This window comes from the organism of the source record quoted next, unplaced genomic scaffold, assembly GCF_019419815.1.
Source record: "Pyrus x bretschneideri cultivar Hongxiangsu unplaced genomic scaffold, Pyrus_bretschneideri_v1 Contig12, whole genome shotgun sequence".
Lineage (NCBI taxonomy): Eukaryota > Viridiplantae > Streptophyta > Magnoliopsida > Rosales > Rosaceae > Pyrus > Pyrus x bretschneideri.
In genome coordinates, this window is record NW_025999413.1 from 8,773,817 (window position 1) to 8,841,210 (window position 67,394).

At 36.9% G+C, this 67,394-nt stretch overlaps 5 protein-coding genes, 2 long non-coding RNA genes and 1 pseudogene across 7 annotated transcripts; 6 read left to right on the forward strand and 2 right to left on the reverse strand.

Annotated features, from left to right (window-relative positions):
* The first annotated feature begins 13,612 nt into the window (after positions 1-13,612).
* LOC103947446 (mitogen-activated protein kinase 20) lies at positions 13,613-19,572 on the forward strand. The gene is made up of 10 exons (XM_048578414.1): positions 13,613-14,207; positions 15,291-15,699; positions 15,965-16,092; positions 16,217-16,276; positions 16,598-16,747; positions 17,457-17,612; positions 17,732-17,943; positions 18,046-18,147; positions 18,524-18,690; positions 18,782-19,572. Exons 1-10 carry the CDS (start codon positions 14,184-14,186, stop codon positions 19,228-19,230), a joined length of 1,857 nt encoding a protein of 618 aa, XP_048434371.1. The 5' UTR covers positions 13,613-14,183; the 3' UTR covers positions 19,231-19,572.
* A 7,920-nt stretch (positions 19,573-27,492) lies between these two features.
* Positions 27,493-28,579, forward strand: LOC103947450 (transcription factor PAR1). Its single transcript, XM_009358357.3, has one exon. The coding sequence runs from the start codon at positions 27,851-27,853 to the stop codon at positions 28,283-28,285; it is 435 nt and encodes a 144-aa protein (XP_009356632.2). The 5' UTR covers positions 27,493-27,850; the 3' UTR covers positions 28,286-28,579.
* Positions 28,580-33,695: 5,116 nt separating this feature from the next.
* Positions 33,696-35,362, forward strand: LOC103947449 (peroxisomal and mitochondrial division factor 2). The gene is made up of 2 exons (XM_009358356.3): positions 33,696-33,856; positions 34,054-35,362. Exon 2 carries the CDS (start codon positions 34,062-34,064, stop codon positions 35,013-35,015), a length of 954 nt encoding a protein of 317 aa, XP_009356631.2. The 5' UTR covers positions 33,696-33,856; positions 34,054-34,061; the 3' UTR covers positions 35,016-35,362.
* A 2,264-nt stretch (positions 35,363-37,626) lies between these two features.
* LOC103947448 lies at positions 37,627-39,133 on the reverse strand. The gene is made up of 3 exons (XR_007256026.1): positions 38,977-39,133; positions 38,784-38,888; positions 37,627-37,968 (listed from the first exon to the last, which is right to left on the reverse strand). It is a non-coding gene; the product is annotated as an uncharacterized LOC103947448 (long non-coding RNA).
* Positions 39,134-45,023: 5,890 nt separating this feature from the next.
* On the forward strand, positions 45,024-46,654 carry LOC103947447 (ribosomal L1 domain-containing protein 1-like). Its single transcript, XM_009358352.3, has one exon. It carries the CDS (start codon positions 45,082-45,084, stop codon positions 46,471-46,473), a length of 1,392 nt encoding a protein of 463 aa, XP_009356627.2. The 5' UTR covers positions 45,024-45,081; the 3' UTR covers positions 46,474-46,654.
* A 1,302-nt stretch (positions 46,655-47,956) lies between these two features.
* LOC103947451 lies at positions 47,957-50,594 on the forward strand. Its single transcript, XR_667272.3, has 2 exons — positions 47,957-48,307; positions 50,273-50,594. It is a non-coding gene; the product is annotated as an uncharacterized LOC103947451 (long non-coding RNA).
* Positions 50,595-54,268: 3,674 nt separating this feature from the next.
* Positions 54,269-55,807, reverse strand: LOC103947519 (annotated as a pseudogene).
* A 7,087-nt stretch (positions 55,808-62,894) lies between these two features.
* Positions 62,895-64,406, forward strand: LOC103947453 (xyloglucan endotransglucosylase protein 7-like). The gene is made up of 3 exons (XM_009358358.2): positions 62,895-63,256; positions 63,446-63,639; positions 63,765-64,406. The coding sequence occupies exons 1-3, from the start codon at positions 62,975-62,977 to the stop codon at positions 64,171-64,173; spliced, it is 885 nt and encodes a 294-aa protein (XP_009356633.2). The 5' UTR covers positions 62,895-62,974; the 3' UTR covers positions 64,174-64,406.
* The last annotated feature ends 2,988 nt before the right edge of the window (positions 64,407-67,394 follow it).

Here is a 67,394-nt window from a genome sequence, read left to right on the forward strand (position 1 = left end):
TAAACTCATGTGTCAGCATGTGTTAATAAGCACTCGATATGAGATGTTTGATTGTGCGAGATTATGTTGATTACGGAAGTCATGTGTTTATTTACGAAATATTATGACGTATTGAATCTTCAAGATATTGCAAGCTACAATAAGTATTTTCTTACTATATGTAGTATATATATTTTGGAAACTATACTTGTTTTACGGCGAGGGGTTATTATGTTTTCAAAAAGGTTTTACAAAGCTTTATTTTTAGGCACACTCACCCTTGTTTTTGCACCTCTTTAGGTTTAGTAGTTGAGCTTTCATATCGATGAGGATTCTTGGCAAATCTGGTATTGGAGACTACCTCCGATGGTATAATTCTCAATCCACTATACTGTACTTTACTTATGCTTTGACATCACGAGTGATTTGGGTTCATTTCTGCTCACCAGCACAATCTTATACAATGGCACTTTTAGGTTTAAATTTATTCACATATTCCACTACACAACACTTTATGACTTCGTCATCTTCCAGGTATCGGCCAGCATATCTCAATTCGGAGTCCTAATGGACATTCCTAGTCGGGGTGTGCCAAATATACTCATGGCGTACAATAATAATAAATATAATATCTTCTCCAAATATACTCATGGTTGCAGTAGTAATAAATAAAATATCTTTGGGTAAAGTACAAAAAACTACCTCAACTATTAGTGTCACGACACTTTCATACCTCATTTTTAAAAATTGACAATGTCATACCTCATTTTACGAATTTGTGACAATGTTAGACCTCTGTCAGTTTTTCTGTTAAATGCTGACGTGGCCAGAAACGGGACCCATTTTTATTAAAATAATAATTAAATATTAAAAAATTAAAAAAAAAACAATAAACAATAAACCAAAAAAAAAACCCATCAACCGGTGTCCCCCTTCCCCAAAAACCCAAATCCCCTTCCCTGAGTTCTCCCTCACTCAACCCTCTCTCTCCTTTCTCTCTCTCGCTTCTTTCTCTTCTCTCTCCCTATAACCTGCATCCCTAAAATCCCAAAACCCAAAAACCATTCCCACCCGAGTCATCATTGCCGGTGAGCTCTCAATCATTTGAGCCGACGATCGCCGATTAACCTCAAACCCTTCCTCGCCACTCTCGCTAGCGTCAGAGCTCTCCTTCTAGCACCACAGGTGCTTCTAGTTCCCCTACTTCAAATACCACGACAAGTTGAAATTATGCAGAGGCTTCGCCCTCTCAGAACCCATCGGCATGGACTTCACCTCCACTCTCTCCTCCTCATCCAACCCACCTATATACACCATTTATCAAAAACTCAGACCAAAGAGAGCCACTCTCATATCACAACTCTCTCTCTCTCTGTTTCTCACGCCTCCTCTGATTTTCTAGGAAAATCTCGGAATTTTCTGCAAAAAACGGAGAGTTTTTCTATTGGGATTGTTGTTGTTGTTGTTGTTATTGTTTTTTTTTTCTCTCGCAAATTGCCGGAGGGGCAGACTCCGAGGGCAAGGAGGAGAAGAGAATGTTGTGGTGAAGGTTGTGGCTAGAGTTAAGGTTTGGGGGCGATTAGGGGTCGTGGTTGTCATCACTGGAGTCAACGACAGAGGTAGGGTTGTCGTCAGTGGGATCGGAAAGGAAGGTTGGGGAGGACGGGTGGGAAGGATTTCTGGGTTTTGGGATTTTAGGGATGCAGGTTGCAGGGAGAGATAAGAGAGAGAGGCAAGAGAGAGAGGGTTGGGTGGGAGACAACTCAGATAAGGGGATCTGGGTTTTTTGGGGAGGGGGACAAGTGGTTGATGGGTTTTTTTTTGGTTTTTTGTTTTTTTGTTTTTTTTTAATTTTTAATATTTAATTAATTTTTTAATAAAAAATAGGTCTTGTCTCTGGCCACGTCAGCATTTAACAGAAAAACTGACGAATGTCTAACATTGGCACAAATTCGTAAGATGAGGTATGACATTGTCAATTTTAAAAGATGAGGTATGAAAGTGTCGTGACACCAATAGTTGAGGTAGTTTTTTGTACTTTACCCAATATGTTTCCTAGATATAACTCAATGATAACAACAATAAATATAGAAAATTGGCCCAGAGACATAACTTAATGGCAACAATAATAATTATAGATTATTTGTCCCATATATGCTCAATAGTGACAATAATAATTATAGAATATCTGTCACAAACAAAATTCACTAGCAATCGTAATAATTATACAACGTTAATGGCCCTCTATTAGCCCTCTCAGTTTGCAATCATTTCAAACATATATATATGTACATTTCACAAAGTAGGTCAATGATTAGGAAATAACCCATTTATAAATCCAAGTTATACACACACACAAGGTATATAACAAGGGAGTATTTCATATGCAAAATAGTTGTCATATGATATGAAAGTCAACTCACTTGAAATACAAGCTATTAACCACTAGCACGAAAATGAAGCACTCAGACACGATCAACATTTAAGGAAACACACAATTCTCAACTCAAAATCCTATTTCAATTCCACAACGATCCAACGGTGGAATCATCATCATTCACAAAAGTCAAACGGCGATCACGTTCTACGATCAAATGATCAAATCTCGACAAATGGATCATGGATAAGGACACAGAACATGTGACCACCCGTCTCAAAATTTACGGAATGGAAGTGCAATTTTGTAATTTCACTATGGTTGGGTTAGATATTTTGAAATGTTTTGGTTTTTGGGTGTGCCATCATTATTATACCTCATTGTGAAACACATTTCAATTCTAAGTCTTGTGAAGTTTTCTTGAAGGCCTTGAGTACTAAGTTGTTTGTCCAGTATCGCATTTTTTTATTCACTGACTGTTGGACAGTCTGAACGAATTATCTAGACCTTGGAAGACGTGTTATGTTCTTTTGATTTGTGGTTTCTGAATGATTAAAATTTACACTTATCTCTTTTGGAGTAGTTACGATGATAGTTTTTATTTTCAGTTTAGGTATGCATTTTTTGAGACATGGCATGAAGGTTTCTACAGGCAGCACTAATGAGACTGTAGAGTTTTGCAAATTGGTTTTCGGATGTTTGAATTTTCGTTATGGGAAACTGTGTGCTTCTGATGTTGTCGACTTGGAGTTGGACAAATGGTAATTTTACAGCTTTGAGAATTGCTACTTGTTTAGCAAGACAACAATGTGTTGTCGATTTTACGGGTTGCAAACTGTAATATCGATAGCTTATTTGTTAGGTTCATTAAGCAAGTGGGCAGGTAGACCTGTCTACGATAGATGTTACTATTTAATTATTGTTGAGGCTCGACCCAATGACACACACCTGTTCTTGGAGTACGTGACGTTACGAATGCTTGGGCGAGACCCACTTTCATTTTTGTTTTTAATTCTCAGTGCAAGTATTTTAATGTACTTTATTATAGTTATATTTGTATTTTTGACATTACAAACGTTTGGTTGAGTCTTTTCCACTTTCAATGTTCAGTTCAATACGAGTTTTCGATCTCTATGTTAGTACATATCTATTTTAACATTATCATACTATTCGTACATATTATTGACCTTACGTCATTATGTATTTTTGGCTTTACATCCTTATAGTATGTTACTACTTTTATACTGATGGGGGAAAAAGGTATGAGCCTGAAGGCATGAAAGAGGAATCATTGCAACCCAATCACGACGTTGTGGCATATTCTCTTTTATGCAACCACTCTGACTTGATTTATTCTTTATATATATATATATGTATATATTCTTCTTCCTATCTTCAAGTATTTTTGTATAGTAAGTTATTTCAAATTTTGGGAACAAAATTTTCTTAACAAGGGTAAATTGTGATGACCCGTCTCGGAATTTTCGAAATGGAATGGTAATTTTGTAATTTCACTATGGTTGGGTTAGATATTTTGAAACGTTTGCTTTTTGGGTCTTAATTTGTGTGCCTTATGGTGCCCACTCCTTTTGGTTTGTTCCCTGGCCTAATCTCTATTCTCTTCTCCTTATGTTTCACTCTGGAAAACTTCACAGCTCTCTCTCTTATTTTCTCTCTCTATTACCGGTGTTCTCTCTCTCTCCGAGCTCGACATATAAGAACAACAATGACACCACAAACCACTATAACCCTAGGACTCTCCCAGGTAAGATCTCGAACCTAGGCCTGGTCCGTAGTACTCTACAGTGACAGAAACTGCTGTTATTTCCCTCCCTCGATGAACTCCAGAGTGTTTCCATCACCTTCGACGTGGGTGAGCTTCGAAAACACTCTAAACATTCCCCTTTTTTCCTCATAATTTGTTTCTGATCGTATTTATGTATTGTGGACGTTGAGACATTGCAAAAACACCTCGGGAAGGTTTTCCCAGATTATGGCGAGAACAGTCGCCTTCCAGGCCGTTTTCCGGCCAACTCCGGCCACCACACTACTTCAAATTGGTACGAATCTCTTCTTCTCATTCTAAGCTTCATTTTGGCTTTTGAATCATTGCAAATGGTGTAGAAATGAGCTCGAAATGAGCTCGGGAAACTTTGCCCAGATTCCTGCCAAACCCAAGGCTTGAAATCGGGTCGACCCGACCTGAACCCCAAAATCGGATCTAAAGACCCAACCACCCAGGCCTAAATCCAGCATCCGGTCCAGACCCATATATGTAACCCAGCCTAAAACCTTCGGGCCATGCGACTAAGCCCAAATCCAAAACCTTGACCCACTAAACACAACCCAGAAACCGACCCAGACCCAAAACTTAGATTTGATTCGATCTAATTAGATTCCAGTTTCCAACCAGCACGTGGCCACCTATCTTAGCCGGCGCGTGGAGCACATGCGCCTCCACCGGAGGTATTGCGACTTTTCTGGCTAACTTTTCGGCGACCCAACTCGGCGCGTGCTATGACAGGTGCATGGGGGTACCCGAGGTCCCCCCTAGGTTTTTCAACGTCCTGAATCCGTTTCTGATGTCCATTTTCTAAAATTCAACCGTTTCAATAGAATTTTATTAATTGGTCCTTTTATGTGCTTAGGTGTGTTTGTTAATGGCGTTTCCATTCTCTCTAGTTTGCACGACTCTTCGACGACGGAGTAAGGTGAGTAGACGCCTTCTAAAATTTATGATTTTACTATTAGAGATGCATACATGAAAAGCATGATTTTATGACTACGTTTTATGAAATGTTTATGAAGTAATTGGATTTATGCTTTATGAAATATCATGCTTTATCGAATAATTATTACTGAGATTTATGATATGATATTTGATCTATTGAGCTCCGATTGAGATATATTTTGGAAATATTATGTTCATGATTTTCTATACTTATATGCCTACGGGTGGAAGATATATATATATATATATATATATATATATATGGCTTCGACCGGGCGTTTGTAGGTGGCTTCGACCGGAAAATATTTATATATGGCTTCTGTTGGGTGATGTAGGGCCTTCGGGCAATTCTGATATCACTACTAAGCACACTATATATGATATATGTTTTATGAAGTTTTATAGCATGCTAGGGTTTTCTGAAAACTTATTACATATTATACTATTAAGTTTTCATAAACTTTGGGGGTTAGTACGTTGATGAATAACTGTTTTAGTATTACTGATATATATATAAACTTAGTCCACTCATGTTTAGTTGGACCTTAGGATTTAGACTTGAGGCGTACAATCCTGGTGTCAAAGCACTCCCGCATCAGTATCTTCGACTCCGCTCGGTGTAGGACCCTTTCCTTTATTCGTACATTTGTGTAATACTCCTTCTTAAATGTTCTGGATTAGTTGTATGCTTTGAACACGTTCCACAATTGCATATTCATTATAGTTGAAGTTTTATTTATGTTCATTCATTCTTCATAGTTCTTATGCATGTTAGTATGGCTTCATCACCTTCGGGTGTTAGCCAGCACGTGCTTACCCTAGTGTTCATAGGATATCAGGGTCGGGCATGTGAGAACATTGGGAACTTCTCTTTGTTCAAAATCCATATCATTTGAAGTTTTCCACATGCCGCCACGTATGAGGTTTTCAAGTGAACAAAATCTGAAATTTTTTAACAACTCCAAATCCTACCAAATTTCACATGTACGATGTGGGATGTTACAATCCACCCCCCTCAGGGGCCCGACGTCTTCGTCGGCACACTTCCGGCCAAGGATTGGCTCTGATATCAAATTGTCACATCCTGGCCCGGGCGGGACCACTTCTCGGGCCCGCTTCACCACCGTGACACGATATTGTCCGCTTTAGGCCCCGACCACGCCCTCACGGTTTTGTTTCTGCGAACTCACACGAGAACTTCCGGATGGGTCACCCATCTTGGGAGTGCTCTCGCGCGCTACTTGCTTAACTTCGGAGTTCCCATGGAACCCGAAGCCAGTGAGCTCCCAAAAGGCCTCATGTTAGGTAGGGATGGGAATATACATTTAAGGATCACTCCCCTGGACAATGTGGGATGTTACATAAACCACGTCCAACCTACTAAAGTAAAATTTAAAATGACCAAAATTCCCTTCAAACTCTTTTCTCAAAAATGTAAAATAATTAAATAATAAATTTTGAGATAGAATATCACATTTTTTTTCATTTTTACTGATTATATATTAACAATTGACAACCGTTCACAAGTTTCACAATTCGACAACACACCTCAAGATTTAACTCACCCCTATTTTGCTGTTCTAATTATACTAATAGTGAAAAAGTTAATATTACTTTTACAATAAATAATAGGAATTGTTATTGACACTCCAAAAATCTCAATTGACACTCCAAATTTTCCATAATTTAAAAAAAAAAAATTACACTTGTAAGGAGTATATAATAAAATTTTTAGAGTACTAATAACAATTTCATAAACAAAATAGTTTCGATTATTCACCGTGTTTTTACTAATTCAACATTTTCTCTTCTGACTAACACTAGTCATCCCTGAAATCCATAGATGAGCATTATTTGATGGCTATTGCTTTTTCTTCTACTATTTAGTGTACACATACAAAAATCTAATTGAGAGATCATATTTTTCAAGTTGTGAGACTCATAAATTATCAACCACAAGATAAATTCATGCACGCCTGCAAGAAGAGACGATCACTCACATAAATCTCACAATTGTATCAAAAGCCCTTTATAATCGGACACCTAAACCCCAACTCCCCCAACAAAGGAGATTAAATCTTCTGCACTGATTTTTTGTGTAGTTTCTGTGTAATATCTATCATTGGTTGACACATATTAATAAATTCAACTCTCCTTAACTTTATTGTCATAATCTTAACACAGATTATTTAACGATAAAGACCACAAAAGGACTACATACAAAATAAATGCAGAAAATTTGATCTTTCAGCAAAATAATTAGAAAGAGTAATGCATATTGCATGCTGAGCTCTCTTTTTCTCAAAAGACAGACAAAACTTAGAAGTGAAAACGGAAGTGGAAGGGTCACAAGTGTGGAACTCCAAGCACCCACATTTAAGTGCTTTTGGCTTTTCGTGTGCTTGAGTTGGAAGCACTTTGACATCAAGCATTTGTCCTTGAGTGTTGATCAACAGTAGTTGAACTTGAGGCCCTCATCAACTGTCGTTGCCTGGCGTGATGAACATGTCAATCATGCGCAATGCAATTTGAGGACCGACAATTGTGGGATCCACTCATCACAATACATGGAGAAGGTTGCGGGGTCCACCTACTTTCTCCCCGACGGTCACAGCTTGCTCAGGGAAAGTTCACGTGGCCAAGTGGGGCACTTGCAGGACAACGACACGACAGGATATACTTGCGATGGGGGTTATGCATATCCTTTTCATTTTTCTTTCCCTTCTTCCCCAAATACGTATACAAACAATAAAAATGATACAAATACGTATGTACAGTGATGTATTCTGTACATATCTTTATGAGTTTTTGATGGGTACGTATTTAGTGCACGTCCGTTTTGACTTTGTTTGGGACTTCGGATCCGTGGAAAACATGATTGCTCGGATTACTCAGATTAGGGCTTGGTTTGCTGAGTGTGGGTTGACGTGTTGAATTCTTATTGTTGGGCATTTGCTTTGATATTTGACTTGGTTTGCTGGAAAGGGAACGTAATCTTTCTTATCAAACAATTCGGACCTTTAAAATTTGATTCAACGGCTAAAAACATAAACCCAATTTAAAAGTTATAATAACTTTAGCCGTTGGATCAATTTTCAAAAGCTTGGATTATTTGATGCAGAAGATTAGGTGGAAGGGATCCAGAGAGGATCCCTTTCTTGGTTTGATTTGCCTGCATTGTATGATTAGTGCTACACATACCACATATTTGTATCATTTCTTTAATAAAGGTAGATTCCGTAAACACTTGTGGGTCTCATCTCTATTAAAGAGATAGTCTAAATAATGATACAAAATGATACAAATAGGTGATAAAAATAGTATTCTTAATATTGCATTGCATATGGGTTGGCTGCCAAGTCCACTTCGTCCATCAAATGTGGCTCACAATTTAAAATTTAGCTAAAAACACTTACATATATTTAATATAATTTTCATATTATATGATAGCCAAATTGGTGTGATACAAATTAGAAACGCATGCTATATTCAATGGTAAAAGTAACATCTTATGAAGATACTATCAACATTATTAATACAAATATTGGCATTATCAATACATAAACCTATTGAGTTAGTAAGTAGTTAAGTTGATGATTAACGTTTTGTGCCTACCTTGTCCTAATCTAAGATCAATAATCTCTTCTATACCTTTGATTTTGGTATGATTGAAGACAAACTATTGTCTATATATTGGATAGTTTTTTTATTTTATGTTTTCATTGAACAAGTTTAAAATATGTAAATATATGAGTTAGAATTTAGGAACACGTTTTCACACACAATTTAACATATGTTTTTGTGGGGCTCATTATGTAATATATTTCAACGATTCAACTATTTATATTTTATGTCTTACCTCAAAGATTATGTTTACTAAAAATCACCCAAATTCGAAACCATATGAATATCTTAATGTGTAGGGATTTGTCTAACTTTTTGCAATGATGATCTATTAATGATGTAGAAAAATACAGATGATTCAGATCATTTAACTATATTACAAAGTAAACCTTCCAAAATACGTCTCAAAATATGTATGAAAAACGTGTATCTCTGAGTTCTAACCCTACATATATATAGCTGGGAATGCATCCCACGATGCGTCTCCACTAGATACAAATACATATAAGATTGTAAGAGGGAACTTATCGGCAAATATTGTAATCAACAACCAATTACTAGCTAGCTTTTGTAGGCTTGGACTGCAAACAAAATGATTGAATGAAATGAACACTTTTTTGGTGAGCAAGATTCGGCCCTCCATCGGCTTCCTCTTTTTCATGCGTGATTGTGAAAGCAAGGCAATTAGTAAATCTAATTATTAATTAATCCTTAATTTAACATTCATGGCAAATCATCTTCATTCTAATCTGTATCCCCTGGAGTTTCACGGCAAGATATTGGAGAAAGTGACATCTTCTACATATATAATTTTTAGCACATATATCATAATATATGTTTGTCTTTTGCTATAAAGCGCAGGGTAATATAGAATTGAATGTTGACAGGTACGACCAAACACTCGTGAGAAGAAAGGAAAAAAAAATTAGAAAGTGTCGTGTTTATTTTTGTTACGCGATTGTGTAATAAAAAAATGCGTTCAATTGCCTTATTTGTATTTATAAATAAAAAAATCTCATAAGTAATGTTCTTTTATATCATATTGATTATTTAAAATTTTTACGGAAGATATAATATTTTATATTCGTTCATCATAAAAAATTTATTTTCTTTAAAGTGGTTAATATTTTTTTCAAAGAATGATTAGACAAACAACTTTTCTTTTTCTTTTACAAAGATAAAAAAAAGTTTAAATTGGATAATTAATATGATTAGTGGATGCTTACATGTCCCACATCCACACGTTAATAAAAAAAAAGGTATGCAGCTATTGTGCCCCCCAACTTTTGTGGTCGGCCTCCACTTCTCCAAACTTCAAACTTCAAATTTCAAACTGATTTGAAGTGATCGAGATCGTTTTGGATCGCGCAGTGGTGTCCATATATTTTTTTGTGTAAGCTTTTTCTTTGAAAATTTGAGTTTGAGATCTCATTTTTGTCCTCTTTTTCTACAATTTTAATCTCTTCTTCTGTGCCTTTTTTTGTACACATATGGATGATATAACTCTCTCCTCAATTTTAATGCATTTTTATAGAACCGTCATGCAATGTAATGTTATTTTTCCTAACAAACTAAATAAAATACTTATATATGCTATTTTTTATAATATCTTAAAAGTGTGACAAATTATGTCACTTACTTATATTATAACATGTAAAATGCATGATACACTAGGTATTAATGTTTTGTGTACATAAAAATTTTCGTTGACTGATTGAATTCTACATAGTCATGTAACAAGCATGTGCACTTAAAATCTAGCCAATATGTATGTAACTTGAAATAATGCAATATCTATACTTAAAACCTAGTGTATATGTACATAGATATGCCCGTAAAATTTCTTATCAATCGACAAGAGATATATGATCAAATTTGATAATTTGAGAGTTAATTTCTTCCTTGAGATACAAGATTAAGTCAAAAGTTTAAAGAGATATCTATAGTTAGGAAATCTTAAGTTCAGTTTTGATAAATGGATTATGTTGTTTAGTTTTTTGGCTTTTTAGTCGAAACAATTTTTGAGATTGACATAACTCTTTAATTTGCTCCATGACAATGAAAATTCATTGAACTGATCATGAGTTTGTGCACCTGACAAATCTTATCTCATTAACCATTTTGGCTAAAAAGCTTCTTTTTTCTTTTCTTTTTTTTTTTTTTTTTCTTCTTCTTCTTCTAATGCTTTCATAAGTGAAAAACAAATGTGGCTCACCAATAAGAAGAAAAACTCAGGATTCAGCTTTTAGTCAGTTCCAAAATCGTTGTCTCTGGTCTGTAGCTGCAAACACAATATTTTATAACAAGTCAATATACCGATTTTTATATTCATACATGTAATTGTTTATTTATATAAATAAAAATAAAAAATATCAACCCAACAAATAAAAAACAATATACTTGAGATTTGGCACTTTTTCTTCCGAAGTCTATTGAGGTTGGATAAAACGTCCATGTTGGAAGGTGTGGTGCATCCTTTCAAGTTTCCAAGTTACCCAGAAAACAAAAACAATTCAGTACCAAACGGATAAAATAATATCTCAAGTTCGTGTCTTCTATACGTGTATAATACAATGATGTATTGGATTGTAAATCAAATTACTTGTCCTTCAATAAATTTCAACCAAATACTTGTATATACATTGTTTCCAGAGGTTGATGTACATTGGGACCTGGATGGTCTTAGGATCACCCAGAGTTTAAAAAATATAAGAATGAAGATCTTCCAAGGACCATCCAATTGTTTTGTACAGGTTCCTTTGTACCTCCTAAGTGTTTGATGTGATTTCTGCTTGGTGTATCTCGACAAGTTGTGAGACAATGCTCGATACTCTCGATATCATTCATCAAGTGTTCGACAAAATGTCTCAGTGAACCATGAAATTTTAACAATGAGACCACCCAAAATTCGAATCTGGATCCACCAATGATTGTATCCAAAGAAAAACAAATATACTTACTAAAAAAGGTATATATTATATATTATCACATTCACATGCATATTCTTAAAAATGGTTACATGCATATATATGTGTGTGTATATAAAATGAAGGTAACAAATACATGTATGTAAATCTGTTGTTGGAATTGAAACTAGTAAACATGATAAATACCACAAGAGCAGTACGAATACCTTATATTTGGTTGCTTATATATACAAATATATATATATATATATATGCGCTACGTACGTACGTATGAGCATGACCAACTCTTTTGTTTTTTAAGACTTAAAAAAGTCATTAATCATTTAAGATGAAGAAAATCATAGATAAAGAATACAAATCAACGATCACAAACGTAATTGAAAGACAAAATAAATTTCAGCCACATAATCAAAACCGAGAAGATAACGCTCAACTATTTTTTTGTGGGTGCTTCTATTAAAATACGTGAAATTTACCGGTTTTAGCATATTTCTCTTTATTTGTAAGTGAAAAGTTTTAAATTCAATTATCGTTAAAAGTGAATTCGAACCAAATTTACTGTCTAACTTATTATGAGGTTTAACTCATTCTCTCACTCCTTAATGTATTTAAAATCATGTGTATTAAAAAATAAATTATATAAAACCTTCGACCATTCATGTATTGTCACGTGAAACTATATTTAATGTTAATTCACTGATTGATACAGACTAATTCATCAATAAGGTAGACACCTAAGTAAAGGTTGAAAACAACCCATCTTTAAAGCATTGCTTCTTGATTAACACGTGTGATGCATGATTAAATTTGTCACGAGGTATCATTATTTGATTACTAAACTACATATTATGACATGTTCTGATTTGTTTTGAGGTATGTTTAATTTTCATTTTCCAATTAGCGATCATAGGTTAGCTTTCACTCAGCCGATGTAACAACAATTTATGTGACTTGTAGATTAGCTAATTTTGTTGATGAGAAGCAAATTAGCTAAATGTTTTATATCAAATATTTATTAATTATATTTAGTGGTTTCACGTCTATCTAATTTAACTTAGGCAATTTTAATTCATTATAGTCACGTTTTACTTATTATAACAATCACATTTAAGTTTTGTACTTTGTTTTATTTTATAAAAAATTTGATATTATTTCTAATATTTGTTTGGGAAGGCTAATTTAGTAGCAGACGTTATCGTTAATTGAAGACAAAATATACAAAATTTCTGTATTTGGTTTTCCAAACTTCCTTATGTGGTGACTTGAAAATTTTGTTTGACTGTAATGTTGTAGGAAATCCTAAGGAGATTCAAGTTGTACTTTATTTTGTTTCATAAAAATAATATTTGTCAGATTTTTATTCATAAAAAAAAATCAAATATTTATCAAATCATGATTAGTGTCGTCATCATGATAATTATCATAAACCAAACCACTTCCTAATGTGGCACCTTTTTTGACCTCCCACCTATTCCCACCAACCTCCCTTTAACCCAATTAAAATTCGCCACGTGTCCAGCACCCCCCGCCAACTAACTCTGTGATTCGTGAATCAGCAAGAAAAGCAAGTGCAAATTGGGTAATTAGAATATTAACAGTTTGAAACCATACAGAATCTGTTGATAAAGCAAGTGCAAAATGGGTAATTGGAATATTTACAGTTTGAAACCATACAGAATCGGTTGATCTGTCACCTCACTCACAAGAGATTTTGTAAGTATCGTCTGTTTAAACGGTGCTCTACATGTTATATACAAGTGAAAAAAACGATATATTTTTCGTGTCTTTTTTACTTATTTTATGCAGTTGTTGAGTACACGCTTGAATACCGATAATTTGAAAATTTTCTTATCGCTCACCCTCAAAACCACATTGCCGAAACAACCTGTACATTTCCTCGCTGTTGCATCTCCACCGCCTCCCTGTACATCTCCATCATTATTTATATATCTTTTATTTCCGTATCCATACGTTCTGCATACGATCCCACCCACCCCCCCCCCTAGATTTTTTCCTTATATCTCTCTCTCTGAGTCCTCTCACCCCTTTTGTCGGTGCCATCAGATCTTGTAGAATACAAGCTCTGTGGCGCTCCAACTGTTGCTCTTTCTTCATCTTGCTTCCCATTCTCCTTCGAAACCGAGTTAAAATACAAAAGGGTATAATTTTATTTTGTGGTTTTGCATTTGAATTGGAAAATGTTAAAGCTTTATGTGTTTGGTGCTTTATGGTGGTAGTTGGTGGGCTGCCTTGTTGGTATTGTTATTCAGTGAGTAAGGTTTTGGGAGGATTGCAATCAGAATTGGAGGAGTGCATGAGGGATTTGGTCTTGTGGGTTCTATGCTGGGTGAAGTTGGGATTGAGAACAAGGTGGGATTGTGGGCTTGTGATAAGGAGCAGGGGAAGGTGGGGCAAATGTGGCTGAGTCCTTGTGGGATTTGAGGACCTGGTTTCTTTCTATTTTTGCTTGATCTTAGCTGGGTAAGAGCTTTTTGGCTTACTTTTTCGAGTTTTCGAGATTTCGAGTTCAGGGTTTGACACAGAAATGCAGCAGGAGCACACCAAGAAGGTGACTTTCAATTGGTTTCTGTTACTTAATCTCTTAATTTCCAATTCTTTGATTTGTTAAAGTAATTATTTATCAATAATTGCAATTGTGTTTTAATTATTGAAACTTGATTTGATTCATCATGTCTGTGCTATTTGAAGCAATCATATTGTATTTTCTTATTGGTTTATCATGAAAGTTGAGATCTTTGTGCAATTGAGATTTGAAATGGAGTTTTATTTCAAATGTCCGCTGATTGAGTGGGACATGTGTTAGCTAAAATTGCAACATAATTATTGATCTATAATTAACGGCTGTTAGATTTAGTTTTTGTTTTATAACAGTCATAATGGATAACGGCATTAGTTAATGCGAATAATCTTTGATAAATATGTTTCCATTCTTATTCTGGTACTTTACCAATTCAATTTAATGCTTATGCTTCTCTTTTGAGATCATTTATGCCAATTTCATGGCTCCTTGCCTCTCTTTTTCTGGACTAGATTCCTCTCGAATAAAATTATATTTTTCTCTGCGGGGTGTTTTATATATCTCGTCTCGTTTGCCCGCATCAGTTTTTGTATCTGTCAATTTTCGTTGCCGCATCCTTTACTTCTAAAACTGCTGGAATAGTTACAGGAATTTGAGGTATTGGTTGTGCTTCTTTTTGGTTTTTGGCCTTTTATTTTTAGTTTGATTGGAGTTGACAGTTAGGACTTTTAGATGTTGTCCATAAAAAGTTATGTGATTGGAAAATGTTCAGAAACCACAAGGGGGATTAGTAAGTTCTTATTTATGCATCATCATGGTTACTGTAAATTATCATATAATCTGGAAGTTGGAACACATTAGAAATATTGTAGTGATTGCATGGCATCTTATGATCTTTTTGTAACTTTATTATTAAGAATGACGATGTATTATGTAGATATATATATGTATGTATATCAATATTTCTGTACTATTCTTGTACCTTTCTGATGTCTTTGTGCTCAGACTTGTTATATAGTCGTACATAAAACACCTATGCTCATTTTCATTTAGATTTCTGTACTATTCTTGTACCTTTCTGTATTCTGATCTGAATTGGATTCAATGCAACAGAATCAAACAGAGATGGACTTCTTCTCGGATTATGGTGATGCCAATCGGTACAAAATTCAGGAAGTTATTGGGAAAGGAAGCTATGGTGTTGTTTGCTCAGCAATAGACACACATACAGGTGAAAAAGTGGCAATAAAAAAAATACACGACATTTTTGAGCATATATCTGATGCCGCTCGTATTCTTCGTGAGATAAAGCTTCTCAGACTTCTACGACATCCCGACATTGTTGAAATTAAGCACATTATGCTGCCACCTTCTCGAAGAGACTTTAAAGATATCTATGTTGTTTTTGAGCTCATGGAATCAGATCTTCATCAAGTTATCAAAGCCAATGATGACCTGACACGAGAACACTATCAGTTCTTTCTTTACCAGCTGCTTCGCGCGTTGAAGTATATTCACACAGGTACTTCTTGCTCTTTAATCACTTTGTGTGTGTCTGCACATACTTTCATGTGTTCCATGGTGTTTCTAGTGGTTGATTGTCCTGTTCTGTTTTCAGTTTTGTTTTGATTGCTCTTATTATCGGGATTCTCTTTTATTGTCTTGTTTTCTCTCTCCCTCCCCTCCCCCTTCATGTTCTTTTCTTTTTGGTTGGGGAGAAAAAGAAGGGGGGGGGGTGAGGATGTTGGGATATTGTTGACATATCTGATACTCTAATTTGACTGCAGCAAATGTCTACCATCGAGATTTAAAACCGAAGAACATATTGGCAAATGCGAATTGTAAGCTTAAAATTTGTGATTTTGGGTTAGCGAGAGTTGCATTCAATGATACGCCTACGACAATATTTTGGACAGTACGTAATTTTGTGATATGTAGTTTATCAATGCTAGAGTGATTTTCAGAGCATATGATAATGTTTCCAACATTATGTTTTAAATATAGCACTAATACTTCATATTTATTGGGGACATCTGCAGGACTATGTTGCAACGAGATGGTATAGAGCTCCAGAGCTTTGCGGATCCTTTTTCTCTAAGGTAGAGCTTCTCATAGGTTTTCTTAAACAGTTTAAATTCAGTACAGTTTAATCAGGCGAGTTTACAAATCGGTTGATCTGAGTTTAGTAACTCAATGCAGCTTCTATACTGTCGTTTGGCTAAGATAGTGCATCTAAATGCAACACACATATCATTCCCGTCTGTGTATTTCAGCTGCATTCTTATGATCATTATTTCGAATTTAGAGGAGATGTGGCATGCCTGTCGTTCGTGTAAATTATTCTCTACTAAGATTCTTGTTCTTGAGCAAGTACTTTTTTAATTTCCTACCTATTAATTTGTGAAAACATGTGAATGCAGTATACCCCTGCGATTGATATATGGAGTATAGGCTGCATCTTTGCTGAGGTATTAACAGGAAAGCCACTTTTTCCTGGAAAGAATGTTGTTCACCAGCTGGATTTGATGACTGATCTTCTTGGGACACCATCATTAGATACCATATCCCGGGTAACCCGTCTTTTCTGATGCAATGCATTCTGTTACTTAGTTTTTATTATTATTATTATTTTTATTATCATTATTATTCTAATTATTTATTGAGTAATGTGCCGATTCGGTTCCTAAATTATTACTTGAGTGAAAAATAAGTTCATAGACTATTTTTTTCAGAAAAATAAGTCCTTAATAATACTTGCCAATTCCATTCCTACTATAGGATTCAAAGCTATTCTATTGAATCTTCTGTCAATTTAAATCACGCAACTTGCATGTGATACAGTTTGGAGAGTAGATTAGTAGTTTTTAATGAGTTTAACGACTTATTATTACGAAAAAAATAGTATATGAAGCTAACTTTGGACGATAAATTGGCAGTTAGATTTGCAACCTATATGCAACATTAAGGGCTTACGGGTGAGAAAATTATGGGTTTACCTTCTCTAGTTTCATGTGCAAGTCATGTGACTAATCAACAGAAAATTGGATATAAGCTACAAATCTAATAGTAGGGATGAAATTATCTATTACAATGACTTTAACGACTTTTTTTTGCAAAAAAAAAAAAAAAAAAGTTTATAGACTTGATTTTCAATAGGGTAATAATTTAGGGACCAAGTCGGCAGTTTACTCTTTATGTATTTAAGCTTGTGCCTCTTCCACAATAAGCTTGTTGCTACACTCGCTTAAAATAATAACCTTGTACATTGTTTGAATGCAGGTTCGAAATGAAAAGGCAAGGAAATACTTAACCAGTATGAGGAAAAAACAACCTGTGTGTTTTGCACAAAAATTTCCAAATGCTGATCCTTTAGCACTACGACTTCTGGAAAGATTGCTTGCCTTTGATCCCAAGGACCGGCCAACTGCCGAACAGGTTTGTCATATCATATTAGGCCATCTGCTTTCTTTGTATTCCTCAGTGTGCGTGCCAGTGCATATATCCAGCCACTTTATGGAAAATGTGTTAAACTCAGCATCTTATGTTTTCACCAGGCACTTGCCGATCCTTATTTTAAGGGACTGTCGAGAATTGAGAGGGAACCTTCGTGCCAACCAATTACAAAGATGGAATTTGAATTTGAAAGGCGAAGAGTTACAAAGGAAGACATACGGGAGCTAATTTTTCGGGAGATATTGGAGTACCATCCTCAGTTGCTAAAAGACTACATAAATGGAACTGAGAGAACTAATTTTCTCTATCCAAGGTTCAAACAGCTATAGTTGCTTTCTGTATTCACATATTGTTGCATAGATTGGTCAAGGTTCTTTATGTTATTTGCCCTAATTTTGTTTGTATGTGTATGCAGTGCTGTGGATCAATTTAGAAAGCAGTTTGCGCACCTTGAGGAGAATGGGGGTAAAAGTGGTCCAGTTATTCCACTTGAACGAAAGCACGTGTCGCTTCCTAGGTAAAATGTAATTTCCTTCTGTTTATTTTTTACAAGCTGCTATAGAAATGATGCAAGCCAAGTGCTGATGCACTGTCATCACCTTGATAGGACGAGGTTGGATCTACTGTTAGGCAAGTTGGTCATCTTCTAAGTGCTCTACTATGAAATGTCCTGCTACTTCCCGGCCCATCAAGCAGTCCCTTTTTAGGACATTACCTTGTTATTAGGGCCATTGATCACTCAGTTGAGCCTATTGTTCTATCCCTTTTTATAGTGCTAGGATACCTTCGGCTTATGACCTGCACTGTTCTTCCATTCCTGGCAAAGCTACGGGTATGATTTTTATCTGATTGTCTATGGTTATGATAATGGTGAATGTGTTAAATATTTTCAGGTCCACAATTGTACATTCAAATACGGTCCCTCCCAAAGAGCAACCAAATTATGCATTTTTGAAAGATCAGAAAAATGCCAAAGAGGCATACAGGAATTCAAGGGATTCGGAAGCAATTCACGTAAATCTATCAAGAACCATGCAAACACCACAAAGAATTTCTTTGGGTACTATCAATAACTTTGTAGAATTTGTAGCAATTCCGTTCGTTTCTTATTTTTCCATTTAGTTTTAACTTGCTTTTGGGCACTTATCCAGCCAAACCAGGAAGAGTTGTTGGACCTGTTGCACAATACGATAATAGAAACATGATGAAAGATGACTATGACCGGAGGACACTAGTTGGAGGTTCGGTACTTCTCCCTCAGGCTGCCCCTCCTGCTTATTGTTACCGCAAGCCCAGTGCTGGAAATCAGGAAAGATCTGTGGTGGAAGTTGATAGGGACATGTCCTCACAAGCCAAGCAAGCTGCACATTGTGGCATGGCAACGAAAGTAGCACCAGATGTAGCTATCAGCATTGACTCGAACCCATTTTTTATGACTCGGGTTGGAGTTCCTAAAGTGGAAAATGATGATCGAATTGCTATTGACACCAACTACCTGCAGACAAAGGCTCCATATGGTGGGATCGGCGCTGCTGCTGCCACTGCAGCAGCCCACCGTAAGGTTGGAACTGTTCAGTTTGGCATGTCAAGGATGTATTAGGGAAGCATAATTACGATACTTGGGTCATGGAAATGGTGCCGGATGGAGAAAAAATTTCATACAGAAGAGGAAGATGGAGCAGAGTTCATGCGTGGGAGGGAGGTTCCGTCTTCAAAGGGAACGAAAAGAACTCCAAGGGAGGTTGTGAGGAAAACCACTAAGCGAGGCGGGTGCTTTCCTTTCAAGAGCCAACTTTCTCTGGTTATGTTTAGAGACGAGTACATTTATCTTTCGTTGAAGAAACTGTCAGCAAAAATTATACAATCAAATTCAAAAACGAAACTCTCTTTGCCCTTTTACCTGATGCTGAATGAAACAATTGTACATGTAGTTTTTATTCCACTACTCATGATACATGGGCATGGCTCGTAACGCGCTATGGAGAAACTTACATGCAATTAGGACGTCATGGTAGCAGTATCTCGAGGATGCTGCCGCCATCCTTTAGTGTTGCGCCTAAGTTCTTTCTCCAAGTTTTGGGAGCCTTTGTGGAGTGCTGGCGGTAAAAGATGGCCAGTTCTCTTGTACTGGTTGCAGAAAAGCTGCAATAGCACAGAAGGAGTTGAGTAATTAAGTTGTGGGAATCTGTTCAGGATTCTCATTTCTCATAGAAGCCATAGTATTTACGACTACGCAAGATTCTTTCATCATACTTGGGCAATATAAATTCTTGTCCAAGGCTTTTTTGGGTTTAGTCTACCGGACTAACTTGAACATGACTATTCTAATAGAGTTGGACCAAAGTCTCGCTCGGTGTTTGGTTGGCCTAAATGCATTTCGGATTAGGTCACGAATCTTTGGCAGAAGCCAAAAACAGGAGAGAGACTAACAAGCTTTGATGCGGAGAACGGACATTTCTTGAAATTCAATCCTACCCTGGTCGGCCAGTTCGATAACAAAGCTCACTCTCAAAGTCGTCTAAGACGACCGGTGTTTGAGAGGCCCTGAATGCATTTCGAATTGGAACATGAATCTTAGACCCAACCTTAGAATCGACTCACAATGGACATTTGTCAACATTTCATCGTATCTTGGTTGGCCAATTCGATACCAAAGCTCAACCTCAATGGCGTCTAAGCCAACCCCCCCAAAGTCAAACGAGAGATTGGGCCACAAGAGTTAGGCCCAAATTGAAAGAACAGTCAAAAGTGAGCGGGTATGGTTACTGAATAATCACTAATGTTAAAAAGTGGGGGAGTAGACTTGTTTGAAAATATTTTTAAAATGACTGAAAGTGCTTTTAGTAAATTAATTTTAGGTTCCAAAAGTACTTTAAGCATTTTTTAAAAGAAGCACCATATATGTACTTCTTGCAGGAAACACTTAAAGTGTTTTTCCATAATCTACTTGAATTTTTACTAATGATTGATTTTAAAAATACTTTAATCATTTTAAAAACACTTTCAAACGACGAGTTGGCAGCCATGGACATCCAGCAACAAACAACAAGGCAACTGTCGGTTTCTGACTCATATAACACAAAACAAATGCAAATCTCACATGCATGAAATGATGCATCAAATACACACCTTCTCTCTCTCCCTACTTTTATGCTGCAGCAGCTGCTGCGCCATATGGATTATGGACCCCCTCTGCACGTATGCCTTGTCCCCATGAGCACCATCACATGGACCCCAGCCTTACCCTTGCACATGCATCCCTCATCCTCCTCCCCTTCTTGCTTACCTACTTATTAGGACTTGTGGGATTAATTGTGATTTCATTTGAATTCAATCTTGACTCCTCGCGTCATTCAGTGGTACGGATTTTCTGTAAGATTTAAAAGAAAACTAATGAAAAGGGTTTGAACACTTTAAGTTTTAACGATAAGGATAAAAAAAAGGATAAAGTGAATAGTACCAGGATTGACTTTTTAGTGTAAAAATATGATTTTTCGTTAAAATCAACAATACCGCAAGTTTTTCGTTAAAACTTCCAAGATTTAAATGTTGTAAAGATTCATTAATTGTTGCACAAAAAAGCAAAGAACGAGAAACATGAACTCACACGTCAGAGATATTCGAGTTTAGGTAAGTTTTTCTCTGCAGTAACGATTGAGTTACTGACCCTAACAAGATGATTACCAACCTGATCACCTGAGGAAGTATGTACTTGATTTGAGTACGGAATAAAGAAATGGACGGTTGGGATTATGTGATTCGATTCTGATGGTGATCCAAGAAATATTATTTATTTGGGTAGAATAATAAAGTATAATATAATCACAAGAGGATGCAGTGTGGGAATGTGACAGCAACAATAGAAGGAAGGACGGAAGGGCCATATGCCCAACACTACCAAAATCCCTATCACAATCCCAATGAACCAAACCACCCACTGGTTTCCTCCTTGGAAACACCACCACTCCTTCGCCATAACACCTTACTCACTCACCTATAAAACCGTCCCGTTTAACGGGTTAGGTTTAGGTGATCATTAGTTTAACGAGTTAGGTTTAGATGATCATTAATTTAACGAATCGAGTCGAAATCAACCCAAATTATATAGAATCGACGCTTTTACAGGTCTACATAGTATCTTTCTCACTCGTGATTTTATAAAAATATTAGAAATCTTATCTTGTTTTGAAGTATTCTATATTTTTTAATTAATAAATTTTGATTTTATATTTTTGGCCAATCGCCAAGTAGCTAAAAAGATACTCCTGCATCACCACATAAAATCTCTAAAAGTACTGGATGGTGTTGAAGTATTGTCATGTGATATAATCAACATGTATATTATAATATGAACGAACAATATTAATAAATGAAAGATATTGACACTTCTAAAAAGTTATTTTGAACTTTTTAGGACTGGTTTGGTATTGTTGTGCTTTGAAAAAAAACTATTTCTGCTGTGCTGTGAGAATAAGCAGCTGTGAAATAAAACATCAGAGTGTTTGGCAAACTTTTTTGTAAAAGTGTTTTTGAAAAAAAAAAAAAAAAAGCGGTATTATAGTGTTTGAAAAACTTTTATGTAAAGCAAATGTGAAAAAAATCTGGTTTTTCAAAGCTGGGTTTTGCAGCTTTGTGCTTTTGGATTTTTTTCACCCGAAACTGTGAAAAAAAGTTGAAGCTGAATGTTTACCAAACATGAAAAAGCTCCCAGCTTTTTTTTATAGCCACTTTTTTTCATAATCACCTCAGTACCAAACTAGGGCTTACTAATGTTATTTTTCTCTTAAATTTCTTCACGAGAAGAGTACACATGTACTAGCGTAGAGTATCAATAACAACACCTATACTCATATTACAACATCACTATATCAACAACTTATAACAAGTAATCGTAGTCTAGTATCATAGGGCAACTACTTCTAGTTCACCACCTCTAGTCTTTGAACGCTATTTGGACGTTGCAAATTTAGTACCAGTTCCTGCTTTTACCCAATTACAAGTAAACACGTGTTCAATTTGTGTTTACAATTTTAATTATTTAGACACCTGTACATCTGTAATTGAATAGAAGTAGGAGTTGCTGCTGAATTTGTAGCAGTCAAGTAATGTTATTATACTAAAGGATAATTAGATTAATTGAAGCTTTAAGATAAGGGATTTTTGTGGGGCTCAAGAGTGGGTCAGGAGAGAAGTGCCACTTGGCAACCATGCTAAGCCAGTGATGTAGATTATAGGAAGAAATGAGAGAGGAGGGGTGGGGAGAAGGTACTGGGGCACATGGGCGGTGTTAGGTTCAAGAACATCATGTGATCACATGTGATCTCTCTTTCCCTTTGTTTTGTACAGTGGGACCTCCACTCCCGTCTACTCTATGCTACTGTGAGCCCATCCGCACCTGATTGCGTGGACGTTTTCGTGAACCCTCATAATCCTCCCTCTAGCGCGTTTGGGTCTCTTGTCTACTACATGTAATTTTTTTTTTTTTTTTTTGAGGAACTTGATTGCAAGACCTTTATTTTCTGTTCAAGAATGAATTTTCTATTGATGATGCTAATAATAGATCTATAACATGTCAAAATGTTTTGTTATTGACTAGTTGTTAACTAATTGATACTATATCAAGCTTTCTAAACAACAGATGTTTTGTCTAAGGAAAGAGCAGTAGCACACCAATTTGGTAACTAAAACATTGTTTGATATCTAAGATTGAATTTGAATGGATAAGCTTCTAAATTCAAAGTATATTGAAGGTACAGTAGAATAATTTTTCATTTCAACAAAATTAGAAGGAAATTAGACATTAAAGTACTTCTTTCAAATTTAAGCATTTTTTTAGAGGATTAAAATGGATAAACTTTCAGCTAAAAAATATTAGAGAATTGTTATTGACACTTCAAAAATCTCATGTTGCACTCTAAAGTTTTTATAATTAGAAAAAAAAAATACACTTGTGAGATTGTAGAATGAGATTTTTAAAGTGCTAGTAATAGTTCATAATTTTCTAGCCATTGAACCTAGCCATTTTATGTATTCCTTTTCTAGCCATTGTACCTAGCCCATTGTATGTTCCCTTGTAGTTTCCAACGAGTCTCTATACAAAGAATATATTGTACTTTTTACACTCAAATGAAATCAAGAAAATTCTTTTCTACATGGTATCAAATTTCTTAGATCCTAGAGTTTTGGTTTTCTTACCTGTGATTACGTCATTCTTCTTCTTCTTCTGTCTATCTTCTGTTTGTCATGGCCTCTTCCTCCTTGTTCTCCATTCCAAATCCCAACGCTACAAACTTCGTTAAATTATCTTATTCTAACTATCTCATATGGCTCCGTCAAATTATCTCTTTTCATCATGAAGATTAGAAGAAATTAGACATTTAAGTAACTTCTTTCTAATTACCATTTTTTGAGAGGATTAAAATGGATAAACATTATGTTAAATTATATTTACTGTTCATAATTTTCTAGTCATTGAACCTAGCCATTTTATATATTCCTTTCTAACCATTGTACCTAGCCCATTGTATATTCATTTGTAGTTTCCAATGAGTCTCTATCCATACGAAGAATATATTGTACTTTTTACACACAAATGAAATCAAGGAAATTCATTTCCACATGGTATCAGCTTTCTTAGATCCTAGAGTTTCAGTTTTCTTACCTGTGATGTGTCATTCTTCTTCTTCTTCTTTTGTCTATCTTCAGTTTTTCATGGTCTCTTCCTCCTTGTCCTCCATTCCGAATCCCAACATTACAAACTTCATTAAATTATCCTATTCTAACTATCTCATATGGCTCCGTCAAATTATCTTTTTTCTTCATGAAGATTAGAAGAAATTAGATGTCACATCCCGACCCAAGCCCCCACCACATCACGGGCTATATTCCACCGTAGCACGATCATCTGTTTTGGGTCCCGACCATGCCCTCATGGTTTTGTCTCTGGGAACTCACACGAGAATTTCCCAGTGGGTCACCCATCCTGGGAATGCTCTCGTCCCTACTCGCTTAACTTCGGAGTTCCTACGGAATCAAAAGCCAGTGAGCTCCCAAAAGGCCTCGTGCTAGGTAAAGGATGATAATATACATATAAGGCTTACAGGATCCACTCCCTTGGGTGATGTGGGATGTTACAATCCACCCTCTTTAGGGGCCCAACGTCCTCGTCGACACATATCCGGCCAGGGATCAGCTTTGATACCAAATTGTCACATCTCGGCCCGGGCCCTCATTACATCCCGGGCTCGACTCCACCGTATCACGATATTGTCCGCTTTGGGCCCCGACCATGCCCTTACGGTTTTGTTTCTGGAAACTCACACGAGAACTTCCCAGTGGGTCACCCATCCCGGGAATGCTCTTGCCCCTACTCACTTAACTTCGGAGTTCCTACGGAACCCGAAGCCAATGAACTCCCAAAAGGTCTCGTACTAGGTAAAGATGAGAATATACATATAAGACTTACAGGATCCACTCCCTTGGGCAATGTGGGATGTTACATTAGACATATAAATAACTTATTCTTTCTAATTTTACCATTTTTTGAGAGGATTAAAATGATAAACATTATGTTAAATAATATTTGATGTTCATAATTTTCTAGTCATTGAACCTAGTCATTTTATATATTCCTTTTCTAACCATTGTACCTAGTTGTTGACCCTAAAAACTACCAAGCCTACATGGCGCGGGGGTCGAGCAACTAATAAGCTAACTACATCATTCGGTTGTGTGCGGGGCATGCTAACTCGTCGACCGAGTTCGGTCGGGGAGTAAAGTATATTGATGTCGCGTTGGGCGCACTGCTGACTTCTTAATCTTGCGACTACAACCGCGGAAAGAACATGCCTCGGCCTTTGGGTTCTAGAGCCTGAAGACAAGGCTGATAGTTTCTTCGAAGTTCACGAATCGTCTGCGCCGGGTTTGGTCTCGGTAATTATATTTGTGAGAGTATAAGTACGCCGAACTAGTACCAGACTGTATGGACAAAAATACTTGAAAGAAATAAATGTCTTGATTGTAAATGTGGTTAGGCCATCGGAATGTCTAACTCTAAAATGTACTTGCGAATATCTAATCATAAAATAACACTCGGCTTTCAATGTGCCGAGTCTAGTAACCTGTAACACCTCACTTCACCTAAAAGGCTGATGAGATGACCTTTACCAACAAAGACTCAGAAATCCTTGTTGATCGAGATTTGGATAAATAACCAGTCAGTCCCAAAGCAGTGCTATTTATCCAAACTGAAGATGCTCATTGGTCAGCTGATTCTACTGCTCCAATGATGTTTATCCAAACTAAAGATGTTGTCGGTTGCCTTCACAATGTTGTTTATCCAAACTAAAGATGTGTTGGCGAGAAGAAAATGGGAGAGAAAAAAAATCTCAGGGTTGTTGAAAAGTTTTGCACAGGGCAATTCGTGTGTTGATTTAAAGGGGCTTTGAATGATGCACTCCCTTCTTTATTTATAGCAGCAAACCCCCTTTATAGTCGAACTAGAAATGTACTCAGATTAGAACTCCTTAACCCAATCTAATCAGGTTTCGGCCAATCCTAACCCTTATAGGACCTTGAACCAAGCTCTTTAACGAACCAGATTCATCCCCTAATTCTAAGCATCTTCAGCTTTAAGATTCTTTGTTGCACTAGGGTTTGACTACCTCACTGATCTAAACCAATCCTTCTAGCAACAGAATTCGTCCGACTTTAACTGGACAGCCCATAACAAGATTCTAGATGAATGTTATTGGGCCGAGAACAACTCTAAGCTTTGCCTAAAATATTATTTTGGGCCCAAACACTAGCCCATTGTATATTCCTTTGTAGTTTCCAATGAGTCTTTATCCATACAAAGAATATATTGTACTCTTTACACACAAATAAAATCAAGGAAATTCATTTCTACATGGTATCAAATTTCTTGGATCCTAGAGTTTCGGTTTTCTTACCTATGATTGTGTCATTCTTCTTCTTCTTCTTTTGTTTAGCTTCTGTTTGTCATGGCCTCTTCCTCCTTGTCCTCCATTCCGAATCCCAACTACAAACTTCGTTAAATTATCTTATTATAACTATCTCATATGGCTCTGTCAAATTATCTCTCTTCTTCATAAAGATTAGAAGAAATTAGACATTTAAGTAACTTCTTCTTTCTAATTTTACCATTTTTTTGAGAGGATTAAAATGGATAAACATTATGTTAAATAATATTAAATGTTCATAAGTTTCTAGTCATTGAACCTAGCCATTGTATATATTCCTTTTCTAACCATTGTACCTAGCCCATTGTATACTTCTTTGTAGTTTCCAATGAGTCTCTATCCAGACGAAGAATATATTGTATTCTTTACACACGAATGACATCAAGGAAATTCATTTCTACATGGTATTAGCTTTTCTAGATTCTAGGGTTTCGGTTTTCTTATCTGTTTGTCATGGCCTCTTTCTCCTCGTCCTCTATTCCAAATCCCACCATCACAAACTTCATCAAACTATCTCATTCTAACTATCTCATATGGCTCCGTCAAATTACCTCTTTTCTTCATGGACATGGTTTGTGGTCTCATATTGATGGTCCGTCTTCCCCACCATCCATCCCCACACTCGATGCCAACCCCACAACCTTCAAGTAAGTCACAATTTATTTATTTCTTCCTTCAGCATATCTTGAAGATAGTAATCTATTTCAATCCAATCCATTGTATCAAACATTACTTAAAAGTCAAAAAAAAAGTTAAAAATCTTGACTCTAGTACCATGAACTTATATAAATTAGCAATTGGATTTACATAGCATTTGTCTTGATACCTTAATAACCAATCCAACGCGCTCGTTAGAGTCGTGAAGAGTGAAGCACAAGACTCCAAAGTCCAAAACAAGAGCTAGGGCTTGGGAAGCCAAAAACTCTGTGGGCCTAAAGCTTCGTTGGCTTTGACATTTCTAGCAGCTCAACAATAATTTAACGCCGACTCCTCCTTCACAAGGTCATCAGTTAAACACACACACCTCTCTCTCTCTCTCTCTCTCTCTCTCTCTCTCACAAAGTCATCAGTTAAACACAACAATAATTTAACGCCAACTCCTCCTTCACAAGGTCATCAGTTAAACACACCTCTCTCTCTCTCTCTCTCTCTCTCTCTCTCTCTCTCTCTCACAAAGTCATCAGTTAAACACACACCCCTCTCTCTCTCTCTAAAACTCTTCTCTGTGTTTCTTCATCAATGGAGGAAGCTCAAACTCAAACCCTAACACAAACCCAGCTACCCAAATCCACATTCAAGAGGAAACACAGAAAAAACCAGCTAAAACCCCGCATGGGAAATGGGGTGCAGGAATCTCTATCCAGCAAAAACTTCCTGCAGAGAGCTGCGGAGTCGACTCACGGAAGAAGCAGAAAACAGAACATGAAGAGTGATATGGTCAACGATGTAAAGACTGCAAGTCGCGAGGAGGAGGACGGTGAGAAGGAGGAGGTGGAGAGGAAGATTGAGGCATTGCAGAGGATTGTTCCCGGCGGTGAGTCGCGCGGGGTGGACGAGCTTTTTGAAGAGACTGCTGGGTACATAATGGCGTTGCAGGGTCAGCTCAAAGCCATGAAAGAACTTGCCAGCTTTGTTGAAGGTTTGGAGAAGGAGAAGAGGAAGTTTGGTGGTTGATTTGATTAATTAGTTTTTAATTAATTAAATTATGGGATCTCTTGCTGATTGGGAGTTTGGAAGGTTATTAATCTGGTTCCATGACAGACCAATGAAATCCTTTTTTTCTCCTTAAAATTTTCGGTTTTATTTGCTGGGTTACTTGGGTAGCTTCTTTTTTTTTTCTACTTTTTCTTTTTTACCTTTTCTTTCTTCTTTATAATGTTAATTTTTTGATATTTTTGTAATGGATAGGAAAAGATCAAGGTTCTCTAGTACTAAAGAAATGATATATAATGCCCTTTTCAACATGAATGTTGGAATTATCGAGCGCTAACCGGTTGGTAATGCAACATGACTCGATCATAATTTGCAGGAATTTCATGAGTGCTGCAACTGCAGAGATGTGAGTGTATTTGGGAGGGCAAGGAGTTTGTGATTAGATAATGATATAATTTTGCATCTGGTAGGCTGCATGTCCCTTGGTGTCTCATGTTTGCTTGGTCTATTTTGTTTTATTTGGTTTGTTTGTTTACTGAGAAAACTAGTGGCAATTAGTGTCCTAAATACAGTAATTAGAAGATGGTTAGCATGTGGTTAGTGAGCTACTCCAAATGACTAAACTTTAATGCTACATATGGGTTTTGGCATCTCCTCCTATACATATACGAAACATTAATAAAATGAGGTCCAATTGGTGTCTTGGCTTTAATTAATTTGAACTAATGTTAATCAATTATTGTAACTAGCCTCCTTAGATTATATATCAAGTGCAACACACAGGACAATGAGTTTAGTTTTGAATAGTTATAGGTTATGAGAAGTAATCTCTTTCATGTGTGTATTACCATATGAGTTATAGGAGAAAGTGAGAAAGTGAATATCCTGGAATAAATACATAACTAATTATGGAATGTCATGTATCTTACAGCGAAAAGAGTCAAATTAAAGAACAACGATCGACAAGAGTGAACTAATAATGAGATTGTAAGCCTCATTCGAAAAGAGCCAAATTAGAGAGGAATCAAATAGGAAGAGACAATTTATAATGAGATCGTTACCTTAGTTGAAAAGAGCCAAATTAGAGAGGCGTAAACCTAAATTGTAGGGAGCCAAATTATAATGAAGATCATCAAAAACCTATGCTTGAATAGTATTTCTTGAGGTGACAGACAATCATGTTTATATCTTATTAGATACTAAGTCACTATGCATAACTTTAATATGCGTGCGAGTACAACATTATCAAGTTAGTGATTTGGATTAATTTTGATATTTTTCGGTGAGAAGATCATGCTTGTCACCCACGATGTCGACTAATCTGATTCTTCTTTGAATTAGTTTTGAGATTTTTCGGTGATTAGTTAGTGATTTGGATTCATTTTGGATTATTACAACTTGATGATGTCATTACTTGTGACTTTGTGCACCTTTCAAGTTTCAAATGTTGATTTTGAACCTGACAAGTTTAATTAGACATGTTGTCAAACTATGTAAGTGGATTTGCCACTTTTTTTACATTCGATTAAGGGCAACTTATGATCAAAATTAAACAGTTAGTTCTCATGAGTTTTTTAGTATGTGATCGATATTTCATTGTTACGTCGTTGATATTTAATTTTTAGAAAACTTCATTTTAATCCTTGGCAAAGATGATTTTTAAATTAAAATCATGAGTAAGATTAAAATCTAATTTTAGTCCATTTATACATTAATAATCTTATTTATTAATTATATTTTGATTTTTTAAATTATTTCTCTTTTTTCTTCCTAATTTTTAATGTATTAATTTTATTTCATTTTCATTTTATTTATTGTAATATATTTTGTTTAGATAAATTAATTTTTGTTATACAATATATTTCAATGTTTATCTTCTTCATTTAGGTACATTAAATTCATTATAATACATTTTAGTGCACACATTTAGGTACACACATATCGGTACATACATTTCGATACAAATATTTAGGTACATTAATTCATTATAATACATTTCAGTCCTAACATTTCGATGCATACATTTCGGCACACACATTTATGTACATTAATTTAATATAATACATTTCGGTGCATATATTTCAGTACTAACATTTAAATATATTAGTTCAATATAATATATTTCGGTACACATATTTAGGTACATTAATTGAGTCTTTCAAGTTGAAGAATGTTAAATAAAATTAATAAATTAAAACACTCTTTTTTGTTCAAAAAATAAATTAAAATTTGTATATTAATAAATTTAAAATTTTAATGGGAGACATTAAATCAAATGCACGTTAATTATTTTGAATTAATGACACATCAAGGGATTATAATCAATATGTAATCTAACAACACGTTTATTTTAAATTTCAATCTTCTCGAATGATTAAAGTTAAAAAAAAAAACACTTTAATTTTAATTAGTTTAACAATTAAAAATTTGATATTGATCATTTTAGTTAATTATACTTTTTGTGTATAACTTGGAAAAATTTTAAATTTTTCCGTACAACACCACAAGAATCATTTATGAGTACTATGAACGCATTTTTAAACTATTTTAAAAGTATTATAAAAGAAAGTGAGATAATCGCGCATCGTTTGAAATACGAGTCAAATCTTGGAGACATATATACAGATACATTGGACGTAGATCTAACACATCATCTACATATGGTGGCCATGGTTTTCCAATTTCATGTTGCGCCAAACAAGCAAAAGCAAGTTGAGACTTTGAGACGTAAAACTTTATGGGTGCAGTTGGAAAACCACCATCCAGTTGCAAGGGGTGCACGCATGTATACATGCAGGGTTATGGATCGTTCGTTTGCTTGCACTAAGAGTGATGAATTAAGAAAGATAAGAAGAAACAAAGGAAAAGTGGTAGTGGAGGTGTTTGTCTTATAAGATATAAGGAAAAAAGAAAGAGCTCTCTCTCTCTCTCTCTCTCTCTCTCTCTCTCTGCAAATTGCAGGTGGTCCTCTCGTGGAACATTCATGGTTTATTAAACAACCTGCATGCGAAAGGAACAGCCCGCCCAGACATATATGTTGGACTGTGGACAACCTGTAACGATCTCTGTCTGTATCGCTGTAAATTTAACTTGTTTGTTGCCATTATTTTTCTTTAGGTTTACGGCAAACCAAATAAATACTGCAGGCTTTGCCCATTCTCTTGTGTTTGTCTTCTGCCTCCCCTCTTCTCCATGCTTTCTTTGATTCCAAAGCTTGCCGACCAACACAAGATTGGGCTTGGTTTTGGTGGTTGTGTTTAAACATGAATTACAATGGGCCTCTACGAAATGTGAGCCTTATTTAGATTGTAATGAATAGAGTTGTTTTACACGGAAAATGATTTTCATACCCAATTCTCTCATCCCACACACATTTCTTTATTTTCTAGCCGTTAGATTGAACAATGTGCGTTTATGAAATGTTAGCTCACGTTTATATTTTTCTATTAGAGCATGTCCACCAGTTTAGAGCTGTTCACTAGCTCTCTCACTTCCCCACCCACATGGCTCGTTGTGAGCCTTTGATTTCAATTTTTTTTATTTAATTCAACAACTAAGATTAATCAAACTCTAAACATTTAAAAAATCATAAAAAAATACAAAAAAAATACAAAAAAAAAAAACTTACAAAGTTCGCACTTTAAAAATCTTACCAAGTTCAATAGACTTGCAAATTAAACATTTACAATTACCCAAAAATCTATGGCAATAATGATATGTGGGGATAAGACGAAGAAACCATAAAAAAAAAATATGTTAGTGAATGGTAATCATTTTGCTCTTGCCCTTGCCCTTCCTCCTTCCAAACTAGTGGACTTGCACAAAGCAATTACTATTGAGAGTGAAAATTAAGGGCAATTTTATAGCCTTTGCCCTCGAATTGCCATTGTACTCCACCACTCCACCAACTGGTGGAGATGCTCTTAGTAGAAACATTGGTAGGTAGGGGATTGCCTTAATGGTTAGGTATTTCTCTTACATCTCGAATTCTACCATTCCCCCTCTGACTAGCCTGTTGTGCACCTCTACCAAGAAAAAACACATTCCCACAACCATTGTCGACCCATTGCATTGTTAATATTTATGTATACAAGTCACTTAATACTACGTTTTAGTAATAAAATATTTAGGCCAAATTTTTTTTGTGGTCCCTGTGGTGACACACCACTTTCAATGTCACCCTTATGGTGAAAAAAAAAAAAACTGTTAATTAAACTCCCTTGGTGAGCCCTGTTAGCAATTGAGGTCCAAATCCAAACTTATGTTAGTCTTTTGTTAAATAAACTCACGTGACTATCACATGGATCGGTCAAATACATCATTACAATCCAAATTACATCCTATTCCATGGACATCTAGTATGACTTAGGTATACGCTTGTTCTTTCTGGATGAGTTATGACATACACTTGTTTCTCTTGTGAGTTAAAAAGTTGGCATTTGATTCCAGTGCACAAAGCAAATTGAAACAAGTGAAAATGAGAGATAAGTTACAAGAATAACTTAAAGAATTAAAGACAACGGGTGAGCGACATTGCAGTTTATGCATTCAGACGAGTGAAAGGCATTGCAAAATTAAAGAATTAAAGACAATGGGTGAAAGGCAGTGCAAAAAATTCAATTTTCGCTTTTGCCCTCTGCTTATGAACTTCAAGAGCGTAAGAAACTTAAATAATTAAAATTCAAAAAAGATCAAGAAAAAAATTGAAAGGTTGTGTACTGGGCAACTACGGCGTGCATCAAACCACACTATCAATTAAAGACAAAATTAAAAGGCATATATGCATTCAGACTGGTACAAATTGATACAAGAATGAAAAGTCAAGTAAGATTAAGACTCTAACTCATGGTAAAAAACGTGTTGGCATTGAAAATAAAAACAATGGTTTATTAGAAGTATCATTATTTCAAAGCAAAATTAAATCGTACTTAAGAAATTATACACGACTTCACTTTCACCTCTTCTCCTAGCCATTGACGTCGTTTTACATGTTTAGTTTCACTCTTTACATTCAAGTTTTTTTCTGTAAAATCTCATTTCCATTAAACCCTAACTCATACTAGATGTCCATGGAATAGGATGTAATTTGAATTGAAATGACGAATTTGACCCTCCATATGATAGTCATGTGACTTTATTTAACGGAAGACTAACAAAATTTTGGATTTAGACCTTAATTACTAATAAAGCTCATCACGAAAGTTTAATTAAAAGCTTTTTCACTACAAGGGTTGCATTAAAAATACCGTATCACCACAAGAATTACGAAAAAAAATTGGCCAAATATTTAATATACGTTGCAACTTGCAAGTTAGAAAGTGGAAATTGTGAAGCATCATATTTTGTCCCCACGCCTTTTAACACGTGCACCGAACCATCGACGACTCTCAGCCGTCCGTTTCGTCATCAGAGATAATTAGATTCGATGCCTAATTAGTTCTACAGAAAGAGAAGTAACGGAAAGTTGTCAGCAGCAGAAGAAGAAACCCTAAAACTCTATCGCCCCCTGTTTACTTGGAACATTCTCATCCCACGCAGACGCGCACGCACGCGGATCACTCAACCGCCATTGCTGATTGCTTTCGGTTCTGGGTTTGTCCTCTCTCTCTCTCTCTCTTACTGTCACTCTCGCTTTCGTTTTCTGGAATATCAAAAACTGCAAGAAAATTGGTTGGAGAAACTTGGTTGTGATTTTCTCGGTAGCCAAACAGGTATTCTGAAATTTTGTAGTTACGATTTCCAGATTGTGATTGGTTTTTGTTGTTTGTTTGTTTGTTTGTGTGTTTTAGGGTTAGAAATGGCAGAGAAGACGGTTGAAATCGTGGACGATCAGGCTGAGAATTTCTTCGATGCCGATCAGGCGGCGGAGTTGGGCCGCAAGGTCGAGGGTTTGGAGCGGGAGAAGCTCGAGCTCCAGCGCGAGAACAAGGAGACGAAAAAGAAAATTCAGGAACTGATGGCGGAGATCGAGAAATTAAAGAGCAGCGAGAAGGAGACGAAGGAGAGGCTCAGGGAGATGGAGTTGGAGATTGAACGGACCGAGGAGGGGAAAGATGTGCTGGAATCGGTTGCGAATAGAGCGATGGAGCTTGAGACTGAGGTAGCGAGGCTCCAACAGGATCTGATCTCCGCCATGGCAGAAGGGGAGGATGCAAATAACGAAGTGGCGGAGCTGAAGCGTGTGTTGGGCGAGAAGGGGGAGAAAATTGATAGCTTGGAGAAGGAGCTTGAGAGCCTGAAGAAGGCGAAGGCTGATAGCGAGAAGAGGGTTAGGGAATTGGAGAGGAAGATTGGGGTTTTGGAAGTGAAGGAGACTGAGGAGAAGAGCAAGAAAATTAGGGTTGAGGAGGAGATGAGAGAGAGACTTGATGAGAAAGAGAGTGAGCTTAGCTTGTTCAAGAAGAAAGTGGAGGATTTGGAGTCGGTGATTGTGAAGAACAATGCTGAATTGGGGAAGAGAGTGAGTGAGAAGCTCAATGTCGAGGCGGCGTTGAGGGAATCAGAGGATAAGTGCAGAGGCATGGAAATGAAGATGGGAAAATTGCAGAAGGATGTGCTGGATGCTGAAAAGGTTATTAATGGATTGAAGGAGAGGACTGTTGGGGAAATTAATGGGACTGTGAATGAAGTGAAGGAGATTTCTAGAGAGACAGAGTTGAAAGGATTGAGCTTGCCAGTTGTGGCAGGGTCCACTGGAGTCGTTGCCGCAGCAGCTGCTGTTGTCTATATGTTGTATGTAAGGCAGAGGTGATTGGACCGCAATGCGGCATAGAGGGAAAAATCTGGGCAGGCTTAAAGCTAGAGGTTAGGGTTTATTTGGTTAAGAGCATATGTCGCAGTTTTGTTAGAATTATGAATGCTTTTTTGTTGGCTTTTGGTTTTTTGCGAGCCTATCTTGTTAATTCTATCAGTTTGTGATGCTGTTTCGTTTAGCTTTTGCTTGCTTGGTTGGAAAAAAAAAAATAAAACTCCATATATATATAGTTTCGAAGGATTTATCATACTTTGGCTATAACTATTCTGTATTCGTACCCTGTGTTCTCCAAGCCATATTTAATTGCTGGAATAAACAAATACTGCATGACTGTTTTTTGCTAATTATTTGATGGTTTGTAAGCACATTGTTAATCTGATATCTCGAACACGTAGGACTTTCACTGAATATGTTCAATTTCCTTGTTGGTGCTTTCCTTAAAGTTCCATTTAGTAGTTTTTGACGAAAAGCTGTCGTTTGATTAGAGTTGAACTAGTCATAAACCTGGTAGGTTGGGTTTGGTATGGTAACATGTTGCTCCCCCTTTTTTCCCCCTCGCCGGGGGGGGGGTGGTTGTGCTAGGGCTTCTGAATTCTACTATTATTGTTTGCATTCAATTTTGGTTAATTGTAGTATACTCTCTTTTGAGGATCAGTTCATGCTCACGTTTATGCAAATTCGAACCCTTTTTCTGAGAAGTTGATCTTCTGTGTAGGTATAGACTCAAAGCTGAGCAGTAATTCTTTGATTTTAATCGTTTATCAAGTCGTATCCATTTTAGTGCCTCATATTGTTTTGTTCCTGGACTTGCTTTTGCTATCAAATCGTTGATTCTTGTGTTCTAATAATCTACGAAAATTCTAGACTTCTAGCTGGAGTTTTTGATGGCCATCGGGATTTTGGATACGGTGCATCTGAAACAGCTCTCGATCTTACAGTTTTGATCTGGTCCTTTGTGAGATTGGCTTCACCGTGTGATTTGGGGCTAAAACTTACATGAAACCGGGCGCATAACCGCCCTCTGATCCAAGTTTCTCTCGTCCTTGAGTCCTTGAGTCCTTCAGACCTTCTTACTAACCAACTCATAAACTTGTGCAGAAAGCAAGTAGAGCTGTTTTATCCTTTGCTTTGTGTCGCATGCAGTTTGTTTCAAGGGTTTCAGTCACTTCAATATAGCAAAAGAAATGCGTTTGAGCACTCAATTTTGCCTCGTTCTAACGGTTTTTTTAAGGCTTAATTTTTTTAATGTCCCCTTCAACTCGACTTCAATTTCATTTTGTCCCTTCAAACAAAAATTTCTCCATTTTGCACTTAGGAACTCGATATTCGTTTCACTTTGGCAGAATCCCGTCAATTCGGTTAATTTGGCATCAAATGTGCTGACGTGCAAGGGTAGTATAGTAATTGCAGCTTAGTTGGTACTGTTGGACGAGAAATTATCCAGGGCAGCCGAACCTGATGCGTAGTTTTCTTTCCTCGTCATTAATACCCACGCGTCAATTCGGTTAATTGGCATCAAATGTGCTGACGTGCAAGGGTAGTATAGTAATTGCAGCTTTGTTGGTACTGTTGGACGAGATATTATCCAGGGCAGCCGAAACTGATGCGTAGTTTTCTTTCCTCGTCATTAATACCCACGCGTCAATTCGGTTAAATTGGCATCAAATGTGCTGACGTGCAAGGGTAGTATAGTAATTGCAGCTTTATTGGTACTGTTGGACGAGATATTATCCGGGGCAGCCGAAACTGATACGTAGTTTTCTTTCCACGTCATTAATACCCACGCGTCTCTGGCGCCTCTGAAATCCGGCGAATTGGAGTAAGCGCTTCCTCACCCAGTTGTAAGTCCTCTTTTGGTGCTCGACCACCCAAATGATCGATTTGGCGATCGGCGCAGATGGAGTCGACCCAAATTTGGATGCGGTGAAATGGCGCGGCTCAGGGAGAATATGGTGGAGGCAGCGTCCGATAAGTTTGTGGTGGTGGGGATAAGACGTAAATGGTTGCTGGTCTCGGAGGAAGCGGTGCCGTGCTCAAGATCCCATGCCTGCAGGCTGCAGCTCAGCAGGCAAGCGGCTCAGTTATCTCCACTGTCAGACCTTCAAACAATCAGGTTTGTAAAATTCTTAACTATTTAGTCTTTGTTTATTAATCTTAATTTCCTTCGTTGATGATTGCTTTTGATTTGTTTAATTTGCGTAATGTTTTGATCAGAAGAACATGAAGATCTGAATCCAACCACAAAAACCCCGAATTTCAAATATTTTTGGTGCAGCATCCGGCGCCGAAGAGAGGTGCGATTGCTATGGAAAGCCTTCACTTGACAATTTGATTGCTATGGAAAGCCTTCACTTGACAATTTGACCAAATTACCCATTTCCCAAACTGCCACTTGGTGGCCACCTATGCACTTTTCAAGCCACATCATCAATTTTGACGGAGTTGACATAATTCGTCCAGAACTAATATTGAGTTTCACGGTGCGAAGTAGTGAAATTTTAGTTTCGAGGGGCAAAGTCAGATTGAAGTTGAGTTTCGAGTGGCATTGCAAATATACATCCTGTTGCAAGTAAGTTATTGTCGTATCAAGGGCAGTAACATTTAAAAATTAACACTCAAGCATAAACCTTTCTTTAGCATCAACCATCAATCATCAATGTATAGATGATATACATTGGGTAACAGATTCTTAAGTTCTACATATACCAAATTAAAAATTGAAATCCTTGGTACATACATGTCACTGAAAGGAATATAGAAGAACCGTTCTTCACTAAATATGGAAAATATACCGGATGATGAAATTCACTCCACACAAAATCACGAATAACCAATCTCAAATCCTCAGCTGCTAACACAAAGTGAAGCTCTAAATCTCAAACACTATATCGATTTAGGTATAGCTGTGCGACCTTCATGGCTCAGTTGCACTAGCCGTAATGTTCTGTTTCTGAAGAATAGAGATCGAAAAAGAAAATACGGTCAGCCCAGAGTTTTTTGACAAACGATATAATATTCTAGTCTAAAATCATCTAAATTATAGGAAAGATGATTTAAACTTGGGGGTGCAAAAGGAGAGATACACTGTTACAATCAACTTGACTAAGTTCAGGTCCGTAGTCAGCCCAAAGTCTAAGAAACAGAGAGTTTTGAAGAGAAATGCAATTGGCAATCAAGGAGATGTGTGTGGATGACTATCAGCCGTTGCTGGGCAAAACCGTTTCTATCAACGGCTGACAGTTGCTCCCACGCATGGCCGACTATCTCTAAGACAACTCATATGTGCATATGTGTGACCTTCTGATAGACCCATGCATTATAGGCCACCCATAACTGTAAAGCCATGTTTATGATGCAACATTCCAATATACAAAAGTTTATATGCCAACACATGACAGCATATCCCAAAGCCTTATTAGGTCAGTTCACCTAAAAATACATAAACATTTTAAAGCAAAAAATAGCAGGAAAATTGATCAATTTCTTGATCCGTATAGATTTTGGTTCCTGCAGATTGAGAAAAATGTACAATCTCGTATAACATACGGCAGAAGGACAAGTTTTGACTGAAGAAAAAAAGCAGCAGGACAACTAACTTGAAACCGAACAGGCAGAACAACAATGTACAGATAAACCCTAGCGAGTAATAACTTAGCTACAAAGTATCCTCGGATCGAAACGAAACGAAACAAATCAAGAGCGTAGTTTGAACTTGTAATGCAACAGCTAACTATTTTCGGAAGAGTATTATCTTCAATTAATTACCTTAAATTATCTGTCAGATCTTCGGTGCAGAATTTCGAAAAGTCCACAGCAACTCATCCATGAAGTCGGATGCAGGGGGCGTCCGGCAACGGAGACAGTATACGGCTAACAGATAAACAAAGAAGTCGTCATTGATTTGAAAAGAATTTTATGTAAGCTACACAAGTTAGAACAACTTAAGCAAATCGGTTACCGGATTTCCTGTGCTATCGGGGATCACGGCCTTGCCATAATCTTGTCCGGCATCAGCTGATTCGACTACTCGAACCTCTTCCTTGTAAGCAGTACCTGATGACTCCCTAGTTTGCTCTTCGGAAACCGGTAATTTTATTTCCTCGGTTCCCTTTGACACAACATCTGCAACAGCATCAGGAACCGGTTTCGACTCCACACCTGCTTCATCAGTTCCTTTCGACTCCACATATGTTATGACTGGAGCACAATCGTCTTTCTTGCTCAACGGCAATGTTGATTCTTCAACCTCCTCGGACACCAAACCGGTTTCGACTGATGAAACCCCATTACTCTCTTCCACATATGGCAATGTTTTTTCCTCAACCTGCTTCGACACCTCCTCCGTGATGGCCGGAGAAGATTCATCAGTCTCATCCAAAGACGCCACCACCTTCTCCTCCTCCACCACCTCCTCCGATTCGGTTTCCTCCGCAACACCACCTTGATCCAAATGGTTGGACACAGATTCAACCGTCTCAACAACCGAGACATCAACTTCTTCCGTCTTCTCCTCTACCACTTCCCCTGAATGATCCACCACTTGAGCACTTTCCGCCTCTTCATCCGAACTACAACTACTGGAACTCGAACTCGAACCATCAGCATCATCTTCATGGGTTTCCTTTGCCGGCTCGGAACCAGCATCGATGGCCACATCCCTCACGGATTCAACCACAGGTTTTGAGTCCCCAACATCGCCCGGTTGAACATTTTCATCCCCCTCAAGCTTCCCATTTGAAGAATCCGCCATTTCGTTAAGATTTGCAGAAACTTTTTGCCTCTCTTCCTTCTCCGAATATTGATCACCGGCAGAATGATTTTGACAAGTTGCAGAGGCAGTCTGGCAACTCCTTAATTCTTTGTCTACCACAAAATATAGTCAAGTCAGAAACATTTCATATGTACTAGTTTAACAAAGTAGAAAGAGCCGGAAAAAATTTACAGAGGTATGAACGGGAAACAGTAAGTCAACCTATGTGGAAACCAATATCCAATAGCCAAATGGCAATTTAACAAATAATAAAGGGCTGTGCTGTCTATACGCTCTTTATTACATCTTACACACCAGTTGTTAATTTCTGTCATTTAATCTTCTTCAATTCATTAGATTCGTTGGTTGAAAATTAAGAAGGATATGTGAAAAATAAAAAAGAATGTGTAGACAGCATACCCCATAATAAAATGGAACCCGAGAGAGAGAACCTTGGAGTGGGGGTTGTTGGGGTTGAAGGGTAGGTGGAGATTGACGGATTGTGTTTTTGGTTTTCTTCTTGGCTAAGTAGTTTTGGTTTGATTTTCTTAGGACGTGGAGGCATGGTTTAGTGTTGTTGACTGGTTGCCAAGTATTTATAGAGAGAGAGAGAGAGAGAGAGAGAGAGAGAGAGAGAGAGAGAGAGAGAAGATATTGAATGTCGGGTAGGGAAGTTAAAGATGGTGGAATGGTATCCACGTATGTACACAACTACGAAGGAAAAGGATAGGAAAGAAAAAGAATACAATGAGTTTTTAACGTTTTTTGTTTTCTTCTTGGCAAGTAGTTTTGGTTTGATTTTCTTAGGACGTGGAGGCATGGTTTAGTGTCGTTGACTGGTTGCCAAGTATTTAGAGAGAGAGAGAGAGAGAGAGAGAGAGAGAGAGGATATAGAATGTCGGGTAGGGAAGTTAAAGATGGTGGAATGGTATGCAGGTGTGTACAACTACGAAGGAAAATGATAAGGAAAGAAAAAGAATACAATGAGTTTTTAACGTTTATTGAAATTGAAAGGCTCAAGGAGGGAACTACGACGTTGATGGTGTCCTACCCTTTGAAACTTTGTAGGCAGGGAATGGGGCCATTGAGATGATATGACCAAGACTCACACCACCCAACACCAAGGGTGTAACATTACTTTGGCATTAAGATTGCTTTGTGCAGCCACTTAGTATTACGGTTCAGTGATATTTTTCTTTATTTGTAAGTTAAAGGTTATAGATTTGATTCTCGTTAAAGGTGAATTTGAACCATATTATTATGGCTAACCCTGTGTGAGACTTAGACCACTCCTTCATCTTCTTAGTATAAATAACATCATTTGTTAAGAAGAAAAAAAAAGAATGCTTTGTCTTTATACAATATTTGCGTGAGATATATAAAGTACAAATAATTCTTTTGGAATAAATAATTGCTAGCTTTGAGCCTTTGAGTCAGTGGTTTGCTCCTTTGCGGTGATTTTGATATTATTCTGGATGCTGCTTTTTAATTTAAAGGATTGTAATGGGATTCATGCCGGATCGTTGTTTTGTGGATTTTTTACGCTGTTTTGAAATATCTGATATTCTAAGTTTTTAATTATTATTTGGGTCAAAAACACAAAGACGAGGCTTACAATGGGGTTCATGCAGCATCGTTGTTTTGTGAATTTTTTATTTTGTTCTGAAATATATGATATTCTAAGTTTTTAACTATTATTTTGGTCAAAAACACAAAGATTTAACTGTTAAAAAATTGAAAGTATTTTTTATTCCGAAGTAACATAGAATTTGTTTGCTTTGTTTGATCAGCAAAACTCTCCTTTGCATAGGCCATGTTTTAAGTTTATTGTTTTCTTTCTTGGTAACAAATGAACAATGGCCAAGCGTCGTGTCTCGCTTTGATTGAACGATGACTGTGTAGAAATGCAATGCTGTGGCCCTCACAAGATGTACAAGATATTTCAAGCAGAGATTTTGAAATAAGCTCTCACTAAATTAAGTTTTTTTGAGAACTTAAGAACACATATGTTGCCACGCGGGCAAATTTTATTTATTATTTTTATTTTGCAAAAAAAAATTTAATTTAATTAATTGTTTCATATGTCCATGTGGGTTCTCAATGCCACGTTTTTTGCATAGTTATCGTTCAATTAAGCGCAACGTCACACTTTAACGGAGCCCCTGACGCCAGGTTAACAAAAGTATGAATATGAGAGCAAAATATAATTTTAGTTATGAAAGTAATACGAAAAAAAGTTAAGTAGCAATGTGCAAATTTCACGATACATGAGAGTAGTAAAGTGAGAATTACCGGGCCGGGATCCAACCACATCATCAGGCCATTTCCAACCGAAGGGTCCAGAGGACCAGAGGGCCGAAAATAGCCTAAAAACCGTCTCCAACCAAGGGCTAGGCTAGGGAGCCCCACGGAATTGGAGAGGGCTAGAGGGCTAGAGGGCTGGCTGCTTGCCTGGGGCTGGACAGAAAATATAGCATTCTTGTCGATTATAACCGACATGATTGCTTAAAAAAAAATTTGAATGCAACGGCTAGTCAGCTAGCTGTTGTATTCAAATTTATTTTAAAGCAACGGCCATTTTTTTTTTAAATTCTTAAAAATTCTAATTTTTTTTTCTTATAAATACCTAAACCATTCATTAAATTTAAATTCTAATTTTTTTGGTTTTTTGGGCCAGTTATCGTTGTAGTTTTTAAATTTAAGTTGTTGGATTTGAATTTAAGTTGTTGTAGTTTTTAAATTTAAATAATAAATTATGTTTGGTCCTATGGCCTTTTGGCCCTCGGTTGGAGACGATTTTTCATGACAGGGCTAAAACGAGCTCTATGGCCCTCGGTTGGAGACGGAGACAAATATGGCCCTATATTGTTCATTAAAATATTAATATCTTGGAGAATCTTGGAGGGCCAGAGGGCTAAAACAAGCCCTCTGGCCAGCTGGTTGGAGATGGCCTCAGTTAACAGTTAGGCTAACATGAGTATCAAAAAAGCAGAAAAATCAAACTTTACGTATAAAAGTGAGACAAAAAAAGTTTGTACAATAAAATCAGATTTTGGCGAAACTTGAGAGCAATAAAGTTAGAATTATCCCTTTTTTAATTTATGAAGAGTTGAATTTAAAGTTATGTGCGAGGGAGTAAGCACACTATCTTAACCAACTAATCAAACTAGTTTTTCTTTCCTTTTCTCATGGAAACTTGTATTAATTTTTTGGGATCTTTTGATATAGGCGCCTCAGTTTTGAATTTTCTAGATCAAACATCCATACCTTTTAGTGATTTGATTAAACTTTTTTTTTTGTCATAATTTTGGTGCTATATGCACATTATATTATAATAAATTTCCTATAATCTAGCATTTTGATTACACTCTCCTCCGTTAGAGATAATTGTAAAAAAAAAAAAAAAAAGGTTAGATTCAATTTATTTTCACAATAATGCTACAATTTAACAATAATTATCTATGATTTAAAATATTTTCTTTCCAAAATGTTTAAAATATTTTTAAATCCCCAAAAATCAAACGTACCAAAATAAGTTTTTCTTTTAGTACGTTAAGAGAAAATAGGATTGAGAATAATATAAATGTACCAATACACAATGTGTACAAAATAAAATGTACCAAAATAAAAATAATGTACCAATATTAACAATATGTATTAAATCAAACGTACTAAAATTGCAAGTAAACGTACCAATTAATGATTTTTGTAAATTCAAACGTACCTGCAGATAATATATACATAATGTATCGTACCTAATAATAATTCGTCAACAACTTACTTAAAAAAACAGCAAAAAAAAAAAAAAAAAAAATTCACAAAAAAATTGAAAAAATTACATAGAACTTTTATGTTGATCACCAACTATTTGAAAAAGAAAAAATTATTTGGAAAAACAAATAATATTAAACATTTGCATAACAAAAAAAAAAAAACTGCAGTTGAAAAAACATATTTGGAAGAAGAGAAAATATAGTTTAATTACTAATATCTCTACTAAATAAGGAAAAGTGCATCATGTAGATAAAATGATAAATTCAAAAATTATTTTAATTTTAAAAAATATAGGTGATTATTGGTCAAAACACTTTAATCAAATTTTAAAAAAGCATAGATGTTTAATCTAAATGATATAGAAAAACTGTAAGAAATTCTAATTTTCTTTAATTTTTTTTTCTTTTCAAATATTACCGAACGAAAAAGGAGAATTGAATTTGAGAACTCAGTGTGAGTGTTCGATTGACATACAAAGCTATCATGAGAGTAATAAACTTGTAAACATTGAGGGGGTTGGTGGTTATAACTTGTATGTCAAAACAATCGACATTGAGGGGGGTTGGTGGCCATAACTTGTATGTCAAAACTATCGACATTGAGGGGTCACCTCAAGATAGATACTTGTGTCCCTAAATGTTAATGGAAACCAACCACCTCCAAATTTTATTTTATTTTTATTTTTATACAATGATGTATATGTGATCGAAATGTCACATGTTTGAATTGTGGAAACAATCTCTTTGAAAAAGTAAGAATAAAACTGTATACTATAGACATTCCATCCAATCCTCACAAAAGTGGGAGTTTTGTTAGCTTAAGGTCACCTTTTATACAATGATATATTTACACTAACTTACTAAGGAGTGGAGAAAATAATCATAAACAAATTTGTCACTCCAAACTTAAGATGTCTCCATTTCTCCAAAAAAAAAAAAAAAAAAAAAAAAACTTAAGATCCAACCAGTAAAGATGAATATCACTAAACATTATTATTAAGTGATACTCCAAAACTGTTTTAACTTCTTTTACTCCAGAACCCAACAGGATCATCTCTAGATACTCTTTGTGAGGATCCCGGGGATCTGTGAATCGTGTTCGTTCATCGTATATCATGCAGTTAGTTTTCGACAAATACTATTTGTGTTTAATTAAAAAAAAATTTTAAATGATTTCTGACCACACAATGTATGATGAACGGATCTCTGAAATCATCACAAAGAGAATACGGATTTCTCTAGAACTATCATGATTGCTTTCTGTGTTGAAACCAAACAAGGCCTAAACTTAACCACTTATGTTCTCAGCCCAATTACAATGTGAGCCCAAGAATAACAGTCAAAACTAAAACCCTAGCGAGCCCAATTTTGCAGCCCAAATCAACACTACAATTCTCAATCCCTACTCTCTCTCCAAAAACCCTAAACCCCCAAAATGTCATATCTTTCCTGATTTTTGATTCCCTCTCCTTAAAACCCTAGCAAAACATCGTTACTCTCTCCCTTCCTTCTCCTCTGCTCACTCTCTCCCTCCGCCTCCATGGCCGCCACCACTATAGCGCCTCCACCTGCCGCCACAAAACCCACCAAATCGATCACCAAGACGGTGAGGAAAGCCGTAAACGCCCTCATCAAATGGCGGAACGACAAGCTGCAGACCCAGAACCCCGATCTCTTGGAATCTGACGAGTTCGCCTACCTGGTTCTTACCCTCAAGAAAATCCCCCCAAAGGGTCGCGTCAACGCGTACAAAATCCCCCTCCCAAATCCCCTCCATTCCCAACTCTCCGAGCTCTGCCTCATATACGACGACGGTCCCAAGTCCAACCTCACTAAGGACTTCATCGAGAAGAAAATCAAGGCCGAAAACATAACCGTGTCAAAAATCTTGAAGCTTTCGAAGCTCAAGAGCGATTACGTGCCCTTTGAGGCCAAGAGGAAGCTGATGTATTCGTATGATATGTTTCTGGCTGATAAGCGGATTGTGCCGTTGCTGCCAAAGTTTTTGGGGAAGCATTTCTTTAAGAAGAAGAAGATTCCGGTGCCGGTGGACTTGGAGCACAAGAATTGGAAGGAGCAGGTGGATAAGATTTGTGGGTCGGCTTTGTTGTACTTGAGTACAGGGACGTGTAGCGTGGTGAGGGTAGCGAAGGTTTCGATGAGCGTTGATGAGATTGTGGCGAATGTGGTTGCGGCGATTGATGGGATTGTGGAGATTGTGCCTAAAAACTGGGGAGGTGTGAGGTCTTTTCATTTGAAGTTGTTGGAATCGCTTGCATTGCCAGTTTATCAGGCGGTTCCGGATGTGACATTGAAGATTGAGGAAGAGAAGGGTGTTGAGGAAGGTGCAGAGGAGGTGAAGGAGGTTGTTAAGAATGAGAGTAAGGATTTGAAGAGTGAGAAGAAGAGTAAGAAGAAGGGTAGGATTCATGAAGTGAGGTATTTGGATAGCAATGTTGGCGAGGTGCTTGATGATGATGAATTGGGTATTGTTGGTGATGTGGATATTGGGGAAGGGAAGCAAAGCGAGAATGATGAACCGGGTAGTGGCGAATTGGGGAAGAAGAAGAGGAAGAAGGAAAAGGTTGGTGGTGAGTCTAAGGGTGAGAAAAGGTTGAAGAAGTCGGCTAAGGCGAAAGATGATGCTGAGTTAAATGGGGAAAAGGTTCTTGGTGAGAAAAACAGTGAGAAGAAGTTGAAAAGGTCGGCAAAGGCAGAAGAAGAGGACGGTGCCATTGTCAAGAATAAGAAAGATGGGTTATCTTGGAAAGAGAAGAAAAAAGATGCTACAAAGAAGAAAGCAGATGATTTGTCGGCCAAAGGCGAAGAGTCCGTTGGAAAGAAGGAGAAGAGGAAGAGTGAAGATGAAAAGTTGAAGGGCACAGAAGCAAAGCTGAAGAAGTCTAAGAGAAGTAAGAAAGCAGCAGAGTAATTCGGGATAGCAAGCTGCAGGTGAATGACAGGCTTTGCGGTGGGATTCAATACATCCACGAGTATGCCTGTCCATATCGAGTCGTCTAGCAGAATTTTTGCTTGTTTTGTATTTTACTCTGGTATTGAAGTTATGATCATTTTTGTTAGTTTTTGAATTGACATTTGCCTTTTTGAGTTTATATATCTTCGTTATGGAGGTCATAGAAAATGTTTAGTTTTCCATCGTGGTTTTGCTGCATTCGATTAACTCTGAATTTGAACTGAGATTGCGTCGCTGAGTGTATGACTTAAACTTGCATCGCCATCTCCAATTATAAATGACCAGCCACCTTGCAACTTCAAGCAGGAGGGAACAGCCACCTTGTCCGGTTTCAGCATTTCAGGGATTCTCCGTCTTGGTTATGGATGCGATGAACTGACGCTTTCATTCTCGTCAAATATCAACACGGACTGTTTTCCATTGAAATGCGTCGATTGAATTCCAAATAAACTGCATGATGATTGAGATGTCCCTTGCTAGTTAGTGTAAACTAGCTACCATGGTAGCCCATCCCCCAATTATTTTGTGGCTTAAAAAACTCAAAACCACCCAATTATTGTGATATATAGTGTGAATGCCACACATATGAGTGCATGGAGAAGCAAACCAACATACCACCGAAATGAGCTTTGGTGACAACAATTAAAAGCTTTAATGTGGAAAAGTCTTAGGGAGATGAAATTGTAAACATGGATGTCATGCTATTGTTTCTTACGGGTGTAAGGCTTCCCTATATAAAGGGACCTTTGTATTTTGTAATGTAAAGATCATCCATCTTTCTATCAACCTGTCTCTAAACAATTTGTGCCAATTTTATTCTTTCCCTTACACAAAATCAAAAGTAGAAGTAGAAAGTGAATACTAATCTCCCTCCCCTCTTTACCTATATTTATTGTCTAATATAGTTCCGAAAATAAAGTGTGATACATTGCTCTCATTCCACTTTGATCTCTAACAAAGAATCTCTCTCTCACTTTTGCCTTCATTACGTTGATAGTCCACCCTGCAATGCAAAGAGTCCGTTTTGCTCATCCCACACCGATAAACTTTTAGGTCTGCATGGCTCACCATTGCAAATATCATCCTTAACTTATTCACTTATCATGCGTGGAGTTGTACAGTGATATTATGCGCTAAATCTTCCATTAAGTTGTATGTCATTTTGTTATATTTTCAATATAAAACTTTGTTATCTAACACTCACCGTCAGCCTGATATATAGACGTCATGCTGACGTTAGTCATATTGCCTCTGGGCTGAAGCTCGTGCAAGATGAGCGTGGGCTCCTGCCTCGGGCCCAATGATCCTCTTTGTAATGTTAGTACACTTTATTGATGTAAAAATTATTTTAATTTTGAAAAATACAAAAGAAGCGAATGGGTTGGAGTGAAGTAACTGTAGATTGGACTGGACTAGTCCAAAGACCATCCGACAAGAAAATTTGGCGGGAGGGGGAGGAAGGCAAAGTTAAGCGAGGGAGAGAGGCACAGTTAAAAGTTTAGGGTCTCATCGTGATTCGTGCAAATCCTAAAACCCTCCTTAAATCCCCAGAACACACCACTCACAACGCACAAACACAAAACACCTTGGTCCAATAAAAGTACTCTCTCTCTCTCTCTCTCGGGAAAATACTTTAGAGAGAGAGGGAGGAATCAAAGCAAGCGAAAAAAAGACAAAAGGACGCAATGATGGTAGTTGCTGCTGCAGCTCCAACCCAAGCGGCTCCTCATGGCTCTTGTTCCTCGTACCGGAGGCACATCTCATCGGAGATTGGTTTCCACTCCTTAACACGGTAAACTGCTTTCTTAGGTTTCTGTTTTTCAGTCATTGCATATATATATGTATATATATATATGTAAGTATGTGTGTGTGTGTGTGTATATATATATGTAAGAATGTATATTCTGCCGTTTTGGGTTGCATTGAATCACCCGAGAGGCAAAGTTTCAAACGTTAATTCGGCGACATTGGTGCTGGTGGGTTGAATTGAGTATAGGGTTTTATTATCTAGTCCCAAATGATGATTTGTTTTGTTTCCCTTTTTCTTATTGAATCTTATCATTTTATGAAAAAAGAATGAAAGATTGGATCTTTTGCTATTAGAAATTTTCATTTCAAGAAAGTTTCTCTCTTGTTCCATGTGTTGATTTGGGTGCTTAGGCGGAAAATGATTTCCGCACTCCCTTTTCCTCCCGTTGGATTGAATAAATCAAATGATGATTAAGGGACAAAAACAAAGACGAGTGCAGAAGGAGAAAACGGGAGTGCGGAAGTCTTTTCCAAATCCTTGAATGCTGAAAAAGTTGCATTTTCTGAAATTCTTGGTGTTTGATACTTTTATTTGCAGCACCATTCCAAGTATTACAAATCGTTGTTGTATGAGTTTGCGTTAATTTCGCGTTATGATTGTTAATTTTCGTTTCATCTCTATTAAAATAAGAGTCGAATCCTCTATTGTTGGTCTCTGGAATGGTTTGAGAGAGAGAAGTTATACACTTTGTAAGGTACAAAAGCATGTATTGTTTAGGAAAAAGATAGAACCCTTTGCTTTCAATTCAAAACTCTACGACAACTATACTTATGAAGAACTTTAGGAAATGTAGAAGCTTTCTTAATGAATTCTACAACACTAGAGGACCATTTTCATCTGTTCGAGTCAAAGCATGGACCCTTTCTCAAACTTTGCCTCTAGTGAGTGTCCGAGTGATTTTCAAACACGGCGGGAAGGAGCAATGCAAATTAGTATCTGCACCGAGGACATTTGATGATACAAATAGTTCTGAAACATTGAAAGGGAAGAGAAAATCACTGGTAAGCCTAGAATTAATTGCCTTGGTAAATGCGTCCTTGCAAACAGTCTTGTATTTTATGTGATGGACTGTGGTGTGGTAGATAAATAATTGCATGAAGTGCTGTTGTTTAGTCTCTTTCCCCGACGTGGTTCTTGGTACTGGAAAAATGGCACAGGATCAGACATTAATCTTGGACTAAAAGGTTTGTCAGGGTTCAAGAGAAACAGAAGGATGTGGCTGGCAATAAAGGATCGTTTCTGTGATGAGGTCTTTGATTTATCTTGACAAAGTTTGTCAGGCTTCAGTAATTGCTTCTCTGTTGGGACTACTATTTTACTATTCCGGATGCCCCAACACAGAAGCAGTTTTGCTCCATTTATGTTTTTGAAGTTATCCATAGGCTGATATAAATGAAGGAAAGGAAGATCAGGTTAAGTTTACATGGGCCACACTTGAATTTCGAAAAGTTGGAGTGGGAATTTTAAGTCTTGATTCTTATACCAGTCTCACTTCCTCTGTTCTCATTGCTGTGATTATGTGGTTTGTACGGGAATGTGAAATGTTAGGCCTTAAGTCACGACTATTGAAACTTACGAAGAATTAAAAACAATGTTCCTCCAAGGTTACTTGTGCATACCGAGTTGTGAGTAAGAAACTAGACCGCCACAAATCTGAGATATGGATGTTTCAAACCTTAGAGTAATTTCATGAAACATGCGGTAGTTATGTTTTAAAGGAATAGTGCTTTGTGACCCTTTATGATTTTGGTTTAGAATTTCAAATTATCTGCAAGGGATCATCGTTCCCCTCTAAAGTCTGGATGAAAAATTGGTTTTAAGGCATTTGCATTTTCAACCGTTGAAGGGCTGCAGATTGTGGTTTTGTTAAATTTGAGTAGTTACTACTATTTTGTTGATGATAACTGAAATTTTCCTCTTATTGAATCCTTTTGTCTTCAATGGCAGAGGGAGCAGTGATGCTTGCTTGGTGGACTTCGCACTGTTCAAGTTTCATGCAGGAGTGAAATCGCCGTTCTGCACATTGCTGCTGGAATACAGTAGCCGCTAAGCAGTGTGTGGAGTAGGGAATGAAGCTGTTGGTCCGTTGAGCATTTAAAAAAATGTTACAACTTGATATCTCTTGCTCAAGAATTTGCAGATCTTGACATGTATTTTGGATTGTCGTCATTGTACTAGAACTCCATGGTCATTCTTTATGCTGATTCTGTAATTGTATCTGCTACGATTTATCTAATCTTTAATTTAATTTTCCCTTTCAGAGTTGTCATTTGCTAAGTTGGAATATACCAACCTGTTAATTTCGGTGATGACCAAGAAAGTTTTGCTTTGATTTCGTTTCGCGATGAGATGTCTTGTTAATCATGAAATAGGATTGTTGAACCCGGTTTTTCTTTTTTCCGAAAATAAAAAACCCGGGAGATGCCAAATCTAAAGTCGAAGACATGAGACAGTCTAGCAGATTAAGATGAAACAGAAGGGTAGAAGCAGGAGAAAGCAGAAAATATACACTGGTAACTGGCATTTATGGTAATGCTTATGTAAAGTCTGGTAGTGGAACAGTTAATCCTCTGAATGCAGAAGCAAAAGCACATATATGGTCAAAGGATGACATGTTTTTGTTTTCGTTACATAAATGAGCGTACAGACAGATTGAGTGTAGAATTTGAAGAGATAAGTAGAAGTTGAAGTTTGGAGCCTTTTTATGCAAAAGCAGAAGCCCCCTTGGAAATTTAGTCGTTGACTGTGCAGGTTTGCTGCTGGTGTATGTGGTCCTCTCCCTGCTGCTTGCACTGGAAACTCGTGAGTTTACTCAGAACTAGCCTGGTTTGGTCCTTAGGTATCACACTCCCCACAAATAGGTATCGGGTATTGCACTCCTTACAAATATACATTGCACTCGTGGATCAGTGAGTCGAAACAAAGATCCCCAATCACGTGGATACATCTAACTACATCGTTTGTGGATCATAAATGTCATTGAATGCATGGAATAGATACTTTGAAGTTTCAATGTCTATTTCTAAATTTTCACTAAAGTTTCAAATAAAGAATAGAAATACAATGGAGAAGGAAGAAAATAAGAATTAATTTGATGTTAGAGAGATTACATAGTTAGCAAGCTGATATGAATTCATGATTATATATTTAGGTATGAAGAAATTGGCTATTTATCCAACATCATGCCTGCTTATGTTCGAGTTCGAAGCAGGTTGAATTCTTTTCAAGTGAGAATCTGATGTAAGACAAGATGGGGGTAAAATATGGTGGAGAAAATTGAGGAAAAAAAAAAAAAGATTTGTTCGTTAACATTTTGCAAAACAGTTTTTGGTTTTGTAGGTACAAAAATGGTGAAAAATAGATTACTGTTTTATGAAAATAAACTAATAAAACAAAAAATGTAGAAAACAATATTTAGCTTAAATTCAGTAGAACATTGCTGCCACCACCACCATCGCTACATTCTCCATCCTATAACCCTCACAATCGCCGCCGCAACCACCATCATCCCCACCACCATTTTACAAAGTTAGAATTTTGTGATATACTAGTATGATTACCCAATTTAATATATAGGAATATGTTTAATATAAAAACAATGAGCAAAATATATCCAAAACTAGCAACAAAATATAAAAGTTGATAACAAATTACATACTTTGAGTAAATAAATTGGAAGTTTTTGGAAGTTTTTTTATTTTTATTCAGAATAAGTTCGGAACACTTGGAAAAAATTTGGATTGAAAATTCAGGACTGCTAAATGCATTCCAATTTCTGTTCAAATTTTTCGAAAAATATTTGGAACTATTATTAACACTTCAAAAATTTTATTTTTCACCTTCCTCGTGACCACGCCAGCCTTCGCTACATCACCATCGTTTTCCACGTCCATTTCTACGGGACTCCCTCATCAGCGTTTATTATCTATCAAGCCTTCAATGTTTCTCTCAGCAACTATCATCTTCCTCCCTGATGGGTTGGGAATCTTGGGGTTCGGGTTGGAGTAGTCGTGGATATGGTAGATATAACAAGGGCATGACTCGCTGCAAAAAGGGTGGGTTTAAGGATGTGTTTTGGAGTTTGGGAATTTGCCCACTGTAGTAGCAGATTACGTTGCATGTGCCATCATAACGAATGGGGCCGGCTACAACGATCTAGGTATTGACCTCATCACAATATGTATATATCTTATTTACGTTCTTGTTTGTCTCCAACCCATTGGAGACAAGCTTACTACCTCATTTGTGGATAATACTGTTGAAATATCTTATATCGAGTGTATCAATAAGAAAAGAAGAGTTTAAATATCCTAACCCTACTTCAACTAAAATCAAGGCTTTTTGTGATAAAGCCTCATACCTGACGGATTTGTAGGTGGTAATTACTAAGTTGAGGACAATATCGATATTGTTGGAAGTGGGCCCTTAGCCCGTCTCTTCGCCAATATCGGTGTCGTTAGAAGAAGATAAATTTCCACTGCCATGAAGAAGAGAAAAAAGAAGGAGGAAAAAAAAGAGATATTTGGTGGTTGAGGCTTTTGAAAAGAGGCGTTAGTTTCAGTTGGGCTTTCGAAAAGATTAGCATTTGTTTCAATTGGATTTTCGAAAAGAGGCGTTGGTTTCAACATATCAAGAGATTTATTTATCGGGCTTTCGAAAACAGACGTTAGTTCTAATTGGACTTTCGAAAATGGGATGTTGGAAAATAAAAAGGAAAGTATTTTAGGATTTGATTTAAGAGTAAATTGTAGCAATGATTCTTTAACTTTAATCAAATTGGAGTAATAATCCCTCAACTAAAAATCCATTACCATTGGTCTCTCAACTTATCAAAATGTGTAGCTATGGTCATTTTCGTCAACTTTTGTCAAAATAAGTTATGTTGGAAGGACCATTGCTACAATTGGGGTCCCTCAACTAATCAAAACGTGCAGTTATAGTTATTTTCGTCAACTTTATCAAAATTTTGTCAAAATGAGTTATGTTGGAAGTACCATACAATTGGGTTAAAGTTTGAGGGACCATTGCTCCTATTGAGGGATTATTTCTCTAGTTGGATTAAAGTTGAGAGACCAATGGTAATTGATTTTTAGTTAAGAGACTATAGCTGCACGTTTTGATAAGTTGAAGGACCAATGGTAATGAATTTTTAGTTGAGGGACCATTGCTCCAATTGAGTTAAAGTTAAGGGACCATTGCTACAATTTACTCTTGATTTAATTAATGATTTTATATGATTTAATTAGGGTTTTGATGTGATTTAATTAGGGTTTTGATGTGATTTAATTTGTTCTAGGTTTCCTTGTCTTATAGACAAATGATTGTTTTGATTTATTTTCTAATATTGCTCCTTTGTAATCTTATAAATACCCCCTTATGGAGAAGAATAAATTATTGAAGTAGTATTTTGAGAAAAAAAATGGTATTAAAGCCAGGGAGCGGGCTCGTACTGTACTGCCACATGATGGGTGGGTCCCCTTGGTCCCGCGCGATGATGGTGGGTCCTTTGGTCCCGTTTGTAGGGTGAGTCTCCTTGGCTCAACGTGGTTGTCGATGTGTGGATCTCCCACGTATGACCCACTAATTGGGTCTCATGTGAGGGGGCGTGTTGAAATATCCCACATCGACCGTATCAATGAGAGAAGAAGAGTTTAAATATCCTAACCCCACTCTAACTAACACTGAGGCCTTTTGTGATAAAACCCCACACTTGATGGATTGTGCAAGTGATAATTATTAAGTTGGAGACAATATCGGTGTTGTTGGAAGTGGATCCTTGGCTCGTCTCTTTGATAATTCTCCAAATACATGTCAATGAATGCATGAGATAGCTATTTTCAAACTTCAAAGGCCAAAGCTTTCTTCATTCAACATTGTTACTATGTTGTCGTGACTAAATTTTTGTAATCCCATGGGAAGAATTAATTAGATGTTAGAGAGTTTTGTTTTTGTGGTCAAGTAGATATATTAGAAGGATTAGATAATTTGCACAAAGAAAGAAGGAACACGGAATGTGGGATCATTTGGCACTGCTTTCCCTAGAAGCCTTAGATTCTTGAATGCTTGCATTCACGAGGGAGACCTTTGTTGAACTTAATACGGTCAGTGCAGTAGTCATAGACCATGAACTTGCTCTGCACCCATCGAAGCCTGTTTCGCTCTGCAGCATTGAGCCCTTGGTTCTTCCATGAAGAGCCGACTGGTGATCTTTCCGTAGATGTGGAGGCACAAGATGGCCCTTGTGACCCAAGGCAAGCGTTGATTTTGAAGTTTCTGTAAGAGGCAGTGAAAGGAGCTAGGCTCCAGTCAGTCTTCACACGCCCACCTTGTGTTGCCCAGTCATCGGCATTCCAAAAGGTTGCATAAATCCCCATGGATTGGTTTTTAGGGAATGGAAGACCAATTGATTCCAAGTTGTTGAACACTCTAATTGGACTGTCATCTACCTAGAATCTGCATGACAGTTGCATATGAGTTCAAGGTGAGTGCAATAAAATTATGGGTAAAGACCAATACCGAGTATCAACCTACAATACTTGGTAATTAGTCGATATTTGTTTAATATTTTGCATATAACCTCAAGTTTATAAACTATTGTTGACTGGTATTTTGTACCACCAATTAAATTTTTTCTAAATTCTAGTAGAGATGGACTAATTCGGGCCGACCTTTGTTGGAGACGTGGTTACAAATGTGGTCAGGATTATGATGTGTCGTTGAGTGGTACTTACATAATGCGCTTGGTGTTCCAAATAATGGAGTAGGTGTGGAAGTCCTGAGTGGGATCGAACCACAGATGGAATTGTTGTTCCTTAAGCCCTTGTCCTTGGGCGTAGACATTAGTATGGATAGTGTAGGGTTCCCCAGTTGAGTTCCCCAGAAACTCAAAGTCAATCTCATCATGATTTGCACCTGAAGAAGATAACTGCATATGCATGCATGCATATGTTTCAACAATTAGCAATGCATAAGCAATATTTATGAAAATACCCATCAAATAAAACTAGGACCAAAAAAAAAATTTTAAAGCTAGGGATTGAGAGTTGTTACGTAAAATGTTGTCACGGTACCAGCTGAGTTCCCAGGTTGCAACTTGATTTGCATATCAAACCTTCCAAATAAGTACGCATTCTTTGATTTGAAACCTGCTCCAGAAGATTTGTCAAGGGCGAGTGTGATAATTTGTCCATTTTCGAGAACCTTAGCGTGTTGATCGCCGAACATAACCTCATAGTCTTGATGGAAATTACCGGCTGAGGCAACGACGGCCACCAGAGAAATTGTGATCGAACAAAGAAAAAACAACATTGAGACCTTAGAAGAAGACATTTTTATTTGAAGAATTTTGTGTAGGACTCAAGACTCAAATTCACGTTGGTTAGGATAATTTGGAAAAAACAAGACTTTGAAAACTACTCAGAAACAGAAATTATCAGAAAATGAGGAAATAATGTTGTTACAAAGTTTCTTTTCAATGGACAACAATTTCCTATCAGAGAAAAAGCAATTTCTAAATGTATTCTAGATTTTCATTTAAAAAGTAAAACTAAGAATACAATCTAAATTAATCTTCAGATTGTATCTCAGTTCGTAAAAATTGTTTCCGAAACACAAAATGTTGCTTATAAATTGTAGGCAGAGTGGTATGCTGCGTTTGAATAGATCATGCTGTATTTAGAATATTGAGATTGAATGTCCAAATTAATGTGGTTTCCCATTGCAAATTGGGATTGTGGCCATGCGACAAACTAGCTCATATTTTTTGGATGATGCCGTTGTTATCAGTCTATCTGAATGAATGGGATTGTTATATCAAAAACTAAGACTTCCCCTGATCATCATAAATGTTGCCCTTATGACTATATTTAGGACACTAATTGGTAACTGTTAGGATCTTGACGAGATAATGCAAACACTGTTGACCGATTAATCAAAGAGGTCGATATAGAGTCAACTAGTTCTCGTAAAAAATTGGAATGACATGACACAACTCAATTACAACTCGTAAACCTAACCATGGCATATGATAGGAGGGTCTTTGTATGTGCTTATAAGTAGTTGAGTTACTCCTCATATTGTCAATTGGTTTTATGATGGAATCTCAACTTTCATCATGATACAACCTCTCCACACATCAACTCTCAACACGCCCCCGCACATGTAGCCGATTTTCCAGCCTACACATGGATAACAAGTGGGTGACGCATGGAACACGTGTGGCCTTTTGGGCTTTCACATAAGGGACAACTTGCTATAATATTATGATGAAATTGAGGTTCCATCATAAAATTAATTGATAATATGAAAAGTAGTCCAAGATTATACAAACCCTTAGCTAGACTTGTCCCTCATCAATGTGGGACACACTCTCCATATAACATCAAGTCTGACACAGGTATATCTTGGCCTAGATTTATTATTGCTTGATTTTGTTTGGGCTGTTAGCCTCGTTTTCGAATTGCTTCAGAGTTCAGAAGTTGTACTCGACCCATCGTATAATTTTAGAGAGCTTTAATGAAAAAGGCTTGGACCAACAAATATTTAACCAAAAACTATCCCAAAATGTTATTTAACCAAAAGGGCTCAAAGTTTAATAAAAAAAACTATCCAAAACTATTGTCCACGGTCCAAACTTACAAGCCCAACCCACTACAAATATACACTTCCATAAATACCCCTAAATGATTCGATATTGTCTTGACTTTTCATCAACCTCAAACCAGCACGTAACCGCCATAATAACTCCCTGTCTTCCTATCAAATTGAATTCCCTCATTTCAAAAACCACCAAATCAAAGTTGAAAAAGGAAGCATTCATTCAAACAAAGCTGCCGAAACAAGTTCAATGGCATAAACTCTGTTGAAACAAATCGGCGAAAAAGCAGTGCAAAACGTACCAGAACCTCCATCGGAACAAACCGACGAAAAAGATTTGGAAAACGTACCAGAACCTCCATGTGAACAAACTGGAGAAAAAGAAGTGCAAAACGCACCAGAACCATCATCGAAACAAATCAAAGAAAAACTAACACTGTCTCTGGAAAAAAAAAAAAAAAAAAAAAAACCAAAACATAAAACTGTTTTTGGAAAAACATAACACTATTTCTGGAAAAATCAAAACATAACACTGTTTCTAGAAACAAAAAAAAATAATACTGTTTCGGGAAAAAAAATCAGATATAATGTTTGTGTAAAAACTAACACTGTTTTTGGAAACCCAAAAATATTTATGGAAAAAATCAGAACCACCGTCGCAACAAATCGGCGTAAAACTAACATTGTTTATGGAAAAAAAACTAACTCTGTCTTTGGAAAAAAAAAAACCAAAATTAAAACTGTTTCTGGAAAAACAAAAAAAATAACACTGTCTCTAAAAAAAAAAAAACCAAAACATAAAACTGTTTTTGGAAAAACAAAAAATAACACTGTTTCTAGAAAAAAAAAAACACAAAACATAAAACTGTTTCTGGAAAAATAAAAAATAACACTGTTTCAGAAAAAATAATCTGATACAGTGTTTGTTTTGTTTGTGTACAAACAAACACATTTTGTTGGTGTACAAACAAACACTGTATCTGAAAAAAAAAAAAACCAAAATAACACTGTTTTTGGAAAACAAAAAAATAACATTGCTTCTGGAAAAAAAAAATGTTGGCAAAACTGTATATGGAAAAAAAATACATTGTATTTGGAAAAAAAAAAACTGAACAAAAAGCTAACAAATCTCAAATTTATTTTCTGGAGAAACAAACGATGAACTCCACTAAAGCAGAAAAATTGAAAAACAATACCTCGAATACACTATGAAAAATTGAAAAACACTACCTTGAATTCTTCTTTTCTTCTTCATCAAATTGAAAGGTTAATAATCAGATGAATGAGGAGGGAAGGGTAGAAATTCACCTTTGGTTTTTTTGCCGATGTTGGTGAAAGTGCAGATCCCTTGCTCATCTTTACAAAGAAGAGAGAGAGAGAGAGAGAGTGAGAAATTTTGGGAGGGAGGGAGAGAGAGAGTGACAAAATCATACCGTTTAGCTTGTAAGAGATCGTTTCCAATTTTCATAGAGATGGAGACAGCTCAAAATTAGGTTTGGGATCGAAGCTGTGGTTTTTACATAGTGATAGAAAAATGGAAGGTTTTGAATGTCAGGAAAAAATGGGGGGGAGAATATGAGAGAGATCCATAATGAAGAGAGATTAACGGACAAAAGCTTGCCGTTAGGGATAAAATCGTAAACTCAATATTTCGGCCATTTTAATTAGAATGATTTAGTATTGATCTTTGTCCTAATCATTAAATAAAGTTATTACATGGTTTTTGGTTAAAATTCAAAGTTTTCAAGCTATAATCATTAGTTTTCTTATAATTTTATGAAATAAACTTGAGAGTTCTCTTTTTTTTTCCCTTTTTTTTTCTTTTTTTTTTCTTTTTAGGGTTTAACCATGGCTTTGCTCCGGGTTATATTATCATTTGTTAATTAAGTAATCGATTATAAATTCCATCAAGCAAGAATAAAAAATCCATGGACAAAAAGAAAATTAATTATTACATGAACTTATATTTGCAAGACTCTTTAGCCAAAATGGTCCCTGAGATTTGCATAACTCCTTACTTTACTCCCTAAGATTTCAAATCAATAAAAGTGGTCCCTGAGATTGTCCACCATCCATCATTTTGCTCATTCCGTTAAAAACTCTATTAAGTGTCCCGGAGCTCTTGGTCGGAAGTTTGGGCAATTTTCAAAGCTTCGTAACTCAATCGTTTCTTAACCAAATTCGACCCATAATATATCAAAATGAAGATAGAAAAGTGTAGAATAAGATTATACCTATTTGGGAGCCCAATGGTTGCTGTAGATGGTCGGAAAATAACCTTAAAGTTGACCGGTCCGAGGGAAATTTGGAAAACTTGCCGAAAACTAGGTAAATTTTAAATATTCATAACTTCTTCAATACTCAACGCAATCAAGTGCTTAAAAAAGAAAATCATACTTCTCAACGAGACGAAGAGAATGGTACCTTTCTCAATGGCTAACTCGCCGTGATTTGGCCGGAGAACAGCTCGAAAGTGGCTATCTTGGTCTCGAGTTAGCCACTTTCGAGCTGTCTTGGTCTCGAGTTAGCCACTTTCGAGTTGTTTTTCGGCCAAACCATGGCGAGTTAGCTGTCAAAAAAGGTACCATTCTCTTCTTCTCGTTGAGAAGTATGATTTTAGTTTTTGAATCACTTGATTTCGTTGAGTATTAAAGAAGTTATGAACGTTTAAAGTTTACCTGGTTTCTGGTGAGTTTTCCAGTTTTCTCTCGGACCAGTCAACTTTGAGGCTATTTTCTGACCATCTATGACAACCATTGGGCTTCCAAATGGTATACTCTTATTCTACACTTTCCTATCTTCATTTTGATATATTATGGGTCGAATTTGGTTAAGAAACGATTGAGTTATGAAGTTTTGAAAATTGCCCAAACTTCCGGCCAAGAGCTCCGGAACACTTAACGGAGTTTTTAAGGGAGGGACCAAAATGATGGATGGTGGACAATCTCAGGGACCACTTCTATTGATTTGAAATCTTAGGGACCAAAGTGAGGAGTTATGCAAATCTCAGGGACCATTTTGGCTAAAAAGCCTATTTGCAAAAGGAAATAGAGTGCGAGGAAGTGAAGGTAAAAAGTCTTATATCGATAAAAGAGAAACCAAACAAGAGTTTATAAGGAGTTGAGTTACTACCTCATATTGCCAATAATTTTAGGGTAATGCTAGAGAAATTAAAAATCTAAAACTAAGTTTGCAAATCAAATGATGTGGTTGTGGATGATTGAATTATTAATTAAGTGTTAATTAACGTACTTATTTATTATTGGTGACACATCATTTGGTTTAAAAATTTGGTCTCAACTTTCTTCAGAAAGAATAAATATTACATGAAGTGGCAATGCAAGCAGTGGCAGATGTATTGAGGGGCAGGGGGTCAGCTGATCCTCCAAACTTTGGTGAACGTATGTGGATACTTGGGTGCTGACCCTCAAACTTCGGTGAATGTCCATGGATACCTTGGGTGCTGCCCTTTTGAAGATTAGAGTTGGTTTCATACATGCCCTCCAACTGTTTGATAAAATGTCTAAAAGAAGAGTAAATGAAATGGTGATCTCAGTGAATAACAAAGCATCATCATTCTTGGACAAACATATTAATGGAATGCAATGATATCAAACATTGTTAGTGTGTTCAAGATAAGTACGTTTCTTTGTTAAGCATTCATATGGGAGCAGCCTTAGAACATATTAGTTACCCTCGTAAATGAGGCATTAACAGGTGTGCAGTATGCTATTCCAAATGACTTCAGGCTACCAAGATTCGATGAAATGGCGATATGCATGCTATTTCTGGTAAAAAAAAATTGTGCGTTGCGCGTGCTTTTCTTACTGACCCCCATAATATTATTTCTTGGATCCGCCATTGAATGCAAGAAAATGAATTCTGTACATGAGAACATGGGATATATGATCATCGGGGTTCTGGTCTCGCTTTCAAACTAGAACCTTGGTTGCTTGCTTCCAGTTAGTCTTGACAAGGCCGCCTCTTGTTGCCCAGTCATCTGCATTCCCCAAACTCGAGTAAATCCTCATGGGTTGGTTTTTAGGGAATGGGACTCCAGCTGATTCCAAATTGCGGAACACTCAGATTGGAATCTTGTCCACCAAGAATCTACGTAACATTTGCACAATTATTAGAAAGTTGTTTATCCATACGTAACACCCCCTTCACGTATGGCATCTGACTTAAAAGAAATTAATTAAAGGTTAGTGCATGTAGTACTAATTACATAATGCGTTGACTGTTCCAGATAATCGAATAGGTGTGCAAGGCTTTTGCGGGATCGAACCAAAGGTGGCACTGGGGAGGTGGGTGACCAACCCTAATGCCAAACAATATGTAATAACATAAACTAGGTATATATACAGGTAATTTAAGTAAAGGGATATTCATTTTTTTTGAAAAAAAAAATGAGGATTAATTGTGGAACTCATTTCATATTAAACTTTAATAATCTGAATCGTCTATTAGGTAACTCACGATTTATAGATCATCATTACAAAAATTCAATAAAATATGAAACCCTTTGCCCCTTAAATTATCACGATGAAATTCCAATGCTTCTTAGAACATAGTGTTCATCAATTTATTTGAATTCAATTAGATGCCTCAAGTATTTCTAATTTGACTAAATTTTGCAAGGATAATTTATGAAGTGTAACTTGAAAATAGACGGTTTGGATCGTTGAAGTTTGATAGGATGTGAAATCCCCCTTTTTTTCAATCCCTTTTCTTATAGAGTGGTATACATATAAATATTGTGGCTAGCTGGAGACAGATTTGGAATTTAAGAATAGAAGCTTAAAAGAGAAGCAGGAAGCAGCATAGGAAGGCAGATACTACTTTAAGTATGGCATATTGTGAAGGAAGAGTTGATCAGCTTGTTAATAATTTGCTGATTTTGGAACTAATACAATTTGGCTGGTGCAGTTGACATGCATTATTATATAATTTAGTTGAAAGTAAAAACACAATAAATCTTTACATGCAGTTTCCCTTCTGCTCGCAAAGTGCAACGCGACATGTAGCTATAAAACCTGAACCGTTTTAGCAGGGTTGACCCAAAAACCAAGATTTTGGATGGAGTTTTCTACTGTACGTATCTACACGGGTTGCAGTACTCGAACTGATCCCAAGTTACTGAGGAAATGTTTGGTATTGTATTAAAAAAATTTCATAACGAGAGAGAAAGGGGAGAGAGAAAGAGAGATGACATGTGACTAGTCCTTCCGAGTTGATCTCAAACTATGTTCTCCATTCATATGCCGTGCATGGGAAATGTAGATCATTGCCCTACGGTCTCTATACTTCCCTTATCATTTTTTATTTAAACTTATTCTTATATATATATATATATATATATAATTTAGCAAATATTTATCTTATTCACTTATACTTGTACGTGATAATCATATGAAAAGCAAAAAAAAATAAAAATAATTATCAAAAGTAGCTTTCTATCTTTTGTTTTCAATTTTCAAAAAACTGAAAACAGAAACTGAAAATTGAAAAAGAAAAAATTATCAAACGACCTTAATTAACAAGTAAAAGTATGCATGTTAAGCGCCACAACCAAAATGTACGTTGTAGCTCCAAAATCAAGACATTGCAAAAACTAATTAAAAATGATTCACAAGCCGATCAACTCTTCCTTCACATGTCATAACCAGCATCTGGCTTCTTGTGCTGCTTCCTGCTTCTCTTTTAAGCCTCTATTCTCAAATTGCAAATCTGCCTCCAGCCAGCCAGCCAGCGATCTAGTTTGTATTATATTGTACAATATAATACAGTATTGCATCAACTTTGGCAGTGCAAATAAGTCAAAACCCCAGGCACACCTCCCCCAGTTCTGCAAAGGGAGCTTAAGATTAGGGTTTTAATTTTTTAAATACTGCCAGCTCTATTCAACGCGGCATACTAGTTATATAAAGGGCTTCACAACTCAAATTATAGCATCAAAACCCAAACAGCCTTACCACTCATCATATTTCCCTTCAAAGCAGCTGCTTAAACTTCTCTTGCTACCTCTCTTGGTCTTTTGTTCTACTACTAGAAATGTCTTATTCGTCTAAGGTTTCGATGATACTTTTTCTTTCTTTGTTCATAAATTCTTTGATGGCCATGGCTGCCCAAGCTGGAAATTTCTATCAAGACTTTGACATTACATTTGGCGATGGACGCGCTAAGATACTCGACAGAGGAAAGCTTCTCACACTCAACCTTGATCAAGTTTCTGGGTCTGGTTTCAAATCTAAGAATGAGTACTTATTTGGAAGAATTGATATGCAAATCAAGTTGGTGCCTGGGAACTCAGCTGGAACTGTCACTACCTACTATGTAAGTACTCTCAATCCTTACTGTGAAGATTTTAGAGAGACGGACTAATTGGCCACTGCTAACCAACGCAGATATTGGCCCTAACTTAAACTCTTCCATTATTGATGTAGTCTCAATTTTGTTGTTCCATTTTTGTTATATATGCAATTGCATTGGTAGTTTTTGAAACAAAAATGTATATATATGCAGTTATCTTCTGAAGGTTTGACTCATGACGAGATTGACTTTGAGTTTTTGGGTAATTCAACTGGTGAACCCTACACTCTCCATACAAATGTATTCAGCCAAGGAAAAGGAGGCAGAGAACAACAGTTCCATCTTTGGTTTGATCCCACAAAGACCTTCCACACCTACTCAATTGTTTGGAACAGACAAAACATTATGTAAGGGCATACACCCACAACTAACCAGTTTTTTTAGGTCAGATGTCACACGTGAGCGGACGTGTTGACAGTATCACAAATTATATAAACCACTTTCTAATGCATGCATATGAAACGTTATGCAGATTCTTGGTGGACAGCATTCCGATCAGAGTGTTCAACAATTTGGAATCAGCTGGAGTCCCATTCCCTAAAACCCAGCCCATGAGGGTTTACTCAAGTCTTTGGAATGCCGACGAATGGGCAACAAGAGGTGGCCTTGTCAAGACTAATTGGACTCTAGCTCCTTTCACTGCCACTTACAGAAATTTTAAGGCCAATGCTTGTATTGCTGGATCATCATCCTCATGTGCCTCAACCATACCTACTAATCCATTGACAGAGAAGAGTACATGGGAAACTCAAGGGATTGATGCCGCAGGCCGAAAAAGACTTCGTTGGGTGCAACAAAAGTTCATGATCTACAACTACTGCTCTGATTTTAAACGCTTCCCGGAAGGCCTTCCAGCTGAATGCAAGCAATCCAGGTTCTAATTTGAAAGCGAGACCAGAAATCCAGATGATCATATATCCTCTCTTCTCATGTGCAGCATTCATTTTCTTGTATCACCAATTCCTTTATTATATATATGTATTCTTTTATTCGTTTTTTTATTCCCCCATGGTCTGTGTATTCTTGAACTGAATTGGGTTTTAGAATCAAAGCCTTATGATTATCAAATGATTAGTCCATTTTGTTCAACATTATCAGCACTCCAAATGTTTGAAAACAGCATCAATGTGGAAAACTTGTGCTTGTTTAGTTTTCTGATTCACAGCTAAATTTTAGACGACTAGCACTCCAAGATTTTGATATCAATAGACTCTAATAGACACATAATCAACAACCACAAAGAAAACAATCAATAAAGCATAAAACAAATGAAAGTTTTGATCTGGGTTTCAATAAATAAACAGGAGCAACTCAGAAGATAGCATGTTGAAGAAAATGGAACCCTTTTGTAGTTCTCAGACATTTGCAGGGCTATTGTTTAATTTATATTTAAGTTTATAGGAAGATAAGGCTGGTCTAAATCAGTTGACTAGTCCTTCCTAGTTGATCCTAGGCTGTGCACTTCATCACGGTGTCAAATGACATACGCCGTGTGAAATGTAAAAGAATTGCGGTTCCCCGCATTTTCTCATATTTATTATTTAAAACTCTTCTTATCTTATTCTTGACTATAATTAGCTAGAACAACTTCAAAAATTATTATATTTTAATTCGACTATACATGTACGTAAAAATTAAATGAAAAAAATATTCGATGGAAAGAAAGGTTTGTTGACTTGTGAGGAAAAACTAGCTAATAAGCAAACAAACAAGAGCTCGGAGCTCCTAAGTAAGAACTCCAACGAGAAAATGGGACTCTTTAAGAAATCGCTCCCCGGTCACGAGCAGCCAGTGCGTAGTTGAAATCCTGCTCGAGTGACTCCCGAAGTGCACGAGCAGACGATGATAAATTTATATTCCTGGTGCAGAAAGTAAAATGGGTTTTGGGTGGGGTTTCAAGGTTTTCTTACTGTTTTGGGATTCTTTTGTAATCTAAAGCCTATCTACTACAAATATAACTTAGAATGGTTATTTATTTATTTATTTTTTCCTAAAAGGGGGGACAACTAGTGCAAAGCCACGGTTGTCCACTCTTTCGGGGCCCGGAGAGATTATGAGAAATTTCACCTTGCCCATTACTAACTGTGGATGCAAATTTCTTCCTCCTTGTTATTGGACAAAATTGCACCTACAAAATAAATAACACCTTAGGTCAAGGTCAAGAGCCTCACACGCCCACGATGAATTGGGGGGGGGGCTTTGGCCGAATAACCTTCGATGCCAAAGTTAGAATTTTGAAAGATAAGTGTTTGGAGAATTTAGAGAGTTTAGGATGAGAATTGGAATTGAGTTTTAGAGAGAATGATGGTGTTTATATAGGGGTGTGGCCGGCCCCCTTAGGAGGAGATGGACCGGCCACTTGGATGGCTTTTTGGGTTAGATTCTTGATTTGTACCTAATTAGTAAATTAATTGAATAATAAACCAATTAATTAGCTAATTAATATAATTAAAAAGGAATGATTTGGGGGTTACCTTGTGGAGAGGATTTGATGAGGATGGATGAATTAGGTTTTGAATTAATACCTATTTTGGGAACTTTTAACTTGGTTGAGGGATGATTGCCCACTACTCACGCGTAGAAATCTCAGTGTGCCTCGAGGGTAATTTGTCATTTTTACCAAAAAATTCACGTGTTGCCTCTTGATTATTTTTGGCTCCACAAATGCCCCCACACCTGTTGGGCTGCTCGCAGAAAAGGGCAACAGGTGTAGAGATTTCCTTGCTTTAGGAAACTTAGGTTGTTTCCTATTTTGATGTAGATTCCCTCTTTAATAGGAAATTACATCCTTCTAGGAAAGGGAAATAAATTTCTCTCAAAGCCTATTTAAGTCCACCTTAAGTGGGTTATTAAATCAACTTTGGAGAGCTATTTATTCTACCCTTCAAGAGAGAGAGAGCTTGGAGGATATTTGTTCCCCCTCCTCCAGCAATCTTCTACATCTTGCCCGTGCAAAAGATTGTCTTTCGTTGCTTGCTTCGTCTTCTTGTTGCTTCTAGGTAAGAAAAAATTAATTTTCTTGTCTTCTTAATTTTTGGAAGTCTCGAGGCTTGAAATTGGCTCGACAGGGGTCGAGGAAGTGTGAGAAAGTGGCTTGAAAAGCCACGGTTTCAAAGGCTGCCGTGGGGTAGCCTTGGCATGAGGGTAACTTAGCTCGGGCCGAAAATTGGTGGTGCATGGCTGGCTCGGGCCAGGTAGTAAGGCATAGGATTAGGCTTGGCGCTCGAGCCGTTGGTGACGGGCCAAGAGGTGAGGCGCGGGCATCCCTTTTTTTTTTTTTTTTTTTTTTGAAGCTGGGCTCAGGCCCGTGCTTGAGGGAGGAGAGGAATAGGCCGTGGCCTACGGGTTGTTTTTTTTATTTTTTTATTTGAAGGCTGGGCTAGGGCCCGTGCCTGGGGGAAATGTGATAATGGCCAATAGGCCTTTTGGGCGAGGGGCTTGCTGTGTCATACCTTCCTTTTTTATTTTTTTTAAGTAGTCGTCTAACGAGTCTTCTTCATGTCTTTGTAGAACTTCTTCAAGCATGTCTTCCTCGAACCACAAGATTGATGATGGTGTGCCGTCATTGTACCTTCAAGGCGGGTTTTTGAGCAAGGTTGGTTACTTCAACGTTGCTCACTTCAAGATTAGCTTCGATGAATTGTTTAGAGACTTCCTTGAGGCATATTAGCATGCCACTCCATCGGGAGTGCGCGTGAAGTGTGTTAAAGATGGTAGTATCGTGAGCCATGTGATAGAGCTCTGAGAGCCATCAAGTTCCACCTCTATTATTTTGTGTTGGGGTTTACTTTTCCTATACCGCGTTTTTTCCAAGAAGTGCTTTGCTCCATAAAATGTGCCCTTGCTCAATGTTCTCTGAATACGGTTCGTGTGATGGTGGGATTCCACAATCTAAGCCAATTCTTTGACTTAGATCTAACAGTCAATGAATTTTGGTACTTCTTTGACATAAGACATATGAATGGAGTTAGGTATTTATGCTAAGCTGTTATTCAATTTTCTGATTGTCTTCTGCTGCTTTTTTTAGATTCAGATTTTGACTCAACTCCTAAGACTTCTCCGGACATGAAGGAAGTGATGTCGCTCTAGGTATCCCTTCCGA

What these genes read in the sequence shown, in the direction of transcription:
- LOC103947449 (XM_009358356.3), top strand. Translation starts at nt 34,062, where the DNA reads ATGGCAGAGAAGACGGTTGAAATCGTGGACGATCAGGCTGAGAATTTC.
- LOC103947450 (XM_009358357.3), top strand. Translation starts at nt 27,851, where the DNA reads ATGGAGGAAGCTCAAACTCAAACCCTAACACAAACCCAGCTACCCAAA.
- LOC103947447 (XM_009358352.3), top strand. Translation starts at nt 45,082, where the DNA reads ATGGCCGCCACCACTATAGCGCCTCCACCTGCCGCCACAAAACCCACC.
- LOC103947453 (XM_009358358.2), top strand. Translation starts at nt 62,975, where the DNA reads ATGTCTTATTCGTCTAAGGTTTCGATGATACTTTTTCTTTCTTTGTTC. An exon ending in GAACTGTCACTACCTACTAT is followed by an intron (nt 63,257 to 63,445) that starts GTAAGTACTCTC and finishes ATATATATGCAG; the next exon opens with TTATCTTCTGAAGGTTTGAC. An exon ending in TGGAACAGACAAAACATTAT is followed by an intron (nt 63,640 to 63,764) that starts GTAAGGGCATAC and finishes AACGTTATGCAG; the next exon opens with ATTCTTGGTGGACAGCATTC.
- LOC103947446 (XM_048578414.1), top strand. Translation starts at nt 14,184, where the DNA reads ATGCAGCAGGAGCACACCAAGAAG. An exon ending in GTTGAAGTATATTCACACAG is followed by an intron (nt 15,700 to 15,964) that starts GTACTTCTTGCT and finishes ATTTGACTGCAG; the next exon opens with CAAATGTCTACCATCGAGAT. An exon ending in AAGCACGTGTCGCTTCCTAG is followed by an intron (nt 18,148 to 18,523) that starts GTAAAATGTAAT and finishes AAATATTTTCAG; the next exon opens with GTCCACAATTGTACATTCAA.